This window comes from Hevea brasiliensis, chromosome 7 (assembly GCF_030052815.1).
Source record: "Hevea brasiliensis isolate MT/VB/25A 57/8 chromosome 7, ASM3005281v1, whole genome shotgun sequence".
Lineage (NCBI taxonomy): Eukaryota > Viridiplantae > Streptophyta > Magnoliopsida > Malpighiales > Euphorbiaceae > Hevea > Hevea brasiliensis.
The window spans coordinates 80925427-80997515 of NC_079499.1; the positions used below are offsets into that span (position 1 = coordinate 80925427).

General features: G+C 35.5%; 1 protein-coding gene and 1 long non-coding RNA gene across 4 annotated transcripts; one reads left to right on the plus strand and one right to left on the minus strand.

Annotated features, from left to right (window-relative positions):
- The first annotated feature begins 17613 nt into the window (after positions 1–17613).
- On the plus strand, positions 17614–54594 carry LOC110636916 (putative E3 ubiquitin-protein ligase RING1a). Of its 3 annotated transcripts, XM_021786809.2 has the most exons (10): positions 17617–18061; positions 18203–18248; positions 20480–20538; positions 44350–44431; positions 44587–44707; positions 44803–44844; positions 45312–45848; positions 53627–53734; positions 53947–54132; positions 54238–54594. In XM_021786809.2, exons 1-10 carry the CDS (start codon positions 17794–17796, stop codon positions 54283–54285), a joined length of 1497 nt encoding a protein of 498 aa, XP_021642501.2. In that variant the 5' UTR covers positions 17617–17793; the 3' UTR covers positions 54286–54594. The 3 variants fall into 3 exon arrangements, with proteins under 3 accessions (XP_021642502.2, XP_021642501.2, XP_021642503.2); XM_021786810.2 differs by lacking the exon at positions 53627–53734 and having other exon boundaries at positions 17614–18061; XM_021786811.2 differs by lacking the exon at positions 20480–20538 and having other exon boundaries at positions 17847–18061.
- LOC131181542 (uncharacterized) lies at positions 50889–52632 on the minus strand. The gene is made up of 2 exons (XR_009150075.1): positions 51991–52632; positions 50889–51700 (listed from the first exon to the last, which is right to left on the minus strand). It is a non-coding gene; the product is annotated as an uncharacterized LOC131181542 (long non-coding RNA).
- Positions 54595–72089: the final 17495 nt, after the last annotated feature.

Consider the following 72089-nt stretch of genomic DNA (forward strand, 5'->3'; position numbering starts at 1 on the left):
AATAAAAATTTAATTGTGTGATTAAAACTCTAATTAAAAAATTTTAATTAGACATAAAATAGACATAATTATGAGCATTAGACTATACAACAATTGCACAAACATTGCCCAAACAATGCACACCATAAGAAGTGCTCAAACCATGCGTACATATAGAGTCTTCATCAAACCGCCACCTTTATCATTGCAACCAGCAATGGATCTATCATCTCATGATCAAATCACACAATTAAATCATATAATCAATAATTTAAATGGCAAATATAGTGGCTCTGATACCAATTGAAGGAGCGAAAGCATGAAAAACACAAATTTATACCATTGAATTCAAAAATTTTCACCTAGGTTCATATGCATCATGCAAGAATTATTTTTATCTATTTGATTTCAATGATAAAAGACATATTAAAACTCTTTCAATATATTTTTGGATCTGTATTTGCTATTTAAGATTTTAGAATTAATCAGATTAATTTTAGAACCCTAGATTAGATCAAGAACAAATACACTAACCTCTTGATGCACTGCAACGTATTTGTACCTTTGGGATGCGTTTTTAGGACACCAGATGTTGTCCCTCTAGCTTGTCCACACCAAGAACACCTATGGCAGCCCTTGAACAGATTTTAAAGCTTTTTCTATGAATTAGAAAATCAAGTTTTGCCTTTTAAGAGATTAAAGATGTAAACAAGACTCTAGAAACGATTTCTAGTATTTTTAATTCAAGAGATTGTTGGGAAATCTCTTTGAATTGATGAGAGATGAAGAAGATGGAAGGGAGAGGTGCTTTGGGGTGACACCAATGAAACAAATAGCAGCTAGGTATTTTTCTTTTCATCCTTTCCCTTATATAGCTAGGTCACCACTTAAAACCCTTGTCACATGTCACCTTCTGATTGGCTCTAGGTTTAATTGACCCAATCACATTGTGCTAAGTGTCAAACCTACATTTAATCTTAATTTTAATCATCTTACATGATTAAAAGACATTTGGCAAGCTTATGTGTAATGCTATGTGTCACCATCTCATGGTGCCACATGTCACCCTGCGAAATGACCAAAATGCCCCTGTGTCTTAATTTTGAGTTCTCAACCCAAAATAATTATTTTTCTTCTTCTAATCAATTTATATCAAATATAAATCAATTAATTAATCTTTATTAATTAATTTCTCATTAATTAAATTCATATTTAAATACTTTAAATATAAATTTAACTTATACTATACATCCAATAATCTAGATTTGGTTTCAAGTCATGCTAGGGACTTTACAATCTAATTGCAAACCAAACCTATTTAATTAATTAATTAAACTCTTTAATTAATTAATTAAATCATATTTAATTTGTTGATGACTTGTGCATGTGTGTGACTTACTAGGCTCATCACTAATTGGCAATGAGACATGATATCATCTCTTAATATCATCAGAATTTTTTCTTACCATAAATGATTTCTCTAAACCATTTTATGTACCTCATAGACCATGGTTAATACCTAGCATAGCATGCCATGGTCACCCAATTAGTAATAAGGTTTACCTTAAATGAACTTATAATCATATATTACCATGCACTAGAATCTCTCTGTTATAAAATCCCAATTCAAGCTGGAGTCATGGTTTATGTCAAACCCCATTTGCCATGAATATTATGTTCTCTTTTAATTTTAGTTCTTGATTAAAAGATTTTCTCATCAGAAACTCTTTTCTGATTAAATCTATCTGTCCTGGCCAGAAACTTGAAACATCAAGAACAATTAAATGAACATAGGATTTTATCCCTATTTACTTAGAGGAACAGATTCCATCTTTATCAACACCCACCTCCATATATAACTAGTAGGAGCCAACACATGCCCATATACCCATACACAGTACAAGTATGAAAGCAGTATCAAACTTAAACCATCTATATACAAGATAATTATGCTATCTCAGGTCTAAAGATTATATGCACTGATATAATTTATGACAATACATTGACAAGAGTAAACTCGATGCGCTTGTCATAAGTGTCACTAGTTCGACCTACTTATCTTGTATAAGTGCCTGTCATGATTGTCATATAGCATGAGACTCACCATTCCATCTTATTTATATCTCATATAAATAACTTAGGAATAAACATGAATACAATCTTTCTGGATAAGTCATGTCCTTATTGTGAAGTATCCTCGATTGGGAACCTATTTATGATACTTTGTACTAGAAATACTGTCACTCATATCCTTAACAACTTAAGAATAGAATTTTTAACAAAATATCAATGGACCTTTTCTATTACACATAAATATATTATGTAAACAATAAAGTAGAAATGCCTTTTATTAATAAAAGATGTACAAGATACATACTAAATGATATGCTCTAGGGCATACTACTAACAGAATTGTATATCAATGAAATAGTTAGACTGCATGGAATCCCACTCTCCATTATATCCGATAGAGACTCGAGGTTCACATCTAGATTTTGGAAGAAAATACAAGAAGCCTTGGGCACACAACTCTATTTTAGCACGGCTTTTCATCCTCAAACGAATGGATAGTCAGAACGAGTGATTCAGGTAAAACTTTAAAACTCATTAAAATTGAAATGAAATATGTGATAGGTCCTTGAGGATATGTTAAGGAGTTGTGTCATTGAGTTTGAGAGAAGTTGGGACAGATAGCTCCCACTAGCAGAATTTGCCTACAACAATAGCTACTAAGCTAGCATTTAGATGGCTCCTTATGAGGCACTGTATGGGAGGAAGTGTAGAACACCGTTGTGTTGGACTGAACTGGTGAAGATAAACTTGTGGGACCATACTTGGTGAAACAAACTAAAGAGAAAGTGAAATTGATCACAGCTAATTTGAAAGTTGCCTCAGACAGACAGAAATCTTATGCTGACTTAAGAAAAAAAGAAATAAAATATGAAGTTGGTGACAAGGTGTTTCTTAAAGTATTACTATGGAAGAAGGTATTGAGATTTGGGAGAAATGGTAAGTTAAGCCTTAGGTTCATTGGCCCGTATGAAGTCATTGAACTTGTGGGTCCAATGGCTTATAGGTTAGCTTTACCACTAGAGTTGGACAAGATCTATAATGTGTTTCATGTATCTATGCTGAGAAGGTACAGATCAGACCCTTCACATGTCATCTCCATGGAAGAGATTGAAATAAAACCAGATTTGACATACGAAGAGGAACCAATAAGGATCTTGGCTCAGGAAGTGAAGGAATTGAGAAATAAGCAGATCCCACTGGTGAAAGTGCTTTGAAGGCACCACAACACCGAAGAGGCAACCTGGGAAAGTGAAGAGATGATGAGGCATCGGTTCCCTCAACTGTTTGCATCAAGTAAATTTTAAGGGTAAAATTTTTATTAGAGGGAAAGAGTTGTAACACCCTCACATTAGATAGTCCATATATTTTACTGTTTAGGTGACTAATATTTGTCCAGACAGCCAGAATGTCTAGAACTATATTTAAACTAGAGTAAGGAGACATAAATCACCTAAAAAAATGATAAGAAAAATTAAGAAAAAATTTAAGAAGTGAAAGGCAGTAAGATTAAATGAGCTGAAGCTACTGCGATGGGTAAGCCTAATGAGAAGAGACTGTAAAGATAGTTGTCAACCCTAGACCCATGGAGAAACCCTATGAAATAATTTTGGAGACTCCAGTAAAGAATTATTGAGGCTTAGATGACAATAGAATGCTAAGGAAATGCCAAGAGAATTTCATAAATCGGTACAAATAATTTTAGCTCATTAAGCACAATGAGAGACATTTTGCTCATTTCACCTTCAGAGATTCTTGACCAACTTGTCCATTTAATTAAGTGAGGTATATGACATAAAATATGAATAAATATTAATGAAAACTTAATTAAAAATAAGTAAAAGAGAGAAGAAAGAAAAATAAAACAAATAAAATAAAAATTCAATTATGACATAAGCATGAGTCATGATGATGCAATTAAAAATTTTTCCACCAATCACATTTAGACAAGCTTAAGTATACAAGCTATTAAATTAAATAAAAAATCATCATCTTTTTCATTTCCTCAACCTTGGCTGAATTATCTCTCTCACTTTTCCATAGCTTTTTCTTCATCAACCTTCCATTTTCTTGATTCCCCACCATAAAATCCATAAATTCCTTCATCAAAACTTAACATCTCACCTTGTTAAAGTGTTTGGCTACCAAGAATCGAAGGGAAAGTGAAAAATTAGAACCCTAGAATCTTGCTTCAAGAGGTTAGTGCTAATTTCTTTCTCTCTCTCTTCATATTCTATGTTAGAATCATGAATTAAGTGAGAAATTGTAAAATTTGAAACAAATTGTGAATGTTAGACTTTCCCTAAATTTTCGGTAGCCATGAATTAAAATGGATTGGATGAATTTTAATAGAATTAAAGTTTGTGGAGATGGCCATGAATGAGAATATATGTATTAGAACTTTGATTTTTATGTGTTCTGTATGATGGAGAAATTGAGAATTAGGATTTGAAAAAAATTAGGGTTTTGCTAAATTGATGGTTAATTAGTGTTCTAATGGTCAATTAGTAACCACTTCAGGTGAATTGACCTTAATTTGGAGTGAATTGTGGCATTGAATGGAAAAATGTCAAGTTGCCCTAGGTGCTAGAAATTCTGAACTTGAGTCCATTGTGTTTGGATAGTAATAAGTTGACTTGTGTAGTTTTAATTGGTGTGAGGCTAATTAGAGGTGGAACTAGGGACATAAGGCCACATTTTTTTTGAAGAGACTTTGCCCAGAAAACTAACCTAAAGTGACATAAAATTTGCCTAAATCCGGATAACCAAAAATCTGGACCTGGAAAATGACCAAATAAAGTGTTTGTTCAACTGGCCATAACTTTGTGTAGAGAGGTCCAAATGACCCGATTCTTGAACCATGGAAAGCTTAGACATAGTAGAACAACTTTCATGAAGAACCAAAACCTATATTTTGATCATAACTAATTCAAATTGCTAACCAAAATTAGGTTATCAAAACTGCTAGAACCAAATTTGCCTAGAAAATCTGGGAATAGACTAATCTAGTCAATTATGGTAAAAATACTATAACTTGAGCTATAAAACTCTAAATGGAGTTATTCAAAAAGGAAATTAAAGTAGACACATTAAGGAACAACTTTAATGAAGAAAATTTAGCTAAATTCCCACTCTAAATTAGTCTAATGGAATAGTGAACATTAGTCATCAAATCTGAAAATTTGAAATAACTTCTAATGAGCCTTAAATTGAAATTGGCAACCAATGCTAACAAATGTATAATCCAAAATGTGATATTATAGTGTAATTAGAACTTACATACCTATTATTATTGAAAAAGTCAACATTTTTATATGAATAGTAATGTGAATAGTAACCACCAAAACATTCAATGTAAAGAACTAAACACCTAAAGTAACGCCCCTTACTTTAGGTAGTCCGTACATTCTACTGTTCCGACGACTAATGTTTGTTTGAACAGACAAGATGTCTAGAACTACACTCAAACTAGAGTGAGGAAATATAAATTGACTGAATAAAGACTAAGTGAAATTAAAGAAAAGTAAAAGAAGTGAAGTACAATTCGGTTAAACGAGCCGGGGTCACGGCGATGGGTGACCGTACTGGAAAGCAACTGCGAAGATAGTTGCCGACCCCAGACTCATGAGAAACTCTGGGAAATAATTTTTGGGACTTAATTGAAGGGTTTCTAATGTACAAATGATATTAAAAATATCATAGAAAATTGAGGAGAATTTATTAATTGGTATAGACAAAAATAACCCAACAAGCTTAACGAAGGGCATTTTGGTCATTTCAACCCCAGAGTTAAATTTTGACCTAAATGTCAATTAAAATGAGAGAGATTAAAACACATGAAAATAAATTAAAGTTATGAATTTATGTATGGAAATGAGAAAAGAAAGAAGAAGGAAAAAGAAAAGAAAAGAAAAAAATGTAAATTCATTTATGATGTCATAAATACATAATTAAAAATTTTAACCAATAAAATTTTAACAAATATATAAGAGATAAGAAGAGAGATTAAAAGAGACAAAATTTTATTTAACAAAAGTCATCTTCTTCCTCCTTGGGCATTTGGCCGAACCACCATGGAAGACTCCTTCTTCCATTTTTCAAGCTTCCAAGCTTGATTCTCCCCTTTTCTTCCCATAAAATCCTAAGCCATCTTTATTAAAATTTATCCTCACACCTTGGAGAATTTACTAGTAGCAAAAAGAAGTAGAAAATTTGAAGTTTTGAGGGCTTGGAATTGGACACAAGCAAGGTTAGTGCTTAATCTTCTTACCTTTCTTATTTAATTCTTGATTTGGACTTAGGAGGAGTTGAAATTGCATGAAATAAAAAGGAAATGACAAGTTTATGAGGAAGCGAATTTTGGCAGCTTAGGGAACCTTAGGACTTTGAAAATTTTGACTTACCTAAATTTGATTAGTGATGTTGATGAATGAAATTAAATGTATTGGAAGTTAATTTGCATAAGTGTGCTTGAGATTTGAATCTTGAAATTAGGGTTTGATCATAAATTAGGGCTTTTGTGAAATTATTTAAAATTAGCAAATTGAGATTGATTGATGATATTTAGAAGTGTTTTGTATGCCAATTGAAGTAAGAGAGTTGGAGGAAATTGAAAATTTGAGAGTGCTCTCTTGTGCAGGTTGTGGGACTCAATGAGTCCAGTTTGGTTTTTGACTTATAACTGAAACTTTGTGGCTCTAATTAGTATGAGGCTAATTGGAGATGAAACTAGGGTCAAAATACTCCATTTTTTATGGAGAAACTATGCTCAAATTCTATCTATAAATTGACCTAAATTCTGGTTGTTCATACCCTAAACCCAAAAAAATGACCAAATGAATAGTACATGTTCATTTGGCCATAACTTTCTCTAGAAAGGTCAGAATGATCTGATTTTTATACCATTGAAAAGATTAGACATGGGATCACAACTTTCATAAAGAACACATAACCCAGAATTGCATCTAACCATACTAAATTGCTAGCACACTTTAGGTCAACAAAATTGTCCAAAATCAAATTGTTCAGAAATTCTGGACTTGAACCTATCCGACCAGTTTTGCAAAAAATGCCATAACTTGGTCTACAAAATTGCAAATGCAATGAAACCAATGCTAAAATTTGTATAAGACATAGATATACAATATTGATGTTTTGACCAGAACCCAGAACCCAAGGAAATTAGGCCAAATTGCTAGAAAAATTCAGCACATCAAAATCTGAAATTTGACTAAACCACCACTTGACCCCAAAATAGTTTTTATAGCATATCTCCCACTAGGAAATCCCAAATAGGATGAGCCAAACTGTTCTAGAAACCTAAGAGATAGGACTTCAACCTTGATTTAGAAACTTTTCTCAAAATTTGAGTGTAAGAACCCTAAAATGGGAGTCAAAGCGACTGACCTAAACTTGGAATTTTGTAGACATAGGGTAACTAAGTCCAAGCCAGTTAATTGGTTATAACTAATTCTAAAAAATTTGAAAAATTGTAATTCAAAATTTTGAGTAATCATAAGATATAGGGTAACAACTTCTATGAAGAACATTAGGTCTAAAGGTGACTGTGACATGTCCAAATAATTAGGGAAAGATGGACTCCAGAATCTGCCTAAATCTAGACCCAGAAAGATACCATGAACCAGTTGTAGTTATTTGACCATAACCTGAGTTTTAAAACGTCAAATGACATGAATCAAAAACGAAAACAAAGGCAAGACATAGAGGAACAACTTCCATGAAGGAAGTATGGCCAAACAATGGCCACACCTTAGCCAATTTGTTAGGTGAACTTAAGACATCAAATCTGGACCTAGAGACAGGTTCATAAAATGACTTGTTATATGATATGAAGTTAATCAAAATGAATTGTTAAACATAAAAGTGACATGAATATGCATGTGGGACTTATGTTTCCCATCATAAGTAACATGAAAATGTTATTAAATACAACTAGAACATAATATGAAACTATAAATACTTAATAACATTAATTTGTCCAAAGTATACCTAGACTTATTTATATAGCATGGATCGATTGGTATACAAATTAGGGACTACAGATTACAGTACTGCCCACAGGAATAATCATTGATAGATAATATATGTCTAAGATGGTTGTTCTACTGGCTTTATGCTTGCCTATTGGCCATTGTGCCTGATTTTATTTCTGGCTTTATGTCTGCCCACTGGCCTTGTATCTGACATGACAGATGTATACATGTTAGACATACGGATGTTCAACTAGTATATTCTTGTGTATACAGTCTTTATAATTTCTTATTGGTTACTTGGGCATAGATATCAGTAATAAATCTTAAATTTTAAATAGTTACAAGAAAAGAACACAGATATGAGTAATAAGACTAAACATGGAATTAAACGAATAGAAAAGATCCTGATTAACTTAATTGCTTCCAAAGTTCTATAAACATGTAAAAGACTATAAACTCATGAAATCTATATTTCTTTAGAAAGTTATACGTGGAATAAATATTTCAATTATTTAGTTATTTTTATTTCAATTTATGCACTAATAAGCATTATGCTTAGTGCATTGGTTTTTCCATCGCGTAGGTACTGGAGAGCAGCAGCAGTAACAGTAGAGCGCAGATGGAGATTTGATCAGATCTACTAGAGTGTCGGTCACCTCGTCAGTTATTTTGGTAGGCCTCATGTCTGTATTAGATGTTACATTTTGATTATTGTATATAAGTAAATGTTATAAATTGTTTTACGACATGTAATTAAATTTTTGGATTGTATATGAGTGTATATTATTGTATGCAAACTTTATATGAATGAGATAAAATTCATTTCTTAAAAATGGACATAAGTAATGAGAGATGATGTGATGAATGGATATATGAAATGGATATAAATAATTTTAACAGGTAAATAATGGAACTCGCCATGCACTAATAAAAATAAAGGAGACTCTGTCTGGGTCTCTATAAAAATAAGATGTGATATAAAAAAAAAAGTTCTACACGTAAGATAATATAATTAAATAGACATTAAATTAATATTGTACACGACAAGACAAGATAGGGTGCTCTGGCACTAAATGTAGCACACCTTGCTCGACTACACTGTAGACGGGTGAGGGGTGTTACACCTAACTTAGTTAATATACCCTATTATACCTATTGTGATTGGTTTGGATAGGTTGGCATGCCAATAAAGTTCCGATTGTAGTACTACCTATGGCATTATGCCATTTCATGATTCATGGCTTTAGTGCCATTTTGTAATATTATGGCCTATGGCTATTTTGCTATTCTTAACATACTTGGCTTTATGCCCGATGATTTTTATGGTTTGTTAGTCATTCTGATGTACATCTGGCAGACACTATGTAACCGATGGTGTGACGTCCTGAGATACTTAATACCCAGTACCAGTTTACCCGTTTATCCAGTCTAGTTAATTTGTATAGGTTACTTGCACAACTAAAATGAGTCTTAAAAATTTTCAACTAAATATTGAACATAAAAATTATAAAATTTAGGATATTACACATAATTATCAAAATTTCAGTCTGCATTAATTAATAGTATAATTTCTGCATATTTAATTATTTAGTTCATTTTTATATTATATTGACACCACTAAGCTGTATGCTTAGCGTGTCACTTTTTGCCATCCGTAGGTACTGGAAACCAGGAGCGAGAACCCAGTAGACCATAAACTGGGAGTAGAGATTTTTGATCTGCATCAGTGTCAGATTTTGTCACCTCCTCTGTGCAACGTATTTTGGTAGGGTTCCTTAGGCCATGTTAGATTTTTTTTTTTTTTTTTTTTTTTGTGTATTGCAATATCCATTTTGTATTGTAAATCAAAAACCCATGTAATTATTGTAAATTATGTAAATTAATTGAAATTGAGTATTTTGTTTATGAATGAATATCAGTTTATTTATTTATGTATGATTGAAAATTGTGAGTTTTCAACATTGAAATGAAGTACTGGAATTAAATGTGAGGAAGTGTAATACCCTCCCGGTAGCAACTCATACGATCTTATGATCGGTGTTGGTCCCATACGGCTAGAACGTCCGAAAAAATATTTAAACTAAAGCGAGAAACCATAAATAACTCAAATATTGACAAGAAAAATTTAGTAAAAATTTTAGAAATAAAATACAACTAAGTCACACGAGCCGGTGCCCAAGCGAAGGGTAACCAGAGGGAAGTTGCGGTTCTCGTAACGAGGAGCCCTAGACCCGGGGGAAAAATTTTAAAATAATTTTTGGGACTCCAGAGAAGGGTTATTGAGGTTCCTATGGCATTAGAATGCCAAGAAAATATTTAGAAAAATTTTTCAATCGGTACAGACAATTTTGACCCGTTAAGCCAAACGGAGGGCATTTTGGTCATTTCGCCTTCAGAGACGATTTTTGGCCGACTTGTCCAGTTGAGTAAATAATTATTATGACATAAAATATGAATTAATGTTGATGAAAAATTAATTTGAAGCTAGTAGAAAAGAAAAGAAAAGAAAATAAGGAAAATTAAAGATAATGACATCACATGATGTCACTCACTTAATCCCAACCAATCACAAGTTAATAAGCATTCTTAAAACACTTAAAAGAGTCAAAATGGACCAAAATAAATATGCTCTTCTTCTTCTTCTTCCTTCAATACGTGACTCTCTTCTCCATAGCCTCCATAGAAGTTTCTTTCATCACTTTCATTTTTCCCATGAATTTCCACTACTAAACCCTAAGTCACCTTCATCAAAACTTGTCCATACCTCTTGGGGAAATGTTTGGCAGCCAAGAAAAGGAAAGGAAGTGAAGTTTGAGTTGGGAAAAATCTGCCCTATTCAAGGTTAGTGCACATATATACTCAAAACTCTTTATTTCCATGCTAGAGACTTGAAACAAGTATGAATTTGTAACTTAAATGAACCAAAATTATGTGTATGCCTACTATGATTTTCGGCAGCCCTAAGGAAGGAACAATGATGGAGTGTTTTTGATGGTTTTAATGGACTTAGAATGAATTAGAGATTATGTTTAAGGTGTATATACACATATATAATGAATGGAAGTGCTTAAGTAGGTGTATGTGTGAATCATAAGGGAAAATTAGGGTTTTGAGAAGTGAAAAATTGATTTGGCTTATGAAATTGTTAGAGCTTTAATGGTCAATTAGTGACCATTTTAGGTAATTTGACCATATTATGGACTGAAAAATAGGATTGCAAAGTGAAGTTGTAGGCTGCCCTAGGACAGCAGCAGAGGGACTGAAAATTCAGTCCACTTGCACTGCCATAACTTTGGCTGTGTAGGTCCAATTGATATTTGGCCAATTGGACATGAAACTTGGCTTATAATGGCACATTTTTGCTGAAGAAACCATGCCCAAAAGACCAAAGCAAGAGGACCAAAACTTGGCCCCAATCCGGATACCCTGCAAACAGCCCCTGCAGAAATGACCAAATGAACAGTAACTGTTCATTTGGCCATAACTCACTGTAGAGTGGTCAAATTGACCTGAAATTTTTACAGCAACAAGATAGGATATAGACAAACAACTTTCATGAAGAAACCTATCCCAAATTATGCCATTAACCCATTCAAATTATTGAACAAAGTTGAGTTATCAAACCTGCAACTCTGCAAATTTACATTTGAATAGTAATGTTTGGATGGCTATAACTCTCTCTAGAAAACTCGGATTTAGGCGATTCTTGAACCGATGGAAACCTAAGACATGGTAGAACATTTCATATGAAGAAAGTTAGACCAAATTATAAACTTAACTTGGTCAAATTACTGACCAAAGTTGGACCAAAATCTGCCAAAACCCAAAATTTCAGCAGGAACAGTACACGTGAACAGTAAACTTATTTTGGCCATAACTTGAGCTACAAAACTCCAAATGGAGTGATTCAAAAAAATAAATTCAACTAGACAAAATAAGGAACATTTTCTATGAAGGAAGTTTTGTCAAATTCCAACAGTAAATCGACCAATGAAACAGTGCAACTTTGGAGCACCAAAACCGAAAATTGGCAATTTTGCCAAAATGACCTAAGCTTTGAGAAAGTGACCAAAACCAACAAGTTTTAAATGAAAAATGTAGTAGGTTTGAAGTGCCAAAGTCAATGTACATATTTTCTATGCAAAAGTCAACATTTTAGTTGACTAATGAAGTGAATAGTGACATGAAAACTTGAAATAAGCTTGGAAATGGATTTGGTAATTGATTCCAACAAGTTTTAAATGCAAAATGTGGTACATCGGGAGTGTTAAAACCAATGTACCTATTGTCTATGCAAAAGTCAACATTTTTGTTGACCAATGGGGTGAATAGTGACACCAAAACTTGAAATTCAAAATTTGAAATTAGAAATGCATCTAGGGGACTTTAAATTGCAATTGACAATTAATACTAGTAAATGTAAAACTCAAAATGTGGGATCTTGGTGTAATTAGAATTAATATATCCATTAAGTATAAAAAGGTCAACATTTTAGTTGACTAGTAAGGTGAATAGTAAACAAAATGACACATATTATATAAGTAATACAACTTGAAATATAAAATGTAATTAACACAAATGGATTGTTTAGAGTATAAATGAGATAAAGTTATCATTAGGATTTACGTCTTTGTTTCAAATAGGATTATAATACCTTGTACAAAAATTGGTACATGAGAGGTAATAATGTGAATACTAATTCATATAAATATTGTAACGATTAGATGAATCACATGGATGTGTGAATGGGATTAATTGCTCTCATCATGAGAGAAATGGAAATATTTCGATGTACAAATGGCACATGAAAATCGATTGATGTAAATTGCAATTAACGTGAATGGTATGATGAATGCATAAATTATATAAAAATGAGATTTGAAGATTTATGCTTATACTATAAATAAAATTAAAATACTATGAACGATAATTGGAACATAAAATGAAATAATAAAACTTATGAACCTTTAATGATATTATGTGCCCTAGTATACCTAACAAGATTGGTTTGGATAGTTTGGCATGCCAATAGGGTTCAGTTAGCAGTACTGCACATGGCAATATGCCATTCCGTGATTTCATGGCTTTTAGCCATTCTGACTTTGTATTGAGACTTGGCCTTGTGCCTGATATTATTTACAGCTTGTTAGCTGTTCTGTTGCACACCGAGAGATGCATATGTGATCGATGGTGTGACGGCCCGAGGTACTAGGTACCCAGTGCCAGTTTACCCGTTATCTAGTCCAGTCGTCTAGTGTAGGTTACTTGGGGCAACCAAATGAATAAAAGTGAACAAAGTTAATGAAATAATGAATATACCAACACCAAACAAAGAAAGCATACACATTCTATATACATTTATTTTCTTGCTATTTTCTTTTATTATATTATTGCACCACTAAGCATTATTGCTTAGCGCGTTGCTTTTGCCACGCGTAGGTACTGGAGATCCTGATCGTGAGCCCAGTAGACCGCAGACTGGGTGAGTTCATCCTGTAGATCTGCACAGTGTCCGTGTCACCTCACTACCTGCAGTGCATTAGTAGGGCACTAGGTGTCATTTTGTCATTTTGATATTTTGTAGCAGATTTTTACTTTCTCATATGTATTTGAACTCATGTAATATATTTTGATGTTCATGTAAATAATGAAAGTTATGACTATGAATGCAAAAATTTGAGCATGTATTTATCGCTTGTATATGAGAAATGGATGTTTGAGAAATGAAAAGATTATTGAGAATTGAAATTGAGAAATATTGTTGAGATTTTGGAATTTTGGAGTTTGAGATGATGAAATACAAATATTGGAAGTGTTTTTAACAGGTTTCGAAGAACTGTTTTCTCCATTTTTAGCCGGTACTCCGCCGGATTTTCTTTAAAATCTTCGGAACCTCAAATGAATAATGCTTTTGATAAATGGTTAAAATAAATCATATTTCATAAATTAACTTCAAAAGCATGATATAAATGAATTGATGAATATTAGAGTGTGCCAGTACACCGTGTGGCATTACGTACTCGGGTATACTGTACACGGGTAAGGGGTGTCACAGGAAGAATTTATATTATTGTAATTATATTATTAAGACTTTTAACGGTGAAAAAAAGTCAAATATTAATAAATTTAGGGAAAACTCTATCAGTTTCTCCGATTAATAAATTGACCATAAATTAAATAAATTAAATGTGATTATTAGAAATGAAATAAGATAAGTTAAGGTGCTCCGGCACCGAGTGTGACATGCTTTGCTCGGCTACACTGTAGACAGGTAAGGGGTGTCACAATCCTGAGAGTGAAATAAATGCGCATTTGAGCTGGCAAGTTTCTGCCAAATGGATGAAAAATTGTCTGAGCTAGCAAAAATAATTGTGGGAGACATTTTTGGATCTAAAAAATAGATTTCAGGAAAAAATCCCTAAATAATCTCAATATCTCAATATCTCAACTACAACTTCTAGATCGTATAAAATTGAGAGCTCATAAGCTTGCATCCATTTCTACGCTTCGAGAAGGTCACTTAATAGCTTGTGACATTAGGGAAGTTGGGATTTGGTTTCATTACATTTAATTACTGTAGTGAGTGGGAGGTGCAAGGATGTTATGAGGAAATGATGAAGAGGAAGAACAAAAAAAAATGACATGATAGAGAAGGTGGTATTGAGATTGACCCATCCTAGCAGCACATTGGAAATTCGCATCTTATTAAAAGTAACCATCCATTCTCTAATACCTTCTACCTTCACATCATCATTAGAAAGCAACATCCAAATCGAATTTGATTATAGTTGACTAGCTAAGAAAACTAGAAATTCAAACCTTTTAACACTAATCACAATTCCATCTTAAAGAATAGACAATATCGCGTGATATATTTGAGTTCTAAAAAGCTTTGCAAAAGCTGGATACTTATGGAAATAGAATTTGCATGAAGCTTACTCCAATCTTCTTGAACAAAAGTGATTCTTATAAAGTTTGAAGCATATGATGCAAAGTTTTTTATGACACAGTTAGAAGTTTCAAGCTCGGGACCTAAGTAGTAAATTTTTGATGGTGTAACTAAGGCTAAATGACAATTCGTTAAACTTATATGGCTATAACAATACAGTCTTTAAACTTTAAAACGTATCATAAAACTCCCTAAACTTTCAAATTTTGCACAGTAAAATCCCTCTAACTTTCAATTACTGATTTTTCAATTGAAAACTGATGTGAACAGCTTCCACATGACTCTTAGTCAACATTTCTCTCTCCTCTCTTATTCAAATTGTAAAATTATTCTCTCTGCACTTGAAAAATCATTCTGTTTACAGTGAAAAAAATGATTCAATTTACACATAACTTAAGAGAGAAAAGAGAAATATTGACTAAGCTCCGCACTAGAACTGTTTAGGTCAATGTTTAACTGAAAAATCGACAATTAGAAGTTAAAAGGATTTTACTGTATAAAATTTGAAAATTGAAGGGGTTTTATGTTACATTTTTAAGTTGAGGGACTATAATGTTATACTAGATAAGTTCAGAGACGGTTGTCAAAATTTATCTTATTATGAGGCATGATGATATGGAAGGCCTTCTAAGGTTTCTTCTTGTAACATGTAATTCTCTTTATAAAAGACAGAGGATCATAACAAGTGAATGTCAACTTGTTCAACTTCTAAATAATCATCATAGCAATATCTATGATCAAACAACCAAGAATGATAATTATACTAGTATCTACTAAACTAAGATAAATTTTATGAGTATGTATAAGAGAATTCAACAAGAAAAGGATCTCATAAGGTAACTTAGAGTCGGTCAACATTTGGCAAGTGGAGTTATTTCAAATGTATCATGGAATTCTACCTTATCTTTTAAAGCTGCATCTTTTTTTTCCTTTTCTTTTTTTTTTCTTGGATATAATATGAGAAACTTGTAAAAATATCTGAAGCCTTTAATCTTTCTTAAATTTCCTAAAAAAATGAAGTTGCTAGTCCAATTGATTTCACATACAAAAAGTTTGCGGTGGAACCCAAATAAAGTCAAAGTATTCCTTGCATATATGGTATCTATCCACACTAAATTTAGAAGCTACATCAGGTTCATAGATTCCTTTATATATCTTTAGTCGATGCCTAAGTTAAAAGCATAAAACGTGGGGTCAAATAATTACTTGGAAAACATTGATAGAATAGCTAAAATAGTGCTAAGTCTAAATCCAAATGCAGAAACCAATAAATAAACTACTGAAATCAGAAACAAATAAAAAGTTCTCTAGATCTTATAAATTTCATCCCAGCAACATCAAACATGAAGAGAAGGTTATGGATTCGAGGAATTCCCATCTCCAAGTTTCTATTATAGAGTGTGTTGTCATTTATAATAGAAAGAGAAAACAGTAGAGAGAGAGAGAGAGAGAGAGAGAGAGAGAGAGAGAGAGAGTTGTGGGCGTAGTATTGGGTAAGCATGTTGCGGAGGTGATTATATGAAAATCACCGGCTCAGCTATGGAACATTCTTTTACAGTAGAAAAGAAGAGAGGAAAAGAAAATATCACAGATTTAAACAACTAATGGTAACCTGGGAAATGAAAGGGAACTAAATATGAAGGAGGTATAGTAGAAAAGAAATAAAAAAAGTGACAAAAAACGTTTGCTGAAAAAGTGAGATTATTACAGTGATACAGGTGATAAGTCAACAAAAAATTTCAACTTCACTTGCTTTTTGACGTGTGAGGTACACCTTCCTGTTGATTGTGCAAGTTTGTGTTTAAATGATACGTTTTTATTGAGTTGAGGTGTGAGATGAGCAAAAAAAGAACGTCCAAGTGTCTATTAGGTAAAAACGTTATAGTTCATGTTTCTAAAGATGTATTTGGCCAAATTGTTTGTGGATTGAAAATTGAATTAATGATATTTTGATTATTTTTGCTAAATTTAATGAGAAATTAATAGTGATTCTAACAGAATGAATTAACTTATAAGTTTATTAAAATATCAATAATTAAATTATTTAGTATTTAAAATTACATGGACTAAGTTATAGGTTTAACCAAATTTTAAAAACTAAATTATCAATAAAATAAAATTTTGAGCACAAAATTATTTGTGAATTAAAAATAGAGCTAAAGATATTTAAGTCATTTTTACTAAAATTAGCGATCAACTTATTTAAAATTCTATCTATAGAAACTAACTTTGAATTTATTAAAATATCAATAACTAGATTGTATAGTTTAAAAACTATAGAGATTAAAATTTAACAAAATCTTAGGGATTTATCCTAAAAATTATATATCAAATTAAAAAAATAATTTTAGTTAAATTATGAATAATAGGACATATATTATTGTTAATCTGAAAAATATACATTCACTCTTAAATAATTATTTTAATAATATATACAATCTTAAAAAAAAAAAATTCTATAACATTTATTTATTAAAAAAACCCTCAGAAAAGCTGGAAAAGAAACAGAGGCAGCCCACCGAGCTACCATGTGGCACCTGCAGCTTTTGGTTGCCGTAACATCCGATTTTGATCTCTCTTCTGTAAAAAATAAGATAAGTAAATAAAAAATAAATAAAAGTCCAAATCTCTTCCATTTATCCTTTCTCTCTTGTTTTTCTCTCTTCTCCACCTCTGTTTCTCTCTCCCTCTCTTTATTACTATCCCTCCGAATCGAAGCAAAAGTTTACACACGGAGAAAAGTTGTTCCAACGGTTACCCATTTTTCCTTCTCTCTCTAACATATCTTAAGAAAGGCGATCAATGCCTGCTCAGAAGAGGTCTCTGCCTGATAATCCCGACAACGATGAGGAAGATGCTCCCTCTTCTCCTCTTCAAAACGGCCATCAATATCCCAAGCAATCTCGCCTTGACCCACCTCCTCTTGGTGACCCCAAACTCTTCCAACAACAAGAACTAAAGCAAGAAGAAGAAGAAGACCAAGACGAGGCACCCCACAAACCAGATGAAGAAGAAGGAGACGCAGATGAGGAACAAGAAGAGCAAGTCGAAGAGAAACAACCAGTACAAGGTGACTTTTTCCTTCTAACCTTACATACACATGCATGTGTATGTGTATAGTGTTGTACGTTTACACGTGAGTGTAGTGCGGAAATGGATTTCAATTGATGTTCTCGATTAATTGAAGCGATTGTTCTTTATCTCTTCTCAGATTATGAGGAAAGCCAATCTTCCAGCTCCGAAGATGAAAAACCCGAGTACTCTTTCTCTTTCTCTCTCTCTCACTATCACACATTCTTGGCACTGCTTGTTTTCTTCTATGTAATTTAGTAGAGCTACTTGTTTTCTCTATTTTCCTGTGTTGCACATGTAGTACATGTAATCACATATCTATATGGGTATTGGTGTTGCGGGTGTAGTGTTGGGCTGGTGGCTTGATTTAACTCCTCCATAGTTTTTCTTAGTACAATATTGTACTGGCAATTTCTTAAGGTCAGTGAATTATTTTTGTTTCTGTTCGAAGTGGTTGCTACATTTCAGAATTTGTATCTTAGATTGACTCACTGTGTTGAGGAAGCTAAATGTTAAGTTTCTGTAGAGTGGAGTCCACAGTCACTTGTATGCATTTTAAACATTGATGCTTGATTAATGCCTGTTTATTAGCACATTTGGTGCATGTAAAGTCTTGCTGGTTTTCAGTCGCACAAGTTGGTGACTGAACCTGGAGAAATGTTGCCATTTATTAACTGCTATTTTTTGCTTCACGGTTCTAAAAGTGTTGCTTAGTTATTTTAAATTGGAATAATTTTGCTGTGGTTTTTGCAATGAAATTCAAATGCTAGTGCAGTAGCCAGGATAAAAGTTCAAAAATTTACTTATATGGTTACATTTTTTTTTGGTCTTTGGGTAGCATCTCTGTTTTAGGCTGTTAGTGCATGAACTTAAATCTGTGTCCCTAGGATGTGCATCATATGCTGTGATGTGTGAACAAATTGTAGAAAATAAGAGCATGCAAATAGAAGTTGAAGGATAGCCTGCTGGAGTATTAATGTGAATTCCTTTTATTACCATTTTTAGCCTAAGCAGTCTGAACTAAATATTAGAAATTGTATGGAATCTCTTTACTGTGGATTGCTGTGGTGTCTCATTTATAATTAATAGCAGTAATCCATATGTAAATCATTAACCAATGGGATGATCACCCAAAAAGTGTTCCTTTACATCAATATCTGTGACCTGAACTACAGAAGTAGCCAGTTACAATAAGATCTTTAATTATAAGTTTCAATCATGGCCATCTCTCAGCAGCACTTTGGCTTCAATTGCCACTCATAGTTAATATCATGCTACAATTTGCTATTTTTCTAGTTTAGATCAAAGTTATGCGTGGGCACATAATTTTGGATTTTTAGGGTTATTAACTATTAGCTACCTCACCCTCTGTGTTATGACATTTATTACAATATTTTATATTGTCATATTTTCTCTTCTAAACTATAAGCTCTGGCTCCCACTTTTGCCTTCCTTACACCTTTGCATTCATGTTTGACAAGTAATACTATATTAAATTTGTATCCCTCTTGCTTCCTTTAGTTTCATATGATGTGTTAATTTGAGCAAGCACTTTGACATGTTGATCCTGTTCATCCTGTTTAACTCGTAATAATATATTAAATTTGCATCCCTCTTGCTTCCTTTAGTTTCATAGGATGTGTTAGTTTGAGGAAGCACTTTGACATGTTGATCTCGTTCATGCTGTTCAGTGTGGAGACCATTTTTTCTAGATCTGTGTCTTTGAAAGAGAAAACAAGTGCCACATCCTCATAATTTTTTATTGCTGTCCCTTGAACTTTAGGCATGGAAAAAATTGTTCTTAGCATTCATACTATTAAGTAGAGCTGTAAGCAAACCAATTGTTTACGATGTTCTTCTCAAGCTAGTCATGCAACTAATAGAAACTTATGCTGCCCTAGTGGCAATAGATTGTGTGTGCCTTATTCCAACAATAGATTGCAGCACTGAGGTAGTATTTGGAATAAATGAATTTCACAAAATTTTGTGGAATTCATTTGTAAATCTAAAATTTTAGTGTTTGGGTTATATGAATATTCATTTAAAATTCTTAATAATCAATTTCATGGAATTTATTATAACTAAACCAAATTCCATCAAAATTGATAGAATTTGCAAATGAATTTCAAATTTAAAATCATATATATTTCAAGTGATAAAAATTATCTTCTTATTATATATCATTTTATTTTATTTTATTTATTCCAAACCCAAAATTTATTTCATTTGAAATGAATTCCATATTTAATATAAAATATACCGAACAAAAAAATTCATTTGTAAATGAATTCTATAATGGAATTCAGTTGCAAATAAAATAAATTTTAGTATAGAATTGAACCAAACGGGATCTTATATTATATTTATTAGTGATTGGATGTAGAAAGCTAATTAAAATTTTTTGTTTCATTTGTAGATTTGTCTTTGTGGAGCTGCTAGAAATTCGTAAAGATGTACAATGCCCTATATGTCTAGGTACCTTTTGCTTGCTTTTCTTTTGCTCTAAGAGTTTGTGGATTCTTGTATTTGCTTGCTAGATGTGATTTATAAAGTTGGATCTAGTTGTTAAACTGCAGATGAGTGTTTGGAATAAAAAAGCTCAAATGAGCATTGGAATTGTAATGCCATATGCTTGACTTGATGCATTTGAGAGAAAATTTAGTCTTAGGGCAGGGTATCATTTGTTGCTATTCTTTGGTGATATGAACCTGCTTAACTCTACCTTAAAAGCTAGCTCTTAAGGGGAGGTTTGCAAACCCATATATATAACACCCAAGATCTCCCTGCAGAATCTATGCGGGATGCATTATTTCCGACCCCTTTAGACTGAACGTCCTCGTGAAGCAACCAGGATCATGACTCGTTCACCTCGATGTCTCCCAAAAAACACCAGGGAACCTTTGTACATGGCCCATTGACCCATATAGAGTGAGGCTTTGATACCAAATGATATGAACCTCAAGAACGATGCCTTGAAACCCATGAACATGTTTGGTTTATAATCCCAAGAAAGCCAATATTAAGTTCAAACACCAAAGAATACCTTGACCTATCAATTATATAGAATTGAAAACTAAGATAATTCAAAGGTAGAATTAAAAATTCTTAAACCAAAGTTTATAATTAAACAAGAACCAATAATATCAAGATTGTTAAACCCTACAAGATTAATCACTCTTGAACAATTTAGTTTAGTTCAAGAAAGAACTTAGGAAAAATCCCCCTCTTGTATTAATTTAATCAAAAGTAATGTTCCCCTCAAAAAGTATTAAGTTAGCCTTATGTATGCGGAGAAAACCCTAATTCCTTGAATTAAAGAAAATAAATAAAACCCTAAAAACTAATAAAAAAAGCTGGAGTGGGCTGCACTCCTACTTAAGGCCCAAAAACACATAAATAAGGTCCAACACACATATCTGACAAAAAAATAATTAAATAAAACTATTTAGACTTGTCCTAGATAAAAAAAAGGCACCAAATTTGTATAAAAATCCATCAATTCTGTCCAAATATTTCTTGATCATCACCCACACAAACTTGGATCAAATTAAGCTACTTCTCATCTTGTTGTAACCCCAATTTATTGATTGTATCTCCATATTTAGCTTCTTGTGCAATTGCTTCCTCAATCAACTCTTGCTTCTTCTTAACTCTAGTCCTTGTGATTGGAGCTTCTTGAGCAATTGCATCTTGAATCATCTCATGAACATTTCTAGGATCTTGTTGTTCTTGTTGATTTCCATCTTCCCCTCCCTCGTCAAAAGGATTCGTCCTCGAATCTTCACCTACATCGAAAGGGGAAAGATCAACAACATTAAAAGTGGCACTCACATTGTACTCACCAGAAAGATCCAACTTATAAGCATTGTCATTAATCTTGGCCACCACTTGAAATGGACCATCTCCTCTAGAATGAAGCTTAGACTTCCTTTGAATTGGAAATCTTTCCTTTCTCATATGCACGCAAACCGAATCTCCTGGTTAGAAAGTAACTCGCTTTCTTCCTTTATTAGCTTGGACAGCGTATCTCTTATTCTTCTTCTTAATGTGCTGTTTAGCTTGTTCATGGATCCTTTTAACCAATTCAGCCTTCTTTTTTCCATCTAAACTTGAAATCTCAAGCACAGGCAAAGGAATCAAATCTAATGGAGTTAAAGGATTAAACCCATAAACAATCTCAAAAGGTGAAACACCAGTAGAAGAATGCACACTTCGGTTTTATGCAAATTCAACAAATGGTATACATCCTTCTCGTGATTTCAAATTCCTTTTAACAATAGATGCAAAAGAGTTGTTAACGTTCTATTAACTACTTCAGTTTGTCCATCAGTCTGTGGGTGACATGTAGTAGAAAATAGCAACTTAGTACCCAACTTGCCCCACAATATTTTCCAAAAGTAGCTTAGGAACTTAACATTTCTATCACTAACAATGCTCTTAGGGATGCCATGCAATCTCACAACTTCCCTAAAGAATAAATCAACAATATTTGTGGCATCATCAGTTTTATGGCAAGGAATGAAATGTGCCATTTTAGAAAATCCGTCCTCTATCACAAATATAGAATCTTTACCTTCCCTAGACCTAGGCAACCCCAAAATAAAGTCCATAGACAAATCAACCCATGGTTCACTAGGTACAGGCAAAGGTGTATATAAGCCTTGAGGTAAGACTATAGACTTTGCTTTCTTACATGTGATACACCTGTAACACACTCTCTCCACATTTCTCTTCATATGAGGCCAAAAGAAGTGTTCTCTCAATGTATTGAAAGTCTTAGTAACTCCAAAATGTCTCATGAGACCACCACTATGTGACACGCACAAGTAACTCCCTCATAGAGCAATTAGGCACACGTAATTTATTCTTGCGAAATAAAAACCCATCATGCCTATAAAACTTTTGAAAAGTAGTTCTCTCATATGCATCATAAACAATAGCAAAATCGGAATCCTTAGCATTCAACTTTTTCACATACTCAAAACCTAACAATTTTGCGTTAAGAGTAGAGATAAGAGCATACCTGTGTGACAATGCGTCAGCAGCTACATTTTCCTTACCTTGCTTATGCTGGATAACATAAGAAAAAGTCTCAATAAATTCCACCCACTTGGCATGCCTATGGTTGAGTTTGTTTTGCCCCTTCAAGTGTTTCAATGATTCATGATCAGAATGAATGATGAACTCCTTTGGCCACAAGTAGTGCTGCCATGTCTCCAATGCTTCCATCAAGGCATAAAGCTCTTTGTCATATGTTGAGTAGTTCAATCATAGCTGTTAAAGGAACGCCTCAGGCATGGCGACCCAGGCTCCTGGCTCAACGCCTTAAAGCTCTCGAGGCGGGAGATCTTCCTGAGGTGAGCCCAGGTGGCCGAGGCGCACCAAGGTGCAAGGCGTGCCCCAGGCGCGCCTAAACCACACCAAGCCTAGAAATTTCATTTTCTTTGGACCATCGGGCAAAAAAATAAAAGAAGAAGAAAAAGAAGACCAGGCCTAGAATTTTCATTTTCTTTAGATCATCGGGCTAAAAAATAAAAGGAGGAGGAGGAGGACAAGGAGGAGGAGGAGGAGAAGGCTTCTCTACAACTTTAGGCTCCAGCTCCAACTTGGCAGAAGAATCTCCAGGTTGTTACTTCTTCTTTCTTTCTTTCTTTCTTTCTTCTTCTTCTTCTTCTTCTTCTTCTTCTTCTTCTTCTTCTTCTTGCTTCTTTATTGCTTCTTGAAGACATGAGCTGGCCGGTCTTTTTCTTCTTATTTCTTTCTTCCTTTCTTGATTCTTCTTCTTCTATCTTTCTTCTTGCTTTTTTGCTGCTTCTTGAGGACATGAGCTGGCTGATCTTCTTCTTTCTTTCTTTCGTTCTTCTTCTTGATTTTCTTCTGCTTCTTGAAGACATGAGCTGGGTGGGTTCATTTCTGCTTCTTGAAGACGCCATCTTCCTATATCACAATTTGCTTATTTTTCTTCTTTGTTTATCTATTAAGTAGCTATCATTTTTCCCTTCTTTTTTGCAATCTAGGTGGTGACATGCAAAAGTGACATGATTTGAAGAAGCTAATGGGCTGATAGATAGTTATTAATTTTTTATGTTTTTAATTCTATTTTTATAAATTAAATATTAAATGAATTACTTTTATATTAAAAACATAATTATTCATAATAAGTTTATATAATTCATTTCAAATAATTTTAAATTATATTTAGTAACATATTATTAAATTAAATATGTAGTAAAAATACTAAAAATTAAAAATTTTATTAGAATAGAAAATTAAAATTATCATTTTAACATTATATTTGATTAAAAATAAAATTAATATAATGTATTTTAATAATAGTTTTTACTCATATATATAATTTAATTGATGATGGTGGTGCAATAAGTAATAAAATAAATAATAAATTACATATATTATCATATGTAATTAATATTAAATTAATTAAACCTAAAGTGCATATATAATTTATTTTTATAATTTTTAAAAAATTTTTGATCCTCACCTCACTCAGGCGTGCACCTTGTGCCTAGGCTCCAGGACCCTTGGCGCCTCGGTGCGCCTTGAGCCTTTAATAACTATGAGTTCAATGCTGCACCATTTAGCTTTTCACTAAAATATGCAATGGGACGTCTCTCTTGCATCAAAACAACACCTATACCAATCCCAGAAGCATCACATTCTATTTCAAATGTTTTAGTGAAATCAGGAAGACTCAGTAATGGGGCAGAACATAATTTAACTTTAATTAAGTTAAAAGCACAGTTTTGTTCCTCACCCCATGTAAAGCCAACATTCTTTTTAACGATCTCTGTCAAGCGTGTAGCTAAAGTACTAAAATCCTTAACAATCATTCTATAAGAACTAGATAAATCATGAAAACTACGTACCTCAGTAACAGATTGTTGGAATCCCTTAATTAGTGCATTAGCTGTAAATTAGAATGTGTTAAAATCCCTTAATTAGTGCATTAGCTGTAAATTAGAATGTAAATTAGTGATATTAGGGATATTTGTATTTATTAGCTTTTATTTTCTTTCCTATTAAGGCTATAGCCTTTGTGCATAAATTTGAATCATTGTAACACTGTGAAATACATCAAGAAATTCTTAAATTCTCTCTAATCTCAACTTGGTATCAGAGCCTTAGCCATTTTTTCTGGCTTTTTTTTTTTTTTTTTTTTTTTTTTGCAGGGAGAAAATAGTGAGAAATAGTTAGGGTTTGTGTGGGTAAGCCTTGAAAGCGGGTCTGTTGAGGGAGGTAGTTGTCACCGCCCATTTAGGAAGGAAGAGAACCTCGTCGCTGGTCCTTGCGTGGATTCTCGCCGCCATCCGGTGAGGTGCAGGATCCCACGTGCCGATAGAAGATTTCCGCCTTTTGTACACGCACCGGGAAGTGAGCCTATTCCTGGTCAGTTTTTTCTGACCGCACTTTTTTTTTTTCGATGACATCCCTAGTGTACCGCATCTCTGCCCAGTCCATTCCTATCTCTTGGTTTGCAATTTTGTTTTTGGGCATTTGTCTTTTTTCTACTGTTTCTTTTAATCATTTCTCTGAATCATGTATGATGCAAAAAAGTTAGTAGTTGAAGGGAAAATAACTACTACAACTGAAAATTTCTCATTAATTATTAGCCCCGTAAAGCTTGATGGGACAAATTACCTTGCATGGTTTAACTCGTGTCTCATTTTTATTCAAGTTAGAGGGTTGCAGGGCTATCTTATTGGAGATAAGTAAAAACCAGAAAAGTCTGCTTCTACCTACAGTTAATGGGAATCAGAAAATTCTCTTATCATGTCATGGCTTATCAATTCCATGCAACCACATATGACTCGTGGGTATTTACTATTGAATAGTGCAGTTGTCATTTGGAGTGCAGTTTCTCAGATCTATTCTCAAGTTGGGAACGATGCACAAGTGTATGAGTTTCGAAACAAGGTTCATGATATGAAACAGGGTGAGCTAACTATTGCTCAATATTATGCAGAATTGAGTGGTCTATTGCAGGAGCTGGACTTTTACCAGAACTTTCAGGCCTCATGTCCTGAAGATGCTATTAAATTTCAGAAGTTGGTTGAAAAAGAGCGGATCTATGATTTTCTTGTTGGGTTGAATATGGAATATGATCAAATTAGGGTCTAAGTGCTTGGGAAGGATCCTTTACCTACCTCAAGACAGACATACTCTTATGTTCAACAAGAAGAGAGTAGGAGGAGTGCCATGATTCATTCTATGTCTGTTGATAAGGCAAGGCTAGTTGCTAATTGCTCACGTGAATAGTCACATGGTTCATCAGATAAGGATCAACTACATTGTGACTATTGTGGAAAAAACTGGTATACTAAGGAACATTGTTGGAAATTGCATGGACGCCACACTAAAGGGCGTGGAGGAAAAAGGATGGGCCTTACTAGACCACAAGCTAATGTATCTGAGGTTGTGAATCTGTCTGAAGATACTACCACCACTGAGATGTTTTCCAATGAAGAGGTACAGACTCTTAAGGCATTTGCTATCATAACTTGAATCGTAATCCACCACAGTTGCCTCTTCTAACTTCGTCAACTCAGGTAATACTTTTCTTGCCAATCTTAATAATTCTTTTTGGTTTATAGATTCTGGAGCAAAAAGCATATGACAGGCTCTTCAAATAAGAAAAAGTCCGCATTGTGGATGGATCCTTATCTAGTGTTTCTGGAACAAGTTCTGTTAAATGCACCCCAAATATAAGTCTTAGTTCTGTTTTATATGTGCCTAGCTTTTCTATTAACCTCTTGTCTGTCAGTTCAATCACAAAAGCTCTAAACTGCAAAATTGAATTTTTTCCAACTCACTGTTTATTTCAGGAATTGACGACAGGGAGAACGATTGACAGCAGTAGACTACTAGATGGGCTTTATCTCTTGAATGATTATGTTGGCTAGGCCATATTTGAGCAATCTATGGATGCTGAGGAACAAATTATCATGTGGCATAGGAGACTAGGACATTCTTTATTTACTGTGTTACAAAAACTTAATCCTTTTCTATTTAAACAATGCAAAACTGAATTGTTAGTATGTGATGTTTGTGAGTTTGCTAAACATACTAGACAATCTTATCCTGCAATAAATAATAAGGCTTTAGTTCCTTTTATGACTATCCATTCTGATGTATAGGGGCCTATTCAAACTGTGTCTTTATCGGGTTACAGATGGTTTGTGATCTTTATTGATTATTGCAGTAGGTTAACTTAGGTATATTTGATGAAAGGGAAAAATGAAGTTTTCTCTTGTTTTTAGCAGTTCCATAAAATGATTAGTACACAATTTGATGCTCATGTTAAAATATTGAGAACTGATAATGATACATAATATATGAATGGAGTCTTTCAGGAGTATTTGAAGGCACATGGGATTTTAAATCAGACTTGTTGTGTTAATACTAGTTCACAAAATAGGGTATCTGAGAGAAAAAATATACTCTTACTTGAGTTTGCTAGGTCTCTTATATTTACCATGAATGTTCCTAAACCTTACTGGGGGGATGCTATTCTTTCTGCTGCATATCTTATTAACAGGATGCCTCTTCGGGCATTAGAGTTTAAGAGTCCTTTAGAAGTTTTGCAGGATAAAAATTCATATACTATTCCTTCAAAGGTATTTGGTTGTGTTTGCTTTGTTCATAAACTTAATAGTGGGAAATTAGAACCCCAAGCCCTGAAATGTGTTTTTGTTGGTTATTTTAGCACTCAGAAGGGATATAGGTGTTATCATCCTCCTTCACAAAAATATTTTCTGAGTATGGACGTTACCTTCAGGGAATCTGAATCTTATTTCCATCCACTTCTTCAGGGGGAGTATAGGAAGGAAGAGTTGTATTTTCCTTCATCCTCATCCTCTCCCAACCTTCAATTTCAGGGGGAGAATCTGGGTTTAGAGCCTATACCTAACAATTAAACTTAGGGAGAGTCACCTAAATCTCGAGAAAGACTGAAAAGGCCAGATTTGAGAACATATATTTGACGGAATAAGACAGATATAGCCATCGAGCAGGAGACTGCTGATCAACCAGAATCCTTGTATTCAATTCCTGGACATCTTGAGGTGTGTGATGAGTCTCATTTGGCTCTTGATGAGTCTAATTTTGATTCCTAGTCTGTTCTTCTTTCTTCTGATAATGATCTTGATATTCCTATTGCTCTCCGGAAAAGTGTTAGGACCTGTACTAAACATTCTATTTCTAATTTCATCTCCTATAATTCTCTGTCTCCATCCTACAGAGCCTTTCTACTTTTTGTTTTCTCTTTCTCTGTCCCATATGATTGGAAGAAAGCTTGCCTCGATCCAAAATGGAGGGCAGCTATGGTGGAGGAGATGAAAGCTTTGGCAAAGAATGAGGAATGAGAATTGGTTACTCTCTCACTGGAAAAGAAGCCAGTTAGATACAAGTGGGTGTTCACTGTGAAACATAGAGCAGATAGTTTAATTGAGAGGTATAAGGCCAGACTGGTAGCAAAAGGCTTCACACAAACGTACGGAGTAGATTACCAAGAGACCTTTGCTCCTGTTGCTAAAATGAATACCATCAGAATTCTGTTGTCATGTGTGGCGAATCTTGAGTGGGACTTGCAGCAGTTTGATGTTAAAAATGTCTTTTTACATGGTGACTTGGAAGAAGAAGTGTATATAGAAATTCCTTCAGGGTTTGAAGATGGGAAGAGCAGAGGGAAAGTTTGCAGATTGAAAAAGGCTTTGTATGGTCTAAAATAGTCACCTAGAGCATAGTTTGATAGGTTCAGTAAAGCGATGATCTCCTTTGGATACTGCCAAAGCAATGCTGATCATACCTTGTTTATGAGGCATTGTAGAGGCAAAATCACACTACTTATTGTCTATGTGGATGATATTGTGGTAACTGGTGACGATAAGAAAGAAATGACTCTTTTAAAGGAGTGCCTAGCACAGGAGTTTGAAATCAAATATTTGGGAAGGCTCAAGTACTTTCTTAGAACAGAGGTTGCCAGATCAAATAATGGAATCTTTATTTCTTAAAGAAAGTATATATTGGATCTGTTGGAAGAAACAGGAATGTTGGGCTGTAGACCGGCAGAGTTTCCTATTGAGGCCAATCATAAATTGCAAGCTGGAGTTGGGAAATCAGTGGATTTAAGGAGATATCAGAGGTTGGTTGGCAAACTAATTTATCTTTCGCATACTAGACCGGACATAGCATATGCAGTTGGTGCAGTTGGTATAGTGAGCCAATATATGCATAATCCTCGTGAATCTCATTTGGAGGTTGTTTTCCACATCTTGCGATACCTAAAATCTACACTTGGGAAATGACTTCTTTTCTCAAAGCATGGTCACCTTCAGATTAAAGCCTTTACAGATGCAGATTGGGCTGGGTCTCTCGATGATGGGAGATTAGCATCATGATACTGTACCTTTGTTGGTGGTAATCTAGTCACCTGGAGAAGTAAGAAGCAAAATGTGACAGCTAGATCTAGTGCAGAAGCTGAATTCAGGGCAATGGCTCAAGGTATCTGTGAGTTATTGTGGTTACGGAAGTTGATGAAAGAATTAAAATTGTTTGAAGCTAATGGTTTGTTTTTGTTTTGTGATAACAAAGCTGCAATCAGTATAATTCATAATCCAGTTCAGCATAATCGGACCAAGCATATAGAGATTGATAGACACTTCATAAAAGAAAAAATTATGGATGGTTCCTTAAGTGTCTCTTACGTAGTTTTGTGTTCACTAAAGGGTTAAGTTGTAAGGTGTTTCATACCCTAGTTTGCAAATTGGGCATATGCAACATGCATGAACCAACTTGAGGGAAAGTGTTGGAATCCCTTAATTAGTGCATTAGCTGTAAATTAGAATGTATTAAAATTCCTTAATTAGTGCATTAGCTGTAAATTAGAATGTAAATTAGTGATATTAGGGATATTTATATTTATTAGCTTTTATTTTCTTTCCTATTAAGGCTATAGCCTTTGTGTATAAATTTGAATCATTGTAACACTGTGAACTACATCAAAAAATTCTTCAATTCTCTCTAATCTTAACACAGATGTAAGAATCGGGTCACAAATAGCTTTCACCTTCTCTTCATCCACCTCAATACCTTTTGCACTAATCACATAACCCAAAAACACAACCCTTTCTATGCAAAAAGTACACTTTTTAAGATTAGCATACAATTTCTCTTTTCTAAGCACTTCAAATACACACCTCAAATGACGCATATGTTCTTCCATGTTTTTACTGTACACTAATATATCATTAAAGTATACCGCCACAAACTTACTAATGAATGCATGCAAAACATGGTTCATTAATCTCATGAATGTACTAGGTGCATTATTCAATCTAAAAGGCATAACTAACCATTCATTTAAGCCATATTTTGTTTTGAAAGCAATTTTTCATTCATCACCCATTTTCATCCCAATCTGGTGGTATCCACTTTTCAAATTAATTTTTGAAAAGACATAAGCACCATGCAATTCGTCTAACATGTCATCTAGCCTAGGAATGGGATATCTATACTTTACCTAATCTTGTTGATAGCTCGACAGTCAACATACATCCTCTAAGAACTTCCTTCTTAGGCACCAATAGCACTGGAACTGCACATGGACTCGTGCTTTCTCTCACATACCCTTTTGCCAATAACTCCTTAATTTGCCTCTGAAGTTCCTTTGTCTCATTTGGATTACATCTGTAAGCTAGTTGATTAGGAATTACTGCTCCAGGAGCAAAATCAATCTGATGTTCGATCCCTCTAATAGGTGGCAACTCATTAGGGATATCTTTAGGAAAGACATCTTCAAACTCCTATAAAAGAGAAACAGCAGGACTAGGAAAGAACTGTTAAGGTTAGCAAGATTCAAATAAGCGTCCTTGTACATAAGTACAATCATTAGCTTTCTAGCAAAAAATGCACTCTTAACATCTCTTTCTTTTGCACATAAGCTCATTTTTCTCTCTTTGCTCTCCTTTTGCACTAGATTCACTTTCTTTCTGATAAGCACCCAAATGAACATTGTCTAAGGATGCAGATCTCTAATGGAACCCAAGGATCATCAACACCAAAACAAGTTTTCTTTGAACAAAATAAGATGCAATCTTTATGGAAAAAGAAGCACCATAATATATATTCAAAGAGGAACGAATCAAGTGTCAACACAATAACCCAACTTGTGGGAGATTACATTGATCATCAAGTAAAATAGGCAAGTGATGAAGTTGCCTAAGTTCTAGTTCTTTCAAAAACTAGCAAGAAAGAAAACTCAAACTCTCTCAAATGGAGGCTCTCATGTGCAACAGAAATGAAAAACTAAAGGAAGAAGATATTCTCTTCCTTATAAACCTAGGGTTACAGAAACACAAACTGAAAATGTTAAGACAAGAGTTAAAAATAATTGTGCCTTGTTGGCAATCCTAACAAGAATAGTAAGTGTATTAATTATAAAGACAAAAAGATGGCAAAAGCAATAATTGCAAAAGGATTGAAGGTGGCAGCAATTGATCCCTCTTTGTGGTAGAATATTGGGGCTCACTTGGTCAAAAAGTAGCTATCTTTAATTCAAATGAACCAATGAGCTCCCTCCACGTGGCGTGAACCCTACAAACACCTAGGTGGCTGCCAAGTGGACTCCAAGGTGGCATGAGGCATGTCCAAAGTGGTTGGTGATGTGGCAATGGAAGCTGACGTGGTTGGTGATGTGACAATGGAAACTCCAACTTAACACATGGTGATCCACTTAGATTCTTGGAGCAAACAAGCTAGGCCTTACTTATGCAGCTCCCTCCTAAGCTGAAAACCCTTTTAATGGTCCATGAGCATGCTTTGAAGTTGCTTAGCTCTCGCCCTAGTGACTGCCCCTTTGAAGGGTGGTGGTACTCCATGATGATCCTCATCATCCTCTCCCACTTGAGAAGAATTCGTCCTCATATTGGTTTCTGCACCAAGGAAAGGAGTAAGATCAATTACATTAAAAGTATTACTAACACCATAATCACTAGGCAATTCTATCTTATAAGCATTATTGTTAATTCTTTCAAGCACTTGAAAAGGGCCATTACTTCTAGGATGCAACTTAGATTTCCTTTGTTTAGGAAATCTTTCCTTTCTCAAATGGATCCATACCAATTCACCTGGTTCAAAAATCATAGGCTTTCGCCCCTTATTAGCATGAGATGCATAGTGCTCATTTTTCTTTTCTAGAAGCAATCTAGCTTATTCATGCATCTTTTTAACCATTTCGGCCTTTTTCTCACCATCCAATGAAGCAACATGATCAATAGGCAATGGTAACAAATCCAAGAGAGTAAGTGGATTAAAACCATAAACAAGCTCAAAAGGAGAGTATCCACTAGATGAATGCACAACCCTATTATATGCAAATTCTATGTACGATATGCATTCCTCCCAAGACTTTAAATTTTGTTTCACTAAGGCTCTCAAAAGTATGACTAAGGTCCTATTCACTACTTCTGTTTGGCCATCAGTTTGGGGATGGCAAGTAGTAGAGAAAAGTAGCTTAGTTTCCAATTTTCCCCAAAGAACCTTTCAAAAATGACTCAAGAACTTGACATCCCTATCACTGACAATGGTTCTAGGTATCTATGTAACCTAACAACCTCCCTAAAGAATAGATTAGCAACATATGTAGCATCATCAGTTTTGTGACATGGGATAAAATGAGCCATTTTTGAAAACCGATCCACAACAACAAAAATTGAATCATGATCCATTTGTAACCTAGGCAATCCCAAGACAAAGTCCATGGACAAATCAACCCAAGGATGCTTAGGCACGGGTAGAGGTGTGTATAGGCCATGAGGCATCACTTTAGACTTTGCTCTCTTGCAAGTCTCACATCTAGCATATAGTCTCTCAACATCTTTTCTTATGTAGGGCCAAAAGAAATGCTCCCTAAGGACATCTAGTGTTTTGGCAACAGCAAAATGCCCCATAAGGCCTCCACTGTGACTCTCATTTACAAGCAATTCCCTCAAAGAACTTCTAGGCACACACAATCTATTTTCTTTAAACAAATATCTATCATGCCTAAAGTACTTTGGGAATGCAGATTTCTAACATGCATGGAATATGGTAGCAAAGTCATCATCGTACTTATATAATTCTTTAACATACTCAAATCCTTATAATTTAGAATCAAGAGTAGTAAGAAGATTATATCTGCGAGATAGTGTATCAGCTACCACATTTTCTTTGCCCTGCTTATATTTCACAACATAAGGAAAAAACTCTATAAATTCTACCCATTTAGCATGTCTCCTACTCAACTTATGTTGGCTTTTGATATACTTCAAAGACTCATGATCAGAATGTATGACAAATTCCTTAGGCCATGGATAATGTTGCCATATCTCTAATGCCCTAACTAATGCATACATTTCTATCATATGTAGAATAATTCAATGTGGCACCATGCAACTTTTCACTAAAGTAAGAAATTGGGCGTTTCTCTTGCATGAGAACAGCTCCAATCCCTACTCCTGATGCATCACATTCAATCTCAAATGTCTTGTCAAAATTAGGCAAAATTAATAAAGGTACAGAACACAATTTCTCTTTAAGCATGGCAAATGCATGTTCATGTTCTTTACCCCAAACAAAAGTTACATTCTTTTTGACAAGTTCATTTAATGGAGCAGCCAATGAACTAAAGTTAGGTACAAATCTCCTATAAAAACTTGCTAATCCATGAAAGCTCCTAACTTCAGATGCATTTTTAGGTGTTGTCCAATGTCTAATTGCCTTAACCTTTTCATCATCTACTTCAACACCTTTGCTACTCACAACAAATTCCCAAAACACAATTCTTTCTAAGCAAAAAGAAGACTTTTTCACATTTGCATACAATTTTTCTTTTCTCAACACATCCAACACAAGTTTCAAATGATGTAAATAATCATCAATGTTTTTGCTATAGACAAGAATATAATCAAAGTAGACAACAACAAACTGTCCTATAAAAGCTCTCAAAACATGATTCATAAGCCTCATGAAAGTACTAGGGGCATTAGTGAGACCAAAAGGCATCACTAGCCACTCATACAAGCCATGTTTTGTTTTGAAGGCCGTTTTCCATTCATCACCAGCTCTCATTCTCATTTGATGGTAACCGCTCTTCAAATCAATCTTACTAAAAATGCAAAAATCATGCAATTTATCCAACAAATCATCCAATCTAGGAATAGGGTGGCGATATTTTACAGTGATTTTATTCACAGCTCTACAATCCACGCACATCTTGTATGTTCTATCATTCTTTGGCACAAGCAAAACAAGAACCGCACAAGGAATCATGCTCTCACGGACATGTCCCTTAGCCAAAAGCTCATCTACCTGTCTTTGAAGCTCCTTAGTCTCAGTTGGACTATTCCTATAGGTTGAGCACTCAAGGTCCTCATGGTAACCAATGTAAAGTCATACCCATCAGATGGCTCTTCAATGTGCACATCCTCTTCATTTTCATTCCCCTCAACTAACATCAAAGGTTTGGCCTCCTTTTCTTCCTCGCCCTCTACCTCCCCATCTTTCCTAATTACCATGACTCTCTTGTTGGAACATTGGGAAGCATAATGCTCATATCCCAAACACTTAAAACATTTCACATCTATAGTCCTAGTAGTGGCAGTACCCCCCTTCTCCTTATCTTTACTTTCTACCTTTTCTTTTCCCTTCCACTCTTCTTTCCTAAACTTATGAATTTCTTTCTCGCCCTTAGAAGTCTTATCTACATTTGGTTTCCAAGGGGCCTTTGGAGCTGAATGGACACCACTACCATACTTCAAAGCTCTTTTCATCTTCAATTGTTTTTCTACTTTAATGGTTATGTGCACCAACTCAGTCAAATTAGTGTAAGAGTGCAACTCAACAACATGTGCAATCTCCATGTTCAGACTAGCTAGGAAACGTGCCATAGTAGCCGCTGGAGGTTCATCTAATTGTGCCCTAGCTAAGGCTATCTCCATTGCCTTATAATATTCCTCTACACTCTTCCTTCCTTGTGTCATCCTTTGCAACCTTTGGTGGAGTTCCCTAAAGTAGTGTTGGGGAACAAATCTCTCACTTATTGCTTCTTTCATAGCCTCCCAAGAAGCAATGGTCTAAGATCTAAAGTCCTTCTCCTAACCATCAATTAGTGTCACCACACTATAGCATACTCCTTAAACTCTAAGGCTGCAAGCTTCACCTTCTTTTCCTCACTATAGTTATGACACTAAAAAATTGGCTCAACTTGTCTTTCCTACTCCATGTAGGCATCCAGATTCTCTTTCCCATGAAAGGGAGGAATTTTCATCTTAATACTACCCACATTAGTGTCTACCCTCTCTTCTTGGCCTCCATACCCATAATCACCATATCTATACTCCCCAAATCTAGGCAACCTACCTCCTCTTCTACCTCTAGTTCCCCTACCCCTAGGTGGTCTATGACCCCTACCACCATAGTTGTAGTTCCCATACTCAAATTCTTCTTCTATATCTTCTTCAAACTCTTCCTCAACATGCACTTCACCCTTAAGGTTCTACACTCTTGGTTCCTTTATATTTCTCTCTTCTTGCCTTCTGTCCCTAGCATCAACTCTACCCCTTGCTCTCTCTTCCCTATCCCTTCTCATCTCCTCCAAAATCCTATTCATGTCATCCCTCAATGTATTCATGCCCAAGGTCAACCTCTCAAATTGTGCAGTCACGGCGTCCCTATACATAGCTTCATCAACTATGACTCTCTCCCCACTACTACCAGTTTCATTTGACATAATTTTGAGCTGCAAGAAAACAAGTTAGTAGGAACTGGCTATCCCTTTCTAGGTGTTTCACACAAACAGATGACTTTTACCCTCTAATGCACTCACACCCTCAAGCCTTTTACCACTCACTTCTTCTTGCTTGGTTCCCTTGGAACTGAGATACTAATGGCAATTCAAACACTCACAAATTTTGAACAAAATGATCAAGAACGACAAGGAATAAGACGTAACACAAGAATAAGCAATGTGACACTTGGGTCAAAATAAGAGATAGACACCAAATGAAGAGTTATTAAACTGGAACGAAGACAACCTAATGAAATAATATCAAGCTCAAATATCAAATTTCACAATTAATGCAGCACAGATAGCAACAGTTCACATAATTCACCAAAAATGTGCTCCAATTTTGGTTTATCACACAAACGAATGTATTTGGATATGAAATTTGATAGACACAGGCAGCCCAATACTGGCTAACTACTAGTAACATTTCAGGAGTTTCTGGAGGGGTTTACTATGTAAACTAAATTTGATTAGGTTTGCCGTAAAATTTTGGCTCGGTAAGAGAACAGTGTCAAATGACCCCCAAAATTGACACAGGAACTACTGAAATGGGACATAAACTGCCTGTAAATTTTTAGAGTTTTGAAGATTGGTTTCTTATGTGAATTAAATTTGATCAGGTCTGTCGCCAAATTTTGGTTTGCTAGGCAAACAATGTCAAACAACTACCAAAATTGACATAGAAACTAGTGAAACGGGGTATAAACAGCCTGTAAATTTTCGAAGCTTTCTGGGTTGGTTTGTTATGTGAAATAAAAGTAGTCCAGTTTCAATAGACAAACAGTGGTATTTTCACTCCAAATTTGGTATGAAGCACAATAATTATACCCAAATAATGCTGGTGAAATTTCAAAGCCAAATTCAAACTTTAACCCCACGTTTCTATAATTTCCCCCAATTCAACAATGGTAGCAATTGACAATTCCAGCACAAACGCTACAAACTCCACTAGGACAAGAGATATATCATCAAAATTGCATTCCTAACAGTTACTAATCATGTCAATGCCCAATTTCAGTCATCAATTCATCAATCTCTCTTAAATCACAATTAGTGCAGTAGGCTCAACATGCTTGATATTATGCAAGAGTTCAAAGAAATTAGCTAGCACAAAAATGGTATAAGCTGGAATATAGATTAAAACCTAAGATAAAACTAAAATCAAAGACAGATTTAAAGAAATTTTTCTCTAAAACCCTAGATGAAGATTTCAGCTGCAAGAATTGGAAATAGAAATAAAAAGCATGGAAGATGAAGAAAAACAAAAACCCTAGAAATGTATTCTTTGGCAGAATGCCTTAGAAGCTTAAACTAAACAGAAAAATCAACTTAAGGAAAATAAAAAATGAAGGATACTTACTTGATTTGATGCCCTAATGCTCTGATACCAATATGATAGGAACCCAAATGAACATTGCCTAAGGATGCAGACCTCTAATGGAACCCAAGGATCTTTAACACCAAAATAAGTTTTCTTTGAACAAAATAAAATGCAATCTCTATGGAAAAAGAAGCACTAGAATATATATTCAAAGAGGAATAGATCAAGTGTCAACATAATAACCCAACTTGTAGCAGATTACATTGATCATTAAGTAAAATAGGTAAGTGATCAAGTTGCCTAAGTTTTAGTTCTTCCAGAAACTAGCAAGAAAGAAAACTCAAACTCTCTCAAATGGAGGCTCTCATAAACTCAAATCAACTCAACTAAGCCTTGATCCCAAGAATTTGGGGTCGGCTATATGGATTCTTTTTCTCCATTCTAAATGATTTGTGGTTAAATCTTCAGAAATGTGTAATGTTTCTAGGTCATGTTGTACTACTCTCCTCCAATTCAGTTTAGGTTTACCCCTTCTTTTCTTTCTATCCTCTAATCTAATGTGCTCTACTTGTCTAACTGGAGCCTCTGTATGTCTATGCTTCACATGACCAAACCACCTCAATCTCCCTTCTCTCAACTTATCCTCAATTGGCACCACTCCTACCTTTTCTCTAATACTCTCACTACGGACTTTATCTAGTCTAGTATGACCACTCATCTATCTTAACATTCTCATCTCCGCAACTCTTATCTTAAACATATACGACTCCTTCAGTGCACAACACTTACTACCATATAACATGGCCGATCGTATGGCTGAACGGTAAAATTTTCCTTTCAACTTATTAGAAATTTTGCGATCACATAAAACTCCCGTGGCATTTCTCCATTTCAACCATCCAGCTTTAATCCTATGACTAACATCCTCCTCACATCCCCCATCTACTTGAAGGATTGAGCCGAGATATTTAAAGTGATAACTTTGGGGCAATACCACTCCATCCAAACTAACTAACAATTCCTTTTCTATCACCAGTTCGGCCTTCATTGAAATTGCAATGCATGTATTATGTCTTCGTTCTATTTAATTTAAAACCCTTTGACTCTAGAGTACTTATCCAAAGCTCTAGTTTTCTATTGACTTCTTCTCGCGTCTCATCTATTAGAATTATATCATCTGCAAACATCATGTATCAAGGGATACTCTCTTGTATATGTTTCGTCAATTCATCTGAAACTAATGTAAAAAGGTAATGGCTTACAGCTGAAACTTGGTGTAATCCAATTGAGATAGGAAATCTCTTGTGTCCCCTCTCACTGTGCTCACAATAGTAGTTGCTCCTTCATACATATCTTTCAACACTTGTATGTACCTAATAGATACCCTCTTTTGTTTTAACACTCTCCATAAGACATCTCTTGGAACACTATCATAAGCCTTCTCCAAATTGATAAAAACCATGTGTAGATCTTTCTTCATATCTCTATATTTCTACATCAAGCTTCTAATGAGAAAGATCGCTTTCATAGTTGAACAAGAAGCCAAATTTGATTGGGAGAGATAGAAGTGTCATGATTTAGTCGATGTTCCACAACTCTCTCCCACAACTTCATAGTATGGCACATGAGTTTAATTCCCCTATAGTTTGAGCAATTTTGTATGTCTTTCTTATTTTTAAAAATAGGTACTAAAATACTCCTCCATTCCTCAAGCATTTTTTTTTGAGTTTAGAATTTTATTAAATAATTTAGTTAACCATGTCACTCCCATATCTCCCAAACACTTTCACACTTCAATTAGTATTCCATCGGGTCTACAGTCTTTACCCACTTTCATTTTCTTAAGTGCCTCCTTTACTTCTAAAGATCTAATCCTTCTAGTATAATTCACATTCTTTTCTATTGCTCTGTAGTCTATATTCACGCTATTACCACTTTGATTATTGTTAAAGAGATAATCAAAATAATTTCTCCATCTTTCTTTAATGTCTTCATCTTTCACCAACACTTTTCCTTCTTTATCCTTAATGTACTTAACTTGATTGAGATCTTGACATTTCTTTTCTCTCCTCCTTACTAATCTATAAATGGAGGCTCTCATGTGCAGTAGAAATGAAAAACTAAATGAAGAAAATAATATTCTCCTCCCTATAAACCTAGGGTTACAGAAACACAAGCTGATGATGTTAAGACAAGAGTTAAAAATTATTGTTCCATGTTGGCAATTCTAACAAGAATAGTAAGTGTATTAATTATAAAGACAAAAAGATGGCAGCAACAATGATTGCAAAAGGGCTGAAGGTGGCAGCAATTGGTCTCTCTTTGTGGCAAAATATTGAGGCCCACTTGGTCAAAAAGTAGCCCTCTTTAATTCAAATGAACCAATGAGCTCCCTCCACTTGGCGTGAACCCTACAAACACCTAGGAGGCTGCCAAGTGAACTCCAAAGTGGCATGAGGCATGTCCAAAGTGGCTGGTGATGTGGCAATGGAAGCTCCAACTTGGCACATGGTGATCCACTTAGATTCTTAGAGCAAGCAAGCTAGACCTTCCTTATGCAGCTCACCTCCTAAACTGAAAATCCTTTTATGGTCCATGAGCATGCTTTGAAGTTGCTTAGCTCTCGCCCTAGTGATTGCCCCTTTGAAGGGTGGTGGAGCTCCATGATGATCCTCATTACTTTCCAGTCTCACTCCATGACTTTTCACTTCTCTCTTAATTTTTCTCTTTATTTTTACTCTTAGTCACTCTCTTCTCCTCATTAGAACTCTCGGCCTCTGCTTTGTCTACACTTTTACTCTCAGCCTTACTAGTGTTTTTCTTCTCAATTGATTTCCTCAATTTCACTTGATCCTCATATGCTTGTCTCGGGGTTAACGGAACTAATGTTACCTTTTGGCCATCCTTTTCAAAAGAATACCAATTTTTGTAACCATCATGTACCACTCGTCTCAAACTGCCATGGCCTACCAAGTAACAGATGACCAGCATGCATAGGCACTACATCACATATAACCTCATTATGATATCTACCAATGGAAAAAGCAACTAGTGCTTGCTTAGTCACTTTAACTTCTCCACATTCATTCAACCATTGTAATTTGTATGGTCTAGGATGTTTCAAATTATGGAACTTCAATTTCTCAACTAATAGTGTACTAGCTACATTAGTACAACTACCTCTATCTATTATCATTCTACATGCTTTATCCTGAATGAGGCATCTAGTATGAAATATATTTTCCCTTTGCTCCTCTTCACCAACCTCTCCCTTCGCTTGCATATTCAATGCTCTCCTAGTGACTAATGTACTCCCCTCTACAGCATACTCTACATTAGTAGCATCTTCTAATGGAGGCATAGAATCACTATCTTTATCACTCTCAGTCTCTATATTTCCATTATCCCTTTAAGATCATTGCCCTTTTATTGGGGCATTGTGAAGCAATATGACCTATCTCCATACATCTAAAGCACTTTATATCCCTATTTCTCTGAGATTGGGAAGAGTTCATACTTTTATCTTTATTATCCCCGTCAGGCTCTTACTTTCTTCATGCTTAGGCTTAAAAACAGTCTTATCCTCCTTCTTGGGCTAGTTCGGTTTCCCTGAGCTCTTAGGAACTGAACTTGTGCTACTGCCATATCTCAACATCTTTTTCCTCCTGAGCTGCTTTTCAATTTTCATGGCCATATGCACCATGTCCTCTAGCTCCTCATAATGCTGCAACTCAACTAAATAAGCTATTTTTTTATTCAAACCATCTAAGAATCGAGCCATTGTGGCTTCTCTGTCTTCTTCAACATTTGCCCGAATCATAGCAATCTCTGTCTCCTTATGTTATTCTTCCACACTCTGTCCCTTGTGTGAGTCTCTGCAGGCTTTGATGTAATTCTCTGTAATAGTGGTTAGGGACAAATCTTCTTCTCATGACAGCTTTTATCTCATCCCAGGTGTTAATAGGCCTCTCTCTGTTTCTTCTTTTGCTCAAAATCATTTGATCCCACCATACAAGAGTATAGTCAGTAAATTTAACAGTAGCAAGTTTTACTTTTTTTTCTTCTAAATAGTTGTGACAATAAAAAATTAGCTCAACATTTTGTTCCCACTCAAGGTAAACATCTGGATCATTCTTCCCTTGGAAAGATGGAATTTTCATTTTGATGCTCCCAATGTTTCGATCAGCACCATCTCTACCCTTGTCATCTCTCCTCGGCCTTCTTTCATGCCTTTCTCTCCTCTGATAAAGTCAGTCCTCATTTATGATTGAAGTCCGATCATAATTATTCTCATCTTCCTCATCCTGCTCATCTTCAAACTCTTCAGGGGGAGAGTTATTGTTGTTATGTCTAGCTTGCCTCCTAGCATTAAGCCTCTCCCTTTGCAAGTTACCTATAGTAGCTTCTTGCCTATTTAGTCTAGCCTCTTGCCTTTCCATTTGATTCCTCGTCTGCTCATACTGTTGTTGAATAGCTTGCATTATGAAGAATTGATCTGATTTCTCTTCTTCACAATTTTTGTGTGACATAATTGTAAAACTTGCAAAAGAATATTACGGATAAATTTTAACAACTATTTCTGAACTTATATAGTTGTAACACTATAGTCCTTTAACTTTGAAATGTAATATAAAATCCCCTAAACTTTCAAATTTTGTATAATAAAATCTCTTTAAATTTTAATTACTAATTTTTCAGTTAGAAATTGACGTGAATAGCTCCCACATGACGCTTATTCAATATTTCTCTCTTCTCTCTTATGCAAAGTGTAAAATTATTTTCTCTATGTGTGAAAAATTATTCAGTCTACAGATAGAAAAATGATTCAATTTACATATGACTTGAGAGAAAAAAGAGAAATATTGACTAAACTCTATACTGGAACTGTCCAGGTCAGCGTCTAACTGAAAAACCGATAATTGGATGTTAGAGGGATTTTACTGTGCAAAATTTGAAAGTTGATAGGGTTTTATGTTACATTTTTAAGTTGAAGGACTGTAATGTTATAACTAGATAAGTTCAGGGACAGTTATCAAAATTTATCTAAAATATTAGCAAATATCCTCACAACACTCTCTCACGTGTTTACACTTACTAAATGTCACTCCACTAGTATTTCACACAATTTAGGCTTTTACCCTGTTCTGTGCTCACACACTCTTGCCTTTTTTCATTATTTAATTTTTCCTTTTAGCTCTTTAAGAAACTAACCAAACTCACTCAAAGTAACCAACTTGTAATATTCAACAAAATTGAAGACTGAGGAAACGAAATAAAAACAAGCAACAGAAAGACGAATACAAAGAGAGAATGATAAAGGACTCTAGAATTCAAAGAAACAGAATAAGATACTTTTATTAGAAACTGAAACAAACGAAGCAGTAAAGAAGCAAAAGTCTAGGTAAAAATTTAATAATTTAGAGTGTGTAGTGAACCCTAATTGTGTCACACCAAATCTGCCTTCTTTTGTTTTTTTTTAATTAATTTTTTTTTGCTAGTAGCAGACCTGAAATTCTGCAGAAAAAAAAATTTTGTAGTTTTTTTTTTAAGCTGTTGCAATTCATTTTTTTTTTCTCCAGTGGCAGATCTGAAATTCTGCAGAAAAAATCTGCAGAAAAGAAATTCTACAGTTTTTTTTTTAGCGGCAGAACTGAAATTCTGCAGAAAAAATCGCAGTTCTTTTTTTTTTTTTTTTTGGCCGCAGAACTGAAATTCTGCAGAAAAAAAATCTGCAGTTCCTTTTTTTTTTTTTTTTTTTTTTAATACTCAATTGGCAAATATGAAATTCTGCAGAAAAAAAATCTGCCCTTTTTTTTTTTTTTGAAACAAGAGACAAAAAGGAAAGGAAGGAAAAAAAAAAATACTGAAGAAAACGCAAGATATAAAGAAACAAGGAAATTGATGAACAAGTTACAAAACAAAATAGTACGATGAATAAATAACAAAAAGAAAACACAAAAGGATAGATAGAACCTGATTTGGAGCCAAAGCTCTGATACCAAATTGATGCAAACTTGCCTAACTTTACCTCAAAAGCTAGCTCACAAGGGGAGGTTTGTAAATCCATATATATAACACCCAAGATCTCCCTGCAAAACTGATGTGGGATGCATCATTTGGTCTAGGGAAATTCTTATTATTAATAAGGAGTCAACTGTGATTAATAGTTGTTTGCTGTATTGATCGGGTTTTTTCTGCTCATAAATCCTGGAAAATACCATTCCTCAGAAATAAGAGGCAACTGTGATGAATAATGTCAAGTAAAATCTACTTCTTCTTCCTCTTCCAGTTGCTTGTCGTTGGTTGAGGAAGAAATGCAAAGAACCATCTAATCTGAAAACTTTAAATTGTTAGGTGAGGATCCAAGAATAAGGTTTAATGTCTAATGCTTCCTCAATGTCCTCATGTGAAAGGTCATTGGCTTGAAAGCATGTGCTGAGCATACCTGTGCAGTGCACCCAATTCATGTCATACTGAAATTCAAATATAAGAATGAGAATGCGCAAGATTTGATTTCTGGTCCTTTTGATTGCATACCCATTTAGAACACAGCTGTAATTCAACTAGGAAAGATTATGTAGCTGTAGAATTATGCTGCGATTGTATTACACACTAGACAATTTAATACTTTAATATAAATATACATGAGGAGAACCCTAATTCATTATGAGAAAATCACTCTTTTCATATGTTATCAGAACCTCGTCTTTCCACACTCCATTGCATTCAATTTTTCAATTTGTATACCCACTTGTAGCTAATAATGTTGGTACCTTAAAATTATATAGTGATTGTATATACACACTAGTGTCATTGTAATATTTCAATAATTTAATATAAATATACATGAGTGATAACCCTAATTCATTATGGGAGAATCACTCTTTTCACTGTGATTAAACAAGTAAAATTGGACATACATTACAAGGAATTGAGTTTGTTTCAGGATTAATGCTATTTTATGGAAAATGCTATCTGATTATATTTTGGTTCACTATCCTGTTTTGGATTTTGATTAATATGGAACCTGCAACATCTGCATAAGTTGCATAAGGGAGTTGCTCGCCCATGTCTGATAGGCAAAGTTTTAATAAATTAATTCCTAATCATGAATATGTCTGTACAGGTATCATAAAGAAAACACGAACTGTGATGGAATGTCTGCACCGTTTTTGCAGGGAATGCATTGACAAATCAATGCGACTTGGGTATGTAACAAGAAATCTAAATGATTTCCTTATTTGTTTGCAGCAACATTTGACATCTTGATTCAATAATCATGCTTTCATTAGGGAAATCTTGGATAGTTCCAATGAATGTGTACCAATCAAAATTTTTTACTTGAATTAGTAATATATTGCAGGAATAATGAGTGCCCTGCTTGCCGCACACACTGTGCAAGTCGTCGTTCTTTGAGAGATGATCCAAATTATGATGCCTTAATTTCTGCTTTATATCCAGACATTGATATGTATGAGGAGGAGGTATGAGATATTTGTCTTGTCTAATTCTTGTTTTAATGTGTTCTATAGTAATTGTTCAAAGCAAACACTGCTTCTGAGTGAGTATATGGTCCCAGGAATTGGCTTTTCATGAGGAGGAAAGGACACGGAACAAGCAGGTGTGCCCATATCTGTTTTAGTGCCCTGCCTGCATTCAAGTTACCCCCTTTATTAGTTAATGATAATAACATGAAAGAAAAATGGGCAATAAATAATAAATTCAAGCAATCAGTCATTGGAGTTAACAATGATGTATTTCATTTGAGGCCTTGACCATCACGATTGGAAGAAGCATACACCATATGAATTTCTTCGTGCTGTCGTGTTGACTTTTGCATTAATTTTTTTAATTGAGTTGATAAAAGTGTCTAACCATGCTCCTTGAATTCTGAAAGAGTTCTGATTCTTTGAGATAGACACTATGGTCCTACTCTGTTTATCATCTCTAATTTTGAGGTTTGGTTTTTAAGGAATGATACATGTAGTTATAGACTAGAAGTCCAAAAGCCATGCTGTTGTTTCTGGATAGGGAATTATTTGAACTCAGCACATGTTTTTGGTATTGTTTGAATGCTTCATTGGACAGATCCAAGCTTCAATTGCCCAAATATTTCAACGACAATCTGAAGCACTAGTTAGGAGACGCACGATGGGTAAAGAAACAGCTAGTCCATTCATGAAAAGATCACAGCGCAATCATCGGATAATTCCTTCAAGGAGGCAGCGAAACAGCCAAGGCACTGAATTTCAAGGATCTGAAGACATTGAGGAAGAAAATGATGATAATGGAGGCAAGGATTCATCTTCTACCGATGAACGCTCCACAGAAGTAAGGCAGCACATGCGCAAGAGACGGCCAGGAATTAGGCCTTCTCAGCCTTCTTCATCAGCTTCAAATCCCGAAGGTGGATCCATTGAAAATGATTTAGAGGCCACTAGAAAGAACAGAGGAATATGTCCTGGGCTTGTTTGGAATACAGAAATGCTTGCCTGGGGTAGGGGTGGTGCTCGAAGTCATACACGGCATGGTAATGCTAGTGGTTGCAACAACAAGAACTCCCGAAGCACTCGGTTGTCCAAGCTGGTGGAATATCTCAGGAACTTAGAGGAAAAAAATGATGAGGTATGTGAGGATGCAACTGTTTGTTGTGCTGTGGTTTGTTTTCCTATTAGTGATTCATATGCTATGGTATGAATTTTCTCTTGCTTAATAATGGACAATATCTGTGTACTTGTGATTTATGATGGCTTATAGCTTTCAAATTTGGAGTTCTAGGATTTGGAGTTTGGACTGTATAAAGCAAGAGTCCTGAATTGGCAGCTTAAGGAGTGTCTGAACTGGCTGAGATATGTTGGCAGAAATAAAGTTTGGATTTGAAGGATTTGGTTTTTAGAATTTTCTATTTTGAAAGAGATTTGTTTAGTGGTCAATCTCATAGGTAAGGCAATATGCAGATAGATTTTGGTGGGCATAGGTTTGACCTGATTAAAGCAAGTAAATAAGGAAAATTGATGTTTGTTGGGTTCTGTTGATCAGAATCTGTTAGTATATATAGCAGTTAACTTTAGGGAAAGAGGAAGAGGAAATATGATTAATCATGGCACAAGAATCATATGCTAGGCATCTCCGTGTGTAAATCAAAATATTATCAAAGAAAATGTGAAGATTACATCCCCGTTTGGAATTGAGGTTCTGGGGTTAAAGAAGCGCCTTTTAGAAGAACATCATTTTAGATGATATTTGAAAAAACAGTTTGAAAAAAATTGTTTTGTTGTTTTGAAGTTCTTATTAGTTATTACTAAAACATGCTAAATTTAATTTTAAAAATACTCTTTGACTAACATATTTAAAAAGGTATTTTTCTCTACAGTAGCTCCAATAGTAATGTCAAATGGGATGAGAAAAAGGTATTTTTCTCTTTAAGGGCCAAAGAATCATAAATAGGTGATGTTGAACCAATAGAATAAGAGAAACAAATTCTCAAAATGGGATGAGATAAATTCTCAACTTTATTAATTCTCAAATTAATTGTCAATCATAGAAAATGTCTCCCCAAATACGTAGAGTACTAAGGTATTTATAATAGAATTATTTATCCCATTAGTATTAGGATTTGGAGCCCTAAATAAGAAAATACAAAGTAAACTCTAATTAAGAATCATAAACCAACTTAACTTCCTAAATAAAATAAATAATATTTCTTAAATAATATAAACTTCCCAATTAATAGAAACCTAAAATTCCCATTTTTACAATGAAACTTTAAATAAAAATAATTCCTTAATTGAGTCTTATTGGACTGCAAGAGGAGGAAAATAACTTAAAAGGCTATATCTTTTATTCTCATTACTTATATAAAATAAAATATTACATATTTATATATACAAATCTCCTATAATTACTTCGCTTAATTAGGAATATAAATCCTACCTAAATAGGGAATATAAATCCTACACTAAATAGGTAAAATAAATCCTATATTAAATAGCTCATACTAGTTAAAAATACAAATCATATCTATTTAAGAATATAAAATTTATACTAAATAGGAATATATAAATCCATATTGACTTTCTATAACACCCCCCCTTAAAATAGAATCTCATCAATTCCAATATTCCCCACTGATGAGATTCTCATTGAAGCGAATAACTCCTTTACAACAGCTCACAAGGCATATTCATAAACACCTACACAAAGACACCAAAACAAAAAGCAACTCTCAAGGTTTCACTTCTCTCTTCAAAGGTGGCCGACAAGGAAACATCAATACAAAACAACTCAAAGGATTGCACTTTCAGGAAAAAGACAAAACAATAGGTGGATCGATACAGTGACAATCCAAACTTTACAAACATTCAAGCTAAGGATGGTAGAAGTTCTCGAACTTGATTCAACTCACCCCAAACCTGATTAATTTTCTCCGATCCTGCCTTGACTCTGATATTGTGTGGGGTGGGGACGGGAAGACCTTCTCCCTGCTTTAAATCCTCGAAACTCGCTCTGGACTATAACATATTATTATTTTTTATTGAAAAATAATTTATTTTTATTATTTATCTATTTAAATATTATAATTTTAGTAAATAAATATAAATATATTATTGAAATTGTCTAAAAGTTATATTTTTTGACTTATATTTTATTTTTAATAAATAAATTTATATTATATAATAATAAAGTAAAATGAAAAAATAAAAAGAAAAGTCCCTGCGAGAAGCCCACCCTGCTCTCCGGTGGGAAAGTCCCTGCTCCGACCCCAAAATCTTGTGTGGTAGGGATAGGGGGAGTGATCCCCGCTTCTGATTTGCCCTTCTACTTCTAGGGAGTTTCAAATAGGGCAGCAAGAAACAAAAACTAACAAGTCCCCAAATGACTAACTAGGCAAAAGAGGCCAAGTGATGACAATATGTCCCAAAGACTTAACAAGCTTTTGAGGAGCTGAAAGTAATAAGAAGGCTTACTGAAATAGAGACTCAAAAGCACCAATGAGCCTTATCTCTAAAACATCCTCAAAATTTTACCAACATTGAAGAAACAGAAGCTAAACCCAAATTAACCAAGGAAATTAGGAATAGTAGTGACCAATCACCAGAAATTGAAGAGCCAGCTTTGACACTGAGTTTCAAAAGCCAAAAATATGTGCCAATACCTAGAGCACTAATCACAGTGCACCAGATCCAATGACAGCTCATCGGGCTGCACTGAAAAGGTTGAGGCGATGTTGGGAGAGGTCATCAGATATTGCATATCTATAACTGCACCAGATTATAAATGGTGTGACCTCTCCCAACAATAACTGCACCAGATTCTCATTACTTGTATAAAATAAAATATTGCATATTTATAATATAAATCTCCTATAATTATTCTACTTAATTAAGAATGTAAATCCTTCTTGTTATGGAAATTCTGTATTTCTAATTAGCAGATTTATATATTCCTAATTAATATAGATTTTATATTCCTAAATAGATATGATTTATGATAACTGGTGATATCGGGAGTATCTGGATGAGTGACTTGTGGATAGGGTGTAAATTATGGAAACAAGGAAATATAGGTGTTTGGGATAGCTATACGATTTCTTTTAGGTGGTTTAAACTAGGCTGAAGAAGGGTCCAACTGCTTCCCCTGCAAGATAACAAGGGTTAGAGGGCCAAGGGGATACTCCCGCTTGGCTCTCAGATGCTTAAGTTAGTGAGGGACAAAAAATAAAAGATAATAAGAATAACGAGTAAATGGTTAAGCGTGTATATATACTATGAGAAGGCCAATAATAAGTAAATATGTATAGGTCTATGCCAAGTGGGGTTTATCTCTTCATCGAGATCTCTGTTGCAGGATGTGTAGTATCAAAGTATAGTGACGATTCTATCATGCCTCAAACAACGGTGATGCTATATGGATGTTAGAGTAGATAGGTGATCGGTCGACTTGTTAACACTGAATAAATAATTTAAAACATGAGTCAGACGAGTGATGGAATCGTCTCAGAGTGGTACATATTCTTTGCATATGGGTTATAAGGTCGTGTATTCTCATTACATAAGGTAATAACTGCAAAGAAATGGTTTATGTAACCTGGGGTTTGTTCTAATATGTTGTAGCCAGCCTCTGGCATAATGTACTTAGGATGTGACTAGTTCGACTAGGAGACCACCCATGAATGATATTAGGGCTCTTTATTACAAAGTGCGTGCTTATAATCGTTGTTAGGTAATTAAATGCTTATAGGGGATCCGTAGTTGGTATCATATGCTATACCCCTTTTAGAGTGTTTGACCAATATAATGAAATATGACCTTTCTTAAGGCATGTGGCATAATCTAGGTAGTTGGATGGCTTAAAACATATTCTTACCTTTATGAGGTATTTGGGTGATAAATTTTATACAACTGCCTTTCCTTTTAAGGACATGTGGCGTCTATCCAAGTAGTTGGATAATTTGTATTGTATCAGATTCCCCTTGCCCTGAATGATGGTTATTTATGACCATTATGTACTACAATTTTCACTGTGATGGCTCCTTTCTCATTTCCTCGCGTGGAAGATTTAAAATCATAGTTATTGAGGCCACGTTGGAAGAACTCAGTAATTGGAATAGTGTTGAAAGTGACTTGTATCGCATTCGAGTCCTAGAGGCCACATGAAAGAATAGCCTTATTTGAGACTTATGAGGAATTGAAGGATCCCCAATCTGAGGATGGATCTATGGTGATATTTCCAAAATAGTTGGAGTTTGGTTTGGTATTGCCTGCCATAGAAGTTTTTTTAAGAGTTTTTCAATTTCTATGGATTCACTTTTTAGAACCTTGTTCCGCTTTGTAAGGCAAGCCAATGGCTTCTATGGTTTTAGTGGTCGGCAACATGTCCTTGTTCACGGGTTTATAATATTGGATTTGATCCAATTAGAAGAATTAAGCAAGTTGGCGTGGACAGAGGTGTCAACCGCACTAGCCTTGTGGAAGTGCTCAACCTCTAATACGCTTGTCAAGAGCTACAAATCAATATCAAATGATAAGGCATATTGTTTGCTAGTTTACAACCTCACAAGTGCACGGATCGTGAACAAAAAATATAGTAGTGAATAGAGTATCATTCCCACAAGGAATTTATAGGCATAAGTACTAAGCTAAACAACAATTTTGACTATTTAAACTATCAAAGTTGTGGAGAGATTAATTCTAAACTACTACTAAGGATACTGGGATTCAAAAGAAAATAAAGTTGCGAATTCAATCTAAAAGAATCTATGAACTGAATAATTTCAGAATTAAGATTTCACACTTTAACTCATTATGGATTTAACCTTGCTTATTCAACAGATTGAGGATTGTTACTTTGATGAAAATTAATCCTAAGATATCCTAGGTCCTCTCTCAAGGCATCTAAGGTGTATTTTAATTAACGTAAACCTTACTTTCGTGGTGATCAGTCTTAAATAAAATCCTTTAAATTCTTTGATTAATTGTGAAGTTCCACAAAGGATGTCAGCTTATCTCTAGGTCAAATTTGCTAGGTTCAAAATCCTGATTTCCAATACTAATCTTCATCTTTCAGTTCTTTAACTAGTATCTTATATCATGACTAAGTGAGTACCAACATATAGCACGCATTAAGAACGCAGAATATTGAATCAAAGAACAAGGCTCAAATCCATTAAATAAACTTAGTATGTATCCATAACAAAAATTAAAAGTGCTACTCTCCTAATTCCAGAATTAAAAAAACTACTCATTCATGGTGAGTTTAACAAACATATTGAAATTAAAATAAAAGAACATAAAGCGATTTGAGGAAATAAAACAAAAGAACCCAGAACAAGGATTCTGCAGCCTTGATCTTTTGGAACTTCAGCTGAGAGCCCTTCTCCTTAGTGCTGATACCGCTTTTCTTCAAATAGTTTAGAAAACTAGGGTTTACAAAGCTAAAACTAATTCTAAATTGAAAGACTTCTGTCAAGGGTCTCCTCTCCTTAGTCCAGTCTTCTGATATTTATATCAGATGCCTTAGAGTCATGTTTTAGAGTCCCAAGAGCCTTAGAAGTCTGTTCAGAATGCGAGAAATGGAATTGGAGTCGTATCAGAAATTTGCCTGCTACAATGTACATGACCTGTGTGGCACTACATGGTAAGTTTTTGGATAGAATTTGGCTTTGTTCAGGTGAGAGACAGAAAGTTACATGGGGGTCTTTAAGTTTACATGGGGTCAAGTACACAGCATGTGTATTGTCTTCCTTTCTTTAGCTTTTCAGATTTAGATTTCTAGAGAGTTACATGGGGGCATTGTGAGATCTAACTCGTGTACTGTGGCTCCTCATATTTTCTTCAATCTTCTCTTGCCAGAGGGGTTACACGGGTTTGGCTTCATTCTTACACAACCCGTGTACTGTGATGCAGCAGCTTCTCTTGGTTTTCTTGCTTTCCAAACTCGTCTAATCGACTCCTATGCCTTAGACTTCCTTTGAATGCCTGAAAAGATACAAAAAACATAAAATTAAGTGGAGATAAACTAAATTAATAAAAGCTAATGAAACTAACTAAAATGCATGTAATTAACTACCTAAATGCTATGGAATGCAGTGCAATTGTGCCTTAGAATACCTATATGATATAAGTGTATCACATATTGTACAAATAAGAAGTAATAAACATAGAAGTTGCGGGGATAGTGGAAAGTTCTTCAGCTAGTTTTGTAAATTTGAGAAAATTGCTCATCAGGGATAATTTAGGGTTCTTAAATCAACATATTCCCCAAAGACCTGATTCGTTATAAACTCAGCAGCGATTGGGGAGGCGATTCTTCTGTGTAGTTTGTGTCCAGCAACCCTGTAGCTTGATCCATACTAAGACCCCAAGAATTCATTTGGACCGCTAAGCACAGTCCCTTTGCCTTTGGCAGACCTTTGCTTAGGGATAGTAGCCCTACCAGACTTCTTCTTGTCTATAAGGACCACTAGAAGAGGGGCTGTAGCTTCCCTGAAGATGATTGAACCCTCTTCCTCTTTACACGAGTACTGTCCAAGCTTTCTGAGATCTCATTTACCAAGGAAATAGGATGTTGAACTTATGAAGGAGCAGGTCTAGACGCTTTAGTCAGCTCGCATGGTGGTAGGATAGAGTGCTTGTGGACCCCGACAGTCTTTACTTTCACGCCTCCTTTCATTAAGTTCCTTTTGCGTTGTGGCAGATTTTTCAATGTTAATAAAGGAGTATTGAGGGGCACAAAAGTTATTGGAATGACTACTAGGGCCCGATAAGAACTCGAAGTCGCAAATTGAAGAGGGCTTTTAGGCATGTTCAAAAGCAAAGGACTTGAGGTGACTCTGACCATGTTAGCGGCCACCTGAGCTATGGTCTTCCCATCCTCGAAAGACTTTAGTGCGTAGGCCTTCTGGTTATCGTTAGCTACAAACGTTTTAGGGTTGATGGCTCATTTGTCATAAATAGCCATTAGAAGAAACGCAAAGTAAAACCAATGTTATATAATCAGAGGAAACAACATAATTTAAATCAATTAATAACACAATTTTAAAAGAGCCCTTATAGGTCACTTTGACATTGGTGCCCAAGGGCAGTTGTTTGCATTTTGTCACGTCATTGAGATTAAGTGGAGGAAGAACAGCTCCTCCAAAGGAGAAAGAAATGGGACATTGTTACGAGAGGCATTCTATTGATAAGGTATGTTGCTGCAAGGACTGCATCCCCCAATCGAGAGAAATAAATTCTCAAGAGAAATAAATTATCAACTTTTAATTCTCAAATTAATTATCAATCATAGAAAATTCATCATAAAATACCTAGAGAACTAAGGTAATTTATAGTAGAATTATTTATCCTATTATTATTAGGATTTAGATTAAGAAAAGACAAAGAAAACTCCAATTAGGAAATCCAAAACCAAGTCAACTTCCCAAGTAAAATAAATTACTACTTCTTAAATAATAATAAAATTGTAAATAATAAAAATTTCCTAATTAATAGAAACATAAAATTCCTAATTTTATTGAAAACTTAAATCAAAATAATTCATAAATTAAATCTTCTTGGATTGCATCAATAGGAAAACACCAAAAGAATAACTTAGACCCAAAGAAATGAACTTCACAGGAATCATAACTCATATAAGATAAATTCAATTTAAATACTCGCTCATTACTTAGCTAAAAAGAATCTTAGCCTCACGACCACAAGTGTTGCTTCATTTAATGTTGCATATGGATTACTGGAATGGAGTTTTGCCAACATGCCACAATTGAATATTATGTGAAGTAGCTGTCAGCTGCTGCATCAATAAATGCTTTCAATATTTGGTGTTTCTGAAAGTATTTGTACCTTCTGTCTAATTGAAGCCTAATTGTAAATTTTGTCCAATTAAAGCTTATTGCTTGTTTGCAGTTGGATGTTCACCTCACGCTTATTTCTGTGGACAAAGAAAGTTTTATGAGTTTGAAACAGCCCTACCTTTGTTGTCGCCCCAGTTTGTCTGTCAAACACCTATGCGAAGTGAGATTTCTTGCACACCACCTTGATTCTTGGAATATGTTATTATGGGGAAATAATATTTGGGTTGTTATTCATATAACCTTTTTATTTGATATGGTTCCTTAATTAATTGAGAAATTGCTTTTTCCATCCATTTTTCTTTTGCCCCCGGGGTGCTTATCCTGGCATTGTATTTGGTGTTTGCTTTTTGATATGACATATATATCATGCAGTATGTTGCTCACAAAAAGGCTTTGGAAACTGAAGAAGTTGAAGTATTTTTAGTTAAAGGGCAGCACAAGTCTAATGACAACCTATCATCCCTGCATCTGCCAATTTCAGTGGATGAGCTGCAAATTTTGAAAGGGCAGGAAACTTTGGCGCATCTTAAAGCCAATTGCGTCAGTAGAGATCATTTGGTATTATTATTTTGAACTTCATTCTATTTGTGATCTAACTTTGTAATAACTCCAGATATATATTATCTGAACTCATACGTTTTTCCTCTTTGGCTGTGTTTGCAGATTCTAGCATATAGGCACAAGGAGAATTACTTAGCAAAGGTCCATTAACAATTTGCAACTGTACGTGTAAATATGAGCTTTCAGAATGAAAGTTGAGCTCCTTGACAATTTTCAAGACCTGGATTTTTGTATATTGTTTACACGAAAAAAAAAAAAAAAACAGGTTTCCACAGGGTCATTCCAGTTAAAATTTTCCAAATTCTTGTATCTTTAGGGCAAGTTAGTTTGGTAATTTCAGGTTCCATTTAGGAATCTTCACAAGTTGCTTTACCCAGTAAAGTTGCTTTCCGTTAACAATACGTGTAAATTTGAGCTTTCAGAATGAAAATTGAGCTCCTTGACAATTTCCAAGACCTAGATTTGGTATATTGTTTACACCAAAGAAAAATACAGGTTTCCATAGGCTGAAATTTTCCGAATTCTTATGTCTTTAGGATTTCAGTTTGCATTTAGGTATCTTCTCAAGTTGCTTTGCCCAGTAAAGTAGCTTTCCATTCTGAAACAATTACAACAAAATCCAAATTTGTACAACTCCCCATCACCTTATACACGAAGCAGGGCTAGAAACTGCATTATTTATCATCCTCTGCCTCTCTTTCCTTCGTAGCACCCGCAAATTTGGCGATTTTGCTTGTGGTTTCCTCGGAAGTTCTGTACATTACATATATATAAGAAAAATCGCTACATCACTCCCTAGAAGTGGAGAAGAAAAAAAGCCACGAAGGTTTGCAAAATTTAGTTTTCTTGTTTCTTGGGGCAGAATGGACGATCAAAGTTTGGCACAGGCCTTGCGTGAGGAGCCATTGTTCTCCTCAATTGTTTTAATGCCTTCTCTTTCTCTATTGGCAATTTACAAGTTAGCACGTTATCACACCCAAGTAACATGGGACGAAATTGCAAAGATGGTACTCCCCTTACCATTCTCGCAGCTTCACTCTCCTCCCTGAATCTCTTGTATAAATTGATCCTTCTCTTTTACCTGAAAAGACATTTGATGGAACAAAGAAAGAAAGCCACAAGTTTTCACTAAAAATGTCTGAACTTAACTTTTGATCACATTCTGCTCTATCCACAGCCCTGTGATCTACATGTAGGTTAAATTATTGAACTTGTGTGAGGGGTTTCCGCACTTTCTCTGGCAGTGGAATTGGGTCCCTGCAATGCCAGCAATGGAAATCAGAAAAGAACAATCGACTTCTATGGAGAAGAATGCAAAGCATGAAAAGTTTGAAGCTTAATCTTTCATGACTGGATTTGCTTTGAATATCCTATTATTGGCTTCTTTTCTCTCATTCCTCTGTCTTTCTTCCATTTCCCTTTGCATTTCATCCTCATGTCTCACCAGACTCTCTCCATTTGGAAAAGTTCTGGTTTTGTGCATGGTTTGGGCTCTGGTTTAGGAGGAATCTGCATTCAAATTGCCCTCATATTACTATTATTTCATGAATGCTTGCAACTAAAGTGACACATATTGATGAATATAGTACCACGGAATAGTCAGTGGTATAAGGATATGGATTAGCCTGCGGAATTCTCGCCCTTTCCTCTTCCAGCTGCTTCTGCATAAGGTCCATCACAAATTTCCTCTCCTTTTCAGCTCCCCTTTTCTGAGAGCAACCGCAAATAGGAACGTAAATGCAATGGTTAATGGTTACCATACACTTTTCATTCTATGGCCACGGGGAGAATGAGTGCGGTACCTCAGTGTGGAGATGGAATGGATTTGGTAGTGTGGTTCTTGGAACTTGATGTGAACCCTCAAGTAATTGTTAACTTGACAACCCACATTCAAGAATATATGGAATAATATGGAAAATACCAAATCAAGCTATATGAATTGGACTCTTTGAATTAGCACAAAAATGATGTGTAATTCGAAGAATAGTATCAGATGGAAATGAAATTCTTGAGCTGTTTGGATGTGAACCCTAAGAGATGAACAACTTGAAACTCACATGCAATAGTCAATGAACACAAAATAGAAAACAACAAATTCAAGCTATAACACAATGGATTCTTTGAACCAACACAAGTAGATTGATGTGTAATTCAAAGAAAATATCAGAGACAAAATTCTTGACCTAATTCATATGGAGAATGAATAAACCAAGAATATTATACACGTTAAACCTTGCAAGATAGATAATCTCAGCAAGTTAATGAGCTTCATAAGAACAAAGGCAGCAACCAATTTACTCATTAATGGAGCAGAAACATATCTTCATTCAATATCAATGTGTGCCGTCCAGCTTTTCAATACATGTATTTATAGCCTCTTGGCCTAAATACTAAAGACTAAAATGTCCCTACTTTAATAACAGTTACAAGGAGATTTAAGTTCAAACAAAAATTAAAATACTAAAAGACTGAAAGGTCCCAAATAAAAGCAAACTTAAAACAGCAGCAACAAGGGCATTTAAGTCCAATAAGGGAGGTAGTTATAACAGCATGGAATATTCCTATAAAAAGGTGACAACTATACTCTTGTGCACATGTGCATAGAATTTCAAAAAGGTGCAAGCTGCATTTGCATGCTTCATGTGTGTGTACTCTTGTGCAACACGTGCATGGAGCTAGTTTAGGAAACACGGGTACCCATGTGGGTCCTACGGTCCCACACAGCAGCTCCAAAATTAATTTCTACCAAATTTAAGCCTTTAAAGTGCTCTTTTTGCAATTCCAGCTTATGATCAGTGCTCCCATTCTTCAAAACTTCACAAATTAAATTCTTAAGTAATTTAGCTCTAGCTTCAGTAATTGGACCTTGAATGAACTTCTTTGGCATGGATGTAGTTTGATTCTCATCAATCCCCTCCTCTTTAAAGGGATTCGTCCTCGAATTTGTTCTTGCCTCAACACAAGGAACTAAATTTATAACACCCCTCACCCGTCTATAGTATAGCTGAGCAAGGTATGCTATATTTGGTACCAGAGCACCCTATCTTATCTTATCATGTATATTATTAATTTAATGTCCATTTATTTTTATTATTTCATGTATAATTTTTTTTTATCACATTTCATTCTTATGAAGTCTCAGACAGAGTTTTCTTTGTTTTATTAATGCATAGCGGGTTTCACTATTTACTTGTTAAAATTTTCATATCATAAGTTCAATCCATATCAATTTACCTCTTATCATATCCATCTCGTTAACTTTCATGTATCACATCATATCATCAATTCATATCATATGTCTTATAATCAATTCATGTAAAACACATTTACTTTTATTAATAAAATTTATATACAATAATTTACAATTTATATTACAGTCTCAAAATGAATTATATCTTTGACTTATGTATAGAAATAAAAAATATAAAATCTAATTACACATGGGTCCTACCAAAAATACTTTGCTGAGGTGACTCTCACACTAGTGCAAATCTGCTCAGAATCTCTGTTTGAACTCTATTGGTCAATCACTTCAATACCTACGAGATAAAACAATCAATCGCGCTAAGCATATTGCTTAGTGGTGCATAATTTAAAATAAAAATAACTGAATAATCAAGGATAATTATTTCATGTATAATTTCATACAGAGATTCATATTTCATGAACTCTGAGTTAATTACATATTTACTAAACTTTAGAAGCAATTAAACTTGTCGGGATCCTTTCTAATTTATTCCATTTTCGGTCTTTTTAATTTCATATCAATGGTCTCTTCATGTAATTGTTTAATTTTTAAAGCTTATTACTTATGAGTCGTTTCATAACTTTAGCTGCTCTGTAGGAATATATTAATTTACTGGGATCTCTTCATATAATCAATTGATTTTTACATCCTATTACTCATATATGTGATCTTTCAGTACTTAATTAAATTTAAGACTCATTACTCGTACTTGTGCCCAAATAACCTATAACAGACTGTAATGCTGGATACACAGGAGTATACTGGTTAGACCTCTATATGTCTACCCTGTATACAACTACCATGTCAGGGACAAGGCCAGCGAGTAGGCATAAAGCCAGAAATATAATTAGGCACAATGGCATCAGTGATGTCAGGCACAAGGCCAGCGGGCAGACTGTTAAAGCAAAAAATACAATTAGGCACAATGGCCAACGGGCAGACATATAGCTTGTAGAACAATCATATCAAACATATATTATCAGTGCATGACTTTTCATGTAGGCAGTTTTGCTATCTGTAATCTCTAATTGGTATACCAATCGATCCAACTATATACATAAGTCTAGGTATACTTTGGGCAAATTAGTACTATTAAGCATGTGACACCCCTCACCCGTTTATAGTGTAGCCGAGCAAGGCATGTCACAGTCGGTACCGGAGCACCCTATCTTATCTTACTCTATTCTTACTTTATTCCTTTAATGATTTTGGTTCTCGTTATTGTGACACCTCTTACCCGTGTACAGTATACCCGAGTAAGTAATGCCACACGGTGTACCGGCACACTCTAATATTCCTCAATTAATTTATACAATGCTTTTGCATATAATTTATGAAATACAATTTATTTAAGCCATTTATTACAAGTATTATTCATTTAAGGTTCCGAAAATTTTAAAGAAAATCCGGCGGAGTACCGGCTAAAAATGGAGAAAACAGTTCTTCGGAACCTGTTAAAAACACTTCCAATATTTTTTTATTCCATCATCTCAAACTCCAATATCCAAAATCTCAACAATATTTCTCAAATATCCATTATCAACACCAAACTCAATATCAAGATTTCAACATTTCAATTTCTATTTTCATTCATCATTTCACATGTGATGTTCACATATAAATCACAAGTAAACATTTACTTTTCCATTAAGAAATACAATTTTCATAATTTACATATACATCAATATACATTACACAAGTTTAATTTACATATGAAGAAAAATCTGCTACAAAATATCAAAACGACAAAATGACACCTAGTGCCCTACCAATGCACTGCAGGTAGTGAGGTGACACGGACACGGTGCAGAATCGCGGATGGACTCACCCGATCACGTGGTTTCTTGGGCTCACGATCAGGATCTCCAGTACCTACGGCGTGGCAAAAACAGCGCTAAGCAATAATGCTTAGTGGTGCAATAATATAATAACAAGAAATAACAGATATAAATATGTATTGCATGTGCATGTTTTGTTTGTCATGTATTTGTATATCCATTCATTTATTTCTTCTACATTGCTCAATTTCATTCATTTGGTTGCCCCAAGTAACCTACACTAGGCACTGGGATGGATAACGGATAACCGCACTTTGGGTACCTAGTACCTCGGGCGTCACACCATCGGTCACATATGCATCTCGGTGTGCAATGAACAACTAACAAGTCAGAATAGTGTCGGGCACAAGGCCAAGTCTCAATACAAAGTCAGAATGGCTAAAAGCCATGAAATCATAGAATGGCATTTTTGCCATGTGCAGTACTGCTAACTGAACCCTATTGGCATGCCAAACTATCCAAACCAATCTTGTTAGGTATACTAGGGCATTTAAAACTTTTAAATTCTTCAATTTGTGAATTTCAACTTTTTGGGTGTCACTATTCATCATTGGTCAACAAAAATGTTGACTTTTGGAATAAAAATGTGTACATTGACTTTGGCACTCCCAACATACCACATTTGGTGTTTAAAACTTGTTGGCATTAAGTGTTAATACCATTCCAAAGTGAAACTCAAAACCAGCAGAATTTTCAGTTTTTGTGAGTCAACTTCACTGTTCCATTGGATACTGTTTCTGTGGGAATTTGAAGAAATGTAAAACATGAAAGTTGTTCCTTATTTTGTCTAGTTGAATTTCCTTTTTTGAATCACTCCATTTGGAGTTTTGTAGCTCTAGATATGGTCCAAAAACCCAAGCTGGCCGGATTTGCATTCTGCAGAAAATACCATATCTACAGTAGCATGAACAGTGACTGCCATAGCCATTTGGGTTAGGTTCTGGCCATAATTTGGGGTAGGTTCCTTCATGAAAGTTGTTTGTCTATGTCTTAAATTGTTGCTGTAAAAATTTCAGGCCAATTGACCAAATCTACAGTGAGTTATGGCCAAATGTTACTGTTCATTTGGTCAATTCTGCAGAGGCAGTTTCAGGGTTCCGGATTGGGGCCAAGTTTTGGTCCTCTTGCTTTGGTCTTTTGGGCATGGTTTCTTCAGCAAAAATGTGCCATTATAAGCCTAGTTTCATGTCCAATTGGCCAAACACCAATTGGACTAGCACAGCCCAAGTTATGGCAGTGCAAAGGGACTGAAATTTCAGTCCCTATCTTTGTCCATAGGGCGACTGCAACCTCACCTTGCCATAGTGTTTTTCAGTCCCATTTATGGTCAACACATCTAAAATGGTCACTAATTGACCATTACAATGTGCCCTAACAATTTCCTAAGCCAATTCACACTTTCACCTTTCCAAACCCTAAGGTTCAAATCAATTTATCCATAAACCTCAATTTAAAACACTAGTTCAACATCTATGTAAATATATAGCTTAAACATAATCTCCAATTCATGTTAAGTCCATTAAAACCATCAAAACACTCCCTTATTCTTCCTCCCTTAGGGCTGCCGAAATTGAAGGCATGCATAAGTATAAATTCCATTCACTTAAGTTACCAATTCTTGCTCACTTAAAGGCTTTAACATGGAATAAAGGTGATTTGAGTATTTATATGCACTAACCTTGTTTGGGCAGATTTTTCCAAGCCTCTAAACCTCAATTTCCTTCCTCTTGTTGGCTGCCAAGAGCTTGTTTAAGATATGGGGTAAGGTTTTAATGAAGAGAGGTTAGAGAAATAGGGTGGAAGTGAGGAAAATCTAAAGCTTGAAAAAGCTTCCATGGAAGGTGGCCATGGCTAGGTTTCGGCTAGCTTTTTGGGAGAGGATGGCTGCTGCAATTTATGTCTTAATTTGGTCTTCTTTTATGTCTTTTATTAGTTTGGTCAAATGGGAGCTTAATGGTGATTGGTTGGTAATCTTGAATGACATCACTTTGATGTCATCAATTGGCATTTGTTGCATTTTTCTTTCCTTTCCTCCACTACTCATTTTCAATTTAATTTCTAGCAATATTTCTTCATATTTTATGTCATATTAATTATTTACTCAACTGGACAAGTCGGCCAAAAATCACCTCGGAAGGCGAAATGACCAAAATGCCCTCCGTTTGGCTTAACGGGTCAAAATTGTGCATCGAATTGAAAAATTTTTCTAGGTATTTTCTTGGCATTCTAATGCCATGGGAACCTCAATTACCCTTCTCTGGAGTCCCAAAAATTATTTTATAATTTTTCCCCCGGGTCTAGGGCTCCTCGTTGCGAGAACCGCAACTTCCCTCCGGTTACCCATCGCTAGGGCACCGGCTCGTTTAACTTGATTGTATTTTATTTCTAAAATTTTTACTAAATTTTTCTTGTTAATATTTGAGTTAATTATGGTTCCTGACTTTAGTTTGAATATTTTTCCGGACATTCTAGCTGTCCGGACCGACACCGGTCACCAACAAGATGGGATGTACGGAGTGGTTATCGGGAGGGTGTTACAACTCTTCCCCTCTAATTTAAATTTCGTCCTCGAAATTTACCTGATGCAAACAGTTGAGGGAACTGTTTCCTCATCGTCTCTTCACTTTCCCAAGTTGCTTCCTCGGTGTTGTGGTGCCTCCAAAGCACTTTCACCAATGGAATCTGTTTGTTCCTCAACTCTTTCACTTCCCGAGCTAGGATCCGTAGAGGTTCTTCTTCATATGTCAAATCCGGTTGTATTTCAATTTCTTCTCTGGAGATGACATGTGAAGGGTCTGAGCGGTATCTTCTGAGCATGGATACATGGAACACATTGTGGATCTTGTCCAGCTCTGGAGGTAAAGCTAGCCTATAGGCCACTGGTCCCACACGTTCAATAACTTCATATGGGCCAATAAACCTAGGGCTCAACTTAGCTTTTCTTCCAAACCTCAACACTTTCTTCCATGGTGACACCTTGAGGAACACTTTGTCGCCAACCACATATTCTATTTCTTTCCTCTTCAGGTCGGCATAAGATTTACATGCATGCAAGCAACCTTTAAGTTGGCTTTGATTGATTTCACCTTCTCCTCACTGTTTCACAGTGCGGCCCTACCGATTTGTCTTCGCCCAATTCAGTCCGGCCTGCGAGTTCTACATTTTCTCCCATACGATTGCTTCATATGGGGCCATTTGGATGCTAGCTTGATAGCTATTGTTGTATCACAGTGCGCGATGGGAGATATCTATCCCAACTTCCCTCAAACTCAATGACACAACTCCTCAGCATATCCTCAAGGACCTGACATATATTTCACGTTATTGTTATCATTTCAATTCAATATTTGTATCAATTTCATTGGTTTCAATTATTTACCTGGATTACTCTTTCAAATTGCCCATCCGTCTGAGGATGGAAAGCTGTGCTGAAATGGAGTTGTGTACCCAAGGATTCATGCAACTTCTTCCAAAATCTCGAGGTAAACCTTGGGTCTCGGTCAGATATGATGGAAAGTGGAATTCCATGCGGTCTAACTATCTCACTGATATACAATTCTGCTAACTTCTCCAGTGAGTAGTCGGTCCTAATCGGCGAGAAAGTGTCTTGACCGTCAATCTATCAACTATCACCCATGCTTTGCATCATGTTTCTTCCGGTGAGAGGTATACCACTTACAAAATCCATGGTGACTCGATCCCATTTCCATTCGTGTATGCGTATAGTAGCAAACCCGATGGAACTTGATGTTCTGCCTTGACTTGTCGACATGTCAAGCATTTAATCACATAGTCACCGATATCTCTCTTCATACTGTGCCACCAATACTAGAGTTTGAGATCATGATACATCTTTGTACTTCCGGGTGCATAGCATATACACCGGTGTGTGCCTCTTTTAAAATCTGGTCTTCATTTCCCCATTATCCGTACACAGTCTTCCTTTGTAGTCACAGACACCCATGCTTTCACCTTATAGTCACCGCTTTTCCCTCTGGGAGTTTGCTCATAATAGCCAGTAACTTTTCATCTACTTTTTGCCCATCTAAAATCTGTTGTAGCAGGTTTGGCCTCACTTGCAACTCAGCCAAAATAGCTCCATCTCGAATCAAAGATAGACGGGCATTCAATGATCTCAAAGCTGTCATGGATTTTCTGCTCAAAGCATCAGCAACTACATTTGCCTTCCCAGGATGGTAGTCAATTACACTGTCATAGTCCTTCAGGAACTCAATCCATCGCCTCTGTCTAAGGTTGAGCTCTTTCTGGGTTGGCAAGTATTTCAGGCTCTTGTGGTCTGTGTAAATGTAGCACTTTTCACCATACAAGTAGTGCCTCCATATCTTCAGTGCGAAGATAATTGCTGCAAGCTCTAGATCATGGGTAGGGTAGTTCTGTTCATGTGGCCTTAGCTGTCTGGAAGCATAAGCGACCACCTTCCCCTCTTGCATCAATACACACCCTAACCCATTATGTGAGGCATCACTATAAACCACGAAGTCCTTTCCTGACACTGGCTGTGTTAACACTGGTGCCTCTGTCAACATAGGCTTCAACTTCTCAAAACTGGTCTGACACTTGTCATTCGGTCCAAATCGACATTCTTGTGTAACAACTTGGTCATTGGAGCGGCTATTAGGAAAATCCTTCACAAATCTTCAGTAATACCAGCTAGCCCTAAGAAGCTTCGACCTCGGTTGTATTCTGGGAGGCTTCCATTCCATCATCGCTTCTATTTTCTTGGGATCCACCTAATCCCATCGGTGACACTATGTGTCCAAGGAATGCAATCTCATTCAGCCAAAAGTCACACTTGGACAACTTAGCATACAGCTTCTTTTCTCTCAGGGTTTGCAGAACAATCCTCAAATGCTCATCATGTTCTTCCCTGGTCTTGGAATACACCAAAATATCATCAATAAAGACCACTACGAACCGATCTAAGTGTGGATGGAAGATACGGTTCATAAGGTCCATGAATGCCGCTGGTGCATTTGTTAAGCCAAAGGGCATCACCAGAAACTCATAATGCCCATACCGGGTCCTGAATGCAGTCTTGGGCACATCTACATCTTTCACCCTCAGCTGATGATACCCTGATCTGAGATCAATCTTAGAAAATACTCCTGCTCCCTTCAACTGATCAAAAAGATCATCAATTCTAGGCAACGGATATTTATTCTTCACAGTCACTTTGTTTAACTGCCGGTAATCAATGCAAAGCCTCAAAGTCCCATCCTTCTTTTTCACAAACAGCACTGGAGCTCCCCATGGTGACACACTGGGGCGTATGAACCCCTTATCAAGCAATTCTTGCAACTGAGTTTTCAACTCCCTCAATTCAGTGGGTGCCATCCCATAAGGAGCAATGGAAATGGGTGCTGTACCCGGCAGTGTCTCAATAGCAAATTCGACTTCCCTTTCTGGTGGCAAACCAGGCAACTCTTTAGGGAACACATTTGGGAAGTCTTTTACTGTGGGTATGTCACTCAGATTTGGCTTAGCCTGCTTAGTATCCACCACATGTGCTAGGTAGGCTTCACAGCCTTTTCTCATCATTCTTCTTGCAACTGTGGCTGAAATGACATTGGACAAGAAATCTGTCCTTTCCCCCACAACTGTGATCTCATTACCCTCAGAGGTTTTCAAAGAAATTCTCTTCAATTTGCAATCAACTATTGCCTGATGACGTGACAACCAGTCCATTCCCAAAATCACGTCAAACTCATGGAAGGGCAACTCAATCAAGTCTGCCAAGAATTCATTCCCCTGAATCCTTAACGGGCAACCCTTGTATACTTTGTTCACCACTACACTGTGACCCAATGGATTAGTGACCAGAATTTCTTGGTCACTCTCCCCTACTAGTATCCCCCTTTCTACGGGTAAGTTGATGCAAATGTAGGAAAGAGTGGATCCTGGATCCACCAATGCATGCACAGGTGTAGTGTAGAGGGAGAACGTACCCCTGATGACGTCCGGGGCATCTTGCTCCTCCTGAGCTCTCAAGGCATAATTTCTGGCAGGTGGTCTGTTATCTGGCCTCTCTACTGGCTCAAATGCAGGCCTCTGTAATGGTCCCACTGCGTCAGATTTGCCAAATTTTCTACCTCTCGTAGTGCGGGGCAGTGCATGCCTGCTTGTGTTGGAGCAGCTGTAGTAGTTCTGCGTGGACAGTTTCTCAACTGATGCTCTGCTGACCCACACCTCAAGCAAGCACCAGTCACTCTCCAACACTCCCCCTTATGCCATTTCTGATAGTATGGACACGCAGAAGATGCTGGGGCTGGTCCCCTGAACCCCATCCCTGGAGAGCTGCCCACTGATGGTGTGGACTGACCTCTCCTAGGGGTGAACTGTGGTCCAGGCCCCGAGACCGACCACGACCACGTGGTGAGCTGAACTTTGTGCAGGAGGACCCTTGAACTTCTTCCCTGATGCAGGAGCTGAACTCGACTGACCCGGTCCCCTCTTCTGCTGTCTCTCTCTTTTAGTCCACTCATTAATTCTTACTTTTTCAACCTTTATTGCCGCTTCCACTAACTTGGTAAATTCTGTGATTCCCAAGGCAGTGAGCTGGATCTTGATGTTGTCATTTAGTCCCTCTTCAAATCTCTTGCATCTTTCAGCTTCATTAGGGACTATCTCCCTTCCATAACGGCTTAATCTTACGAATTCCTTCTCATATTCAGCCACTGACAGCTGTCTCTGCCTCAGGTTAATGAATTCCCTTCTTCTCTCTTCCAAATATACAGTACCCACATACTTCTTGAATTCAGAGAGAAAGAAATCCTAAGTTGCAGTTTCTGGCTGCACTTCACTGGACACAGTGTCCCACCACTCATATGCATCGTCTTGCAGTAAAGAGATAGCAGCTTCTAGATTTTGCTCAGGGGTGCAGTGGAGTTGTTTCAAGACTCTGCCCGTTCTATTCAACCAATTTTCGGCTGCAACAGAGTCATCTTCTCTCTTACCATAGAAGTCCACAGCTCCAAATTTTCTTAGCCTCTCCAAGTGTGATTTCTGCTGTGGAGCTGGTGGTGGTGGTGGTGGTGGCATTACTCCGGCCATTTGTCTAAAGAAGTCGGCCATTTGCTGGAACATGGCCTGTGGAGGCTGAGCAGGCTCTGCTTGAGCTGGCGGAGCAGATTCTCTCATGCCCCCAGTCTCGGCCTCTGCAGTGGAGCATGACTCTCCACTTCCTCCTCAACGGCTCTCTGAGATGAAGGATCCATATCCTATTCAAAATAAGAAAGATAAACAGATCTGCGTTAGTGTCACCTCGACTCTTACAAATGCAATGCATGGTATGGACTCAATCTAGGCCCAGAAACGCCTAAACCGTGCTCTGATACCACTAAATGTGACACCCCTTACCCGTACGATACCCGAGTAAGTAATGCCACACGGTGTCTGCGGCACACTCTAATATTCCTCAATTAATTTATACAATGCTTTTGCATATAATTTATGAAATACAATTTATTTAAGCCATTTATTACAACTATTATTCATTTAAGGTTCCAAAAATTTTAAAGAAAATCCGGCGGAGTACCGGCTAAAAATGGAGAAAACAGTTCTTCGGAACCTGTTAAAAACACTTCCAATATTTTTTTATTCCATCATCTCAAACTCCAATATCCAAAATCTCAACAATATTTCTCAAACATCCATTATCAACACCAAACTCAATATCAAGATTTCAACATTTCAATTTCTATTTTCATTCATCATTTCACATGTGATGTTCGCATATAAATCACAAGTAAACATTTACTTTTCCATTAAGAAATACAATTTTCATAATTTACATATACATCAATATACATTACACAAGTTTAATTTACATATGAAGAAAAATCTGCTACAAAATATCAAAATGACAAAATGACACCTAGTGCCCTACCAATGCACTGCAGGTAGTGAGGTGACACGGACACGGTGCGAATCGCGGATGGACTCACCCAGTATGTGGTCTACTGGGCTCACGATCAGGATCTCGAGTACCTACGCGTGGCAAAAGCAACGCGCTAAGCAATAATGCTTAGTGGTGCAATAATATAATAACAAGAAATAACAGATATAAATATGTATTGCATGTGCATGTTTTGTTTGTCATGTATTTGTATATCCATTCATTTATTTCTTCTACATTGCTCAATTTCATTCATTTGTTTGCCCCAAGTAACCTACACTAGACGACTGGACTGGATAACGGGTAAACTGGCACTGGGTACCTAGTACCTCGGGCCGTCACACCATCGGTCACATATGCATCTCCCGGTGTGCAACAGAACAGCTAACAAGCTGTAAATAGTGTCAGGCACAAGGCCAAGTCTCAATACAAAGTCAGAATGGCTAAAAGCCATGAAATCACAGAATGACATTTTTGCCATGTGCAGTACGGCTAACTGAACCCTATTGGCATGCCAAACTATCCAAACCAATCTTGTTAGGTATACTAGGGCATTTAAAACTTTTAAATTCTTCAATTTGTGAATTTCAACTTTTTGGGTGTCACTATTCATCATTGGTCAACAAAAATGTTGACTTTTGGAATAAAAATGTGTACATTGACTTTGGCACTCCCAACATACCACATTTGGTGTTTAAAACTTGTTGGCATTAAGTGTTAATACCATTCCAAAGTGAAACTCAAAACCAGCAGAATTTTCAGTTTTTGTGAGTCAACTTCACTGTTCCATTGGACACTGTTGCTGTGGGAATTTGAAGAAATGTAAAACATGAAAGTTGTTCCTTATTTTGTCTAGTTGAATTTCCTTTTTTGAATCACTCAATTTGGAGTTTTGTAGCTCTAGATATGGTCCAAAAACCCAAGCTGGCCGGATTTGCATTCTGTAGAAAATACCATATCTACAGTAGCATGAACAGTGAATGCCATAGCCATTTGGGTTAGGTTCTGGCCATAATTTGGGGTAGGTTTCTTCATGAAAGTTGTTTGTCTATGTCTTAACTTGTTGCTGTAAAAATTTCAGGCCAATTGACCAAATCTACAGTGAGTTATGGCCAAATGAACAGTTACTATTCATTTGGTCAATTCTGCAGAGGCAGTTTCAGGGTTCCGGATTGGGGCCAAGTTTTGGTCCTCTTGCTTTGGTCTTTTGGGCATGGTTTCTTCAGCAAAAATGTGCCATTATAAGCCTAGGTTCATGTCCAATTGGCCAAACACCAATTGGACTAGCACAGCCCAAGTTATGGCAGTGCAAAGGGACTGAAATTTCAGTCCCTATGCTGCTGTCCATAGGGCAGCCTGCAACCTCACCTTGCCATAGTGTTTTTCAGTCCCATTTATAGTCAACACATCTAAAATGGTCACTAATTGACCATTACAATGTGCCCTAACAATTTCCTAAGCCAATTCACACTTTCACCTTTCCAAACCCTAAGGTTCAAATCAATTTATCCATAAACCTCAATTTAACACACTAGTTCAACATCTATGTAAATATATAGCTTAAACATAATCTCCAATTCATGTTAAGTCCATTAAAACCATCAAAACACTCCCTTATTCTTCCTCCCTTAGGGCTTCCGAAATTGAAGGCATGCATAAGTATAAATTCCATTCACTTAAGTTACCAATTCTTGCTCACTTAAAGGCTTTAACATGGAATAAAGGTGATTTGAGTATTTATATGCACTAACCTTGTTTGGGCAGATTTTTCCAAGCCTCTAAACCTCAATTTCCTTCCTCTTGTTGGCTTCCAAGAGCTTGTTTAAGATATGGGGTAAGGTTTTAATGAAGAGAGGTTAGAGAAATAGGGTGGAAGTGAGAAAAATCTAAAGCTTGAAAAAGCTTCCATGGAAGGTGGCCATGGCTAGGTTTCGGCTGGCTTTTTGGGAGAGGATGGCTGCTGCAATTTATGTCTTAATTTGGTCTTCTTTTATGTCTTTTATTAGTTTGGTCAAATGGGAGCTTAATGGTGATTGGTTGGTAATCTTGAATGACATCACTTTGATGTCATCAATTGGCATTTGTTGCATTTTTCTTTCCTTTCCTCCACAACTCATTTTCAATTTAATTTCTAGCAATATTTCTTCATATTTTATGTCATATTAATTATTTACTCAACTGGACAAGTCGGCCAAAAATCACCTCGGAAGGCGAAATGACCAAAATGCCCTCCATTTGGCTTAACGGGTCAAAATTGTCTGTACCGATTGAAAAATTTTTCTAGGTATTTTCTTGGCATTCTAATGCCATGGGAACCTCAATTACCCTTCTCTGGAGTTCCAAAAATTATTTTATAATTTTTCCCCCGGGTCTAGGGCTCCTCGTTGCGAGAACCGCAACTTCCCTCCGGTTACCTATCGCTAGGGCACCGGCTCGTTTAACTTGATTGTATTTTATTTCTAAAATTTTTACTAAATTTTTCTTATTAATATTTGAGTTAATTATGGTTCCTGACTTTAGTTTGAATATTTTTCTGGACATTCTAGCTATCCGGACCGACACCGGTCACCGGAACTGTAAGATGTACGGAGTGGTTATCGGGAGGGTGTTACAGTTATATTTTAAAATCAAATTATATTTTTCTAAGGAGAAACTGATGGAGTTTTCCCTATTCTAATACCGTTTTATGTATTTTACTATTCACCTACTTAAATTTTTCAATAATATTTTATAATGAAAATATCATTCATACTCATCATATTCATCTCACATTCAATTCTTGCAATTCACATACGCATTTGTACAAATCCAGTCATTTCCATACATATTCATTAATGTACGATTTATGTATAGAAATTCTCATTTTTTCATTAATTTACATAATATACAAACTAATTATATAAGTTTATAAATTACATAATATACAAATTAATTTCAGATGAAAGAGCTAATCTATTAATTTACATCCCATACATATTAAATACAGTTTCCTCGATTGCATTAAAAAATTAAATAATTATAATACACTAATATGACTAATGTGAGCCCTATTTATATGCATTGCTGAGGAGGTGATAACCTTATACACTTTTGACACTTTTGCAGATTCGGACTCCAAAATCCCAGTCTAATATCCAATGGGTTTTATCTTCAGAACCTGCGCGAGGAAACAAATCCATCACACTAAGCATTGCTGCTTAGTGGTGCGATAATATAACAAAGAAAATAATATATAATAAAGATAAAACTGAAGTACTATTTGGATGCTAAAGAATTAATTTAATTTCATGTGAGATTACTAATATTAATTTTTGGTTATCCTAATTTGTCCTTCTTTAAATTAGTTTTAATTTATTATGAGAGACGCATTTGTAATATTTATTTACGTTCTACTTATTTTGTAAATCTTCTTATCATTTCACTAATTTATTTCTAAGTATTTTGAATCATTGCATAGTAAATAAAATTTTTAAAACTAATTCTAGTTTCTTTCTTATTCATTCATTTAATTAACATTATTCTTAACAAATTTCACTGCCCAAGTAATCTATGACAGGCCGGCTAAACTGGATAAGCGGGTCGTTGGCACTGGACACACAGTGTCTCGGGCCGTCATACCATGAGACGTGTAAGCTCAGTACGTTAACCATGTATGCAGTCAGTATGGCTAAAAAACCATGATAACATATCAGTATGGCTAAAAGCCATGATAACAAGTAATCGGACATAAAAGCCATGAGTGCAGGCATAAAGCCATGAATACAGACATAAAGCCTTATGTAGTACTGCTAAAATAATACCCTATTGACATGCCAATCTATCCAATCTGACACACGTGTCTAGGCAATACATGGGCACATAAATACCATTAAATGTTAATATATTTTGTTTTATTATTTCATTATTTCATTACAAGTTCCAATTATAATTTATAACATTTCAATTTTTTTATTCCTAGCAGAAGTGTAAATGTCTAAAATACAATTCTACCTAAATTATGCATTCATCATTTTATTCATTCATTATGTCATTCATATTGATCACAATTTACAGCAATGGTTTTCATAAACCATTATACTCAAAACATTCTTCTTGTTTCTCATATGCCATTAATTATGCAAAGTATTAATTTCTATTATTATTTCTTATGTCTTGGGGTTACTATTCACTTAACCATTTCCCTTCAAAGGTTGATTTTTCAATTCATAATAGATTTGTTAAGCCTAAGTTCACCAAGATACCACATTTTGCATTTTATTTTTGTTGACATTTATTGCCAAACTCAATTCCTAGCCTCCTAGGTTTTATTTTAAATTTTTAGAATTTGAGGTATAAATTCACTGTTCCATTGGACATGGCTACAGTAAAAATTTGATAAAACTTTCTTCATGAAAGTGTTCCTTATTGTGTCTTGTTTAATTCCTTTTTAAATCACTCACTCCATTTGGAGTTTTGTAACTCAAGTTATGGCCATTTTACCATAACTAGCCGGATTGACCTGTACCCAGAATTCTGGGCAGAATTGGTTCTGTCAGATTTGGTGTATTGACTTTGATGGACAATTTCATTAAGTTTTGGTCAAAATTTGGAGTTATGTTCTTCATGAAAGTTGTTCAAAATTCTATAAGATTTTCATTGATATAAAATTCAGGTCAATTGGATATTTCTACACTTAGTTATGGCTAAATGAACAGATGGTCACTTTTACTAGGTCCAGAATTGGTTACCCAGATTTGGTTAATTTTTAGGGTATTCTAAGTTTATTTTCTAGGCAAGGTTTCTTCATCAAAGTTGTGCCATTATGTGTCTAGTTTCATGTCCAATTTGCCTTGCACCAATTAAACTTGCACCTCTCAAGTTATAGCTATCCAAACTTGCTGGACTCACATCTAGCCTTGCAGGTCACCTAAGGTAGCATACCTAACCTCAATTCCATTGCCACAATTCACTTCAA

What these genes read in the sequence shown, in the direction of transcription:
- LOC110636916 (XM_021786809.2), top strand. Translation starts at nt 17,794, where the DNA reads ATGCCTGCTCAGAAGAGGTCTCTGCCTGATAATCCCGACAACGATGAG. An exon ending in AAAGGACACGGAACAAGCAG is followed by an intron (nt 44,845 to 45,311) that starts GTGTGCCCATAT and finishes TTCATTGGACAG; the next exon opens with ATCCAAGCTTCAATTGCCCA. An exon ending in CTGTCAAACACCTATGCGAA is followed by an intron (nt 53,735 to 53,946) that starts GTGAGATTTCTT and finishes TATATCATGCAG; the next exon opens with TATGTTGCTCACAAAAAGGC.